This window comes from Bubalus kerabau, chromosome 17, assembly GCF_029407905.1.
Source record: "Bubalus kerabau isolate K-KA32 ecotype Philippines breed swamp buffalo chromosome 17, PCC_UOA_SB_1v2, whole genome shotgun sequence".
Taxonomy (NCBI): Eukaryota; Metazoa; Chordata; class Mammalia; order Artiodactyla; family Bovidae; genus Bubalus; species Bubalus kerabau.
In genome coordinates, this window is record NC_073640.1 from 69,910,747 (window position 1) to 69,982,358 (window position 71,612).

The window sequence follows — 71,612 nt, forward strand, 5'->3', positions numbered from 1 at the left end:
TTGCGACCCCCTGAATCGCAGCACGCCAGGCCTCCCTGTCCATCACAAACTCCCGGAGTTCACTCAGACTCATGCCATCGAGTCAGTGATGCCATCCAGCCATCTCATCCTCTGTCGTCCCCTTCTCCTCCTGCCCCCAATCCCTCCCAGCATCAGAGTCTTTTCCAATGAGTCAACTTTTCACATGAGGTGGCCAAAGTACTGGAGTTTCAGCTTTAGCATCAGTCCTTCAAAGAAATCCCAGGGCTGATCTTCTTCAGAATGGACTGGTTGGATCTCCTTGCAGTCCAAGGGACTCTCAAGAGTCTTCTCCAACACCACAATTCAAAAGCATCAATTCTTCAGGGCTCAGCCTTCTTCACAGTTCAACTCTCACATCCATACATGACCACAGGAAAAACCATAGCCTTGACTAGACGAACCTTTGTTGGCAAAGTAATGTCTCTGCTTTTGAATATGCTATCTAGGTTGGTCATAACTTTCCTTCCAAGGAGTAAGCGTCTTTTAATTTCATGGCTGCAGTCACCATCTGTAGCGATTTTGGAGCCCAGAAAAATAAAGTCTGACACTGTTTCCACTGTTTCCCCATCTATTTCGCATGAAGTGGTGGGACCGGATGCCATGATCTTCGTTTTCTGAATGTTGAGCTTTAAGCCAACTTTTTCACTCTCCACTTTCACTTTCATCAAGAGGATTTTGAGTTCCTCTTCACTTTCTGCCATAAGGGTGGTGTCATCTGCATATCTGAGGTTATTGATATTTCTCCCGGCAATCTTGATTCCAGTTTGTGTTTCTTCCAGTCCAGCGTTTCTCATGATGTACTCTGCATATAAGTTAAATAAACAAGGTGACAATAAATAGGAAACAATAGCTTTAATTAAATATTAATTAGAGATATAAAGAGTAATAGCATGAGGATAGCTCAGCAGGAAAATTCAGTGGAGAAAAGAGGCTGAGTAGCTTGGTTTACACGGGAAACCAATAAAACTTCAAGATAAGAAGCTTGCACCACTTACATAGGCCGCAGGCATCCTTCCGTTCTCCCGAAGGAGAGGAGACACTGAGGCCTCCCCGGTCGGATCTTAGAAGCCCAGGCATAATTAGTAAGCATGGTGGGCTCCGTGCTCCAGATTGAGACTCAGCCAGAGTTTGAGAGAGAGAACGACATGGGGAGACCAGTATTTTGAGGAACTGATTCCAATTCTTTATTTTCCAGGGTCTGTTTTTATACACTGAAGTGTTATACAAAAGTCACGTGAGGACAGCAGTCCTGACTTTTATTAAAATCAGGTGCTTCATACAAATGTATACAGAGATCTTAGGGGTGTTACATCATCTTCTGGCCAGGGGGCCTGCTGACAATTTATGACCCTCTCCTTATGACAGCGGTCAGTCAACCAGGACACTTATTTCTCCAGGGGTGATTATTCTTAAAACAGACGCCACCTTCCGAAGGTACCAGATAAAGTTACATTTCTACAGGGTGAGGGTGTAGTGGGTTTTAGTTAAGGAAAGAATTTGCTTAGCCTAAGGTCTAACGTGATTAATATCAAAGGTTAATACTTAGTTCTGTATATTCATTAATGTGTATAAGGGCAGGGGATGTGGAGACTTAGCAGTAAGCATTGGCTCAACTAATGAAAAACCCTTCACCAATACAATTTCTAATCAGCCCACTATACTTATGCTAATAGTTTTCTAACTTCTCTAAAGAACCTGTTTTTAGAAGGTTTAAAGCATCTCGTGCCTCTCACGGTTGGGAGGCTGTGAGCAATCACATGTGGCCGGACAAGCCTGTCAGGCAGGCTAGAGAACCTTCAGAGGAGTTTGTAGGTTGAAACACTCCTATCACGCCCAGGAATTATTATTAACTGGAGCTCTAAGTTAATTCCTTCTCCGAAAGAGGTGGTGGGGGACAGCCCCCCGTAAAGTCAGAGGTGTAGGTGAGAGCACAAAGTAGTAAAGTAGGCAGGCTCTGGTTATGGGGGTAGATGCTCAAGAATTTCCAGGGGGACTCCTGAGGCTCGATCCCGCCTTTGCATATGTCGAGCCTCCTTCCTCATGACCTTTGCCATGGGTGGAGGTCCTCACGCCGACTTCCGGCACATGTCATTAAAATAAATACATATATTTATGTGCTTGTACATAAATACAAAAATTAAAACCTAGTATATTTAATATATAAAAGTACAGGCTTTTAAAACACGGATTATGGCACAGACCTATTAACAATAAAAAAAATGGGAGTGATTCAATGTTTTAAGCAGATTTACAGTTTGCAAAGTTGTTTAAATCATAGATGGTGCTTTAGACAACAAAAGAATAAAACTGTAGGAGAAAACAGTCAACATTTGGTAATTACTGAAATATTTTACATGTTATGGAATCTACCAAACATCTGCAAAATTGAAAAGGATGGAGTAATTGTGTGAATCCATCACAACCATTGACAGAACCAATTCACAGAGAAACTCATTTTATGTATAATCCTACCCTGTCACCCTTGCAAACCTTCTCCTGTTAAAACTAATCCCAGAAGTTGTACCACTGCATCCCTAAATGCTTCAGTGACTATCTCTGGAAGACAAAGACACTTTAAAAACATATGTATATTTTTGGTTCCACTGGGTCTTTGTTACTGTGCAGGCTTTCTCTAGTTGTGGCCAGTTGGGGCTATTATTTGTTGCGGTGAGCAGGAAATGAGAGAAGCCACCGGAATGAGAAGCCACCAGAATGAGAAGCCCCACCCCGATCCCCGCACTGCAACTAGAGAAAGCACCAGGCAGCAACGGAAGTCCCAGCACAGACAAAAATAAATAAATAAATCAGTTCAGTTCAGTCGCTCGGTGGTGTCTGACTCTTTGCGACCCCATGGACGGCAGCACACCATGCTTCCCTGTCCATCACCAACTCCCAGAGCTTGCTCAAACTCATGTCCATTGAGTTGGTGATGCCATCCACCCATCTCATCCTCTGTTGTCCCCTTCTCTTCCCACCTTCAATCTTTCCCAGCATCAGGGTCTTTTCAAATGAGTCAGCTCTGCATCAGGTGGCCAAAATATTGGAGTTTCAGCTTCAATATCAGTCCTTCCAATGAATATTCAGAACTGATTTCCTTTAAGATGGACTGGTTGGATCTCCTTGCAGTCCAAGGGACTCTCAAAAGTCTTCTCCAACATCACAGTTTAAAAGCATCCATTCTTCGGTGCTCAGCTTTCTTTATGGTCCACCTCTCACATCCATACATGACTACTGGAAAAACCATAGCTTTGACTAGACGGACCTTTGTCATCAAAGAGATGTCTCTGCTTTTTAATATGCTCTCTAGGTTGATTATAGCTTTTCTTCCAAGGAGTAAGCGTCTTTTAATTTCATGGCTGCAGTCACCATCTGCAGTCGTTTTGGAGACCAAGAAAATGAAGTCTGTCACTATTTCCATTGTTTCCCTATCTAGAATTACTAGAAGTTGCCAAGCCTACCCAGAGTGGGCGTCAGCAATGGCTCTGATTCTCTTTCTCAATGATTATCTGAGATTACTTACCCTTTAAAGAAAAAGAAGAAGAAGAAGAAAGTGTGTTCAGGCAGACGGGAAGGAGGGTTGGGGTGGGATGTGGGTGGCAGGTCCTTGCCCTCCCAGTTTGGGAAGTTCTGCTAAGTCAAGGTGGAGCCGCACCAGGACAAGAGGACTGTAGAACAGACTCCCTCTAGTGGCCACTTTAAGACTAGACTGAAGCCTGGAGAAAAGAGGAGAGGCCAGTCAGGAGCTGACTTCAGCAAGCCAAGAGACAGAGGATGGAGTGATGACACAAAATTTATATTTGAAGGTAAGACGAGGCAACTTAAGCATAAAATTCTCTGTGTGTTTGTTTGGGCCTCGCCTCTCCCCCTTTTGTGAGCATCTGTGTTATTCATTAACCAGATTCCCTTACAGGAGGGAAGTCCTGGTGAACCATAAAAAGATTTTTTTTTTCTTTCTTCTGACACTAGCGACATAACCTTTTTTTGGTTTGGCCACGCGGCCTATGGGCTCTTAGATCCCTGACCAGAGATCAAACTCATGCCCTCTGCAGCGGAAGCTCAGTGTCTTAACCACCAGATGGCCAAGGAAGTTGCACAATGTAATGTCTTTAAAAAAATTAAAAAAAAAACAAAACAACTATATATATATATATATATATATATATATATATATATATATATATATAATTATTTATTTGGTTGTGCTGAGTTTTAGTTGTGGGATGTGGGATCTAGTTCCCTGACCAGGAATTGAACCTAGACCCCCCCCCCCCCTGCATTTTGAGCATAAAGTCCCAGTCACTGGACTACCAGGGAAGTCCCCACAGTTATTTCTTAAACATCAGTCCACAACCTTTCTGGCACCAGGGACAAGTTTTTTTTTTTTTAATTTTTTTTTTGTCCACGTTGCACAGCATATGGGATCTTAATTCTCCAGCCAGGGATTGAACCTGGGCCCCCTGCATTGGGAGCACAGAGTCTTAGCCACTGGAATACCAGGGAAGTCCTCCAGGGACAAGTTTTGTGGAAAACTATTTTTTCCATGGAATGGGGTACAGGGGATGGTTGCAGGATGATTCAAGTACATTATATTTATTGTGCACTTTATTTCTATTATTATTACATCAGCTCCACCTCATATCACCAAGCATTAGATCCTGGAGCCTGGGGACTCCCATCTTAAAGGATCAGCGTTGCTTCCCAACTCTGCAGGAGTCTTAGGGACTCGTTGCTTGCCTTGTACATGTGCTGACCTGGACCCTGTAGCGTTAGTGGAGTTTATGTAGAATGTCTGTATGTCACTTTGATGTACGGTCATTTGTCTCAAAGATGTATATGACTGTGCCTTCTACTTCTAACAGGTGCAACAGTTCTCAGAGATTCTGAAAGCCTGTCTTCTGGGTTATAACCTTCAGTTTGACTTGAATAAAAGTTTCCACTGTCTTCTTGATTGTTAATTGAATTTTAGTTGACAGGATTGAAGGTCCTGGCAGTGGAAGGCTGAAAAGTGGTTTGATCCTGGAGCAAATTGAAAGAAGAGAACAGATAATGACCAGGCTGCTGCACTGGTCCCTTTCTTGTCAAACACAATCCTTTTGTTTTGTTTTCCATACTCCTACTCTCCCTCATCTTATATGGGGTGGTCACTCACTCCACCTGAGTTGGGAAATGGAGGTGGGGAGTTCCAAAGAATCTCCTCCTGTTGCCTTTCTTTTCTTTCTTTTTTAAAGGCTATTTATTTGGCTGACCAGGTCATGGTCATGTCACATGAGATCTTCAGTCTTCATTGAGGTGCATGGGATCTTTAGTTGCAGCATGAGAACTCTTGGTTGAAGCACGTGGTACCTGGGGGAGCCCTTTCTTCCTACTCAGTACACAACCCTGCCAACAGCCAGTTTTTAAACCAGGAGCCTTAAAACATTAAAACTCCAACTTCACACTCAGTCCTCACATTCAGTCTCTTAAATGATGTACTTTGTCAATGTTAAATAATCAACACTCTCTCTCTTCCCACTGAAATGATCTTAGTATCAGCCCCTGCAACTTTGGTGGACTAGGAACCTCTCCTGTTGGGTCCTGGGGCAACCCTCTGACTCACAAGCCCCAGACTAGCACAGGAGGAAAGAATATTAACCTTGTTCTCTGGCTCGCTCACGATCCACAAGCCCTGAAAAATTAGCACGTGGTACCAAAGGGGTTTCCCTGGTGGTACAAAGGGTAGCACACCTGCCAATGCTGGAGACACCCGTTTGCTCCCTGGTCCGGGAAGATCCCACATGCCATGGAGCAACTAAGCCCGTGTGCTGCAACTACTGAGGTCTGTGGAGCACAAGAAAAGCCACCACAATGAGAAGCCAGGGCATCGCAATAAAGACCCAGCATAGCCAAAAATAAATAAATGCATTTTAAAAAAAAGTTTCTATTGCACTCACTTAGAACAAAACCTGATCAGTACTCACTGAGGCAACACAGGTACTAAAATTGGAATGATACAGAGATGGTTAGCATGGCCCCTGAGTAAGGACTACAGGCATATTTATGAAATATTCTATACTAAAAAAAGAAAACTTGATCAGAACATGAGACTAAGCTTTATACCTCCAATTAGTGTGCGTGTTGTTAGACTTCACTGCAGAAATATTAGTTGGTTTAACTGTAGAAAGCTGGAGCTGGATGAAAATTCCAAAGATTGCATCAACAGGCACGTTTTATCCAATCATATCTTTGAATGCATTACTGTCCCAGGCTCTATAAAAGGGAGGAGCTTTGGGAGGGCAGACCAGATGAACCCAGTTCAGAGAGCAAGTCACACGGCAAAGAGTCCTCAGCTGTCAGCCCAGGATCACCCAGTTTGAGGTTCAGTGTTCTGGAGGAGGTGAGTTTCCTGGAAAAAGGGAAAACTTTAAACTTTGTACTCGAGCCAAAGCTCAGTGCGTTCGTATGTGGGGAAAATTCATAGGTACCGGCTTTTCCAAGCTTTCAGGTACAGGCGCTTAGTCGTGTACAGCTCTTTGTGACCCCATGGACTGCAGCCAGGCTCTCCTGACTATGGAATTCTCCAGGCAAGAATACTGGAGTGGGTGGCCATTTCCTCCTCCAGGGGATCTTCCTCACCCTGGGGTGGAACCTGCATTGCCTGTAGTTCCTGCATTGGCCAGCAGATTCTTTACCACTGAGCCACATGGGAAGCCCACTTTTCCAAGCTTAGAGGATTTTTTTTTTTTTTTTTTGACAACTTCTCTGGCCCCAGAGGGTTTAATGTTATGAACTCTGTTTAAAGACCTAGCCTGATTGAAGCCACTTCTTTCTTTCTTTTTCTTCCCTTCCCCACTCTGGCACACTTTGGGGCATGCAGGATCTTACTTCCTGGAGCAGGGATTGATCCTGTGTCCCCTTCATTGCAAGGCAGATTCTTAACTGGACCACCAGAGAAGTCCCAAATTCCAAGGTCTTAACCTCAATGCCCCACAGTGCCCCTGTGGGATTGAGTGCATGTCTGCAAGTGTGACCAGATGGTCCGTATGTGCCTGGGGTTGTCCTGGAAGAACTTGTGGGGAGGCCCAGATGGAGAGACCATGGGATCTACATAAAAATAATAAAAGGCCAGTGTACTTGGATATGGAGAACCACCCAGAGCACCTAAGATGTGGGTCAGGGGCATGCATGCTCCAGCGAGGCCCTGTGCTGCTAGGAAGGATTTGATATTTTTCCCTGAGGGAAAAGAACGGTAAAACGGGGTGTCCTTAGAGGATTAGCATTATATAGGGCCATCTGCCAGTATGTAATAAATGCATTAAGAAAAGGAGAGAATGTATTAAATTTTCTCCTATGGGGTCCTTCTGGATTTATCTTTGCTTTTTTATTGATGAGATCAAGGCAGTTGATCTGATCAGACTGCTTGATGAGGTTGACACCAAATGTGAAATATCATCAACTAACAGAAACCAGGGTTTCCCAGGTGGCATTAGTGGCAAAGAATCTGCCTGCCAGTGCAGAGATGTAAGAGATTTGATCCCTGGGTGGGGAAGATGCCCTGGAGGAGGAAATGGCAACCCATTCCAGTATTCTCACCTGGAAAATCCCATGAACAGAGGAGCCTGGTAGGCTGCAGTCCATGGGGTCGCTGAGGGTCGGACATGACTGAGCGACTTCACTTTCACTTTTCACTTTCATGCATTGGAGAAGGAAATGGCAACCCACTCCAGTGTTCTTGCCTGGAGAATCCCAGGGATGGGGGAGCCTGGTGGGCTGCCGTCCATAGGGTCACACAGAGTTGGACATGACTGAAGCGACTTAGCTATCATACTCCCACCAAGCCCTTTTGTTTTATGGTATAAAATTGAAAATATATATATATATATATATATATATATATATATATATATATGAATCCTTGAATTACTGACCATATAGAAAATTGAAAAGGACACAAAAATAGGCAAATTATATACAAGATGGACTTAATCATTTTTTAGTGAGGTATAATTGACATATGACATTATATTAGTTTCAAATGGGGAATTCCCTGGAAGTTCAGGGGTTAGGACCCCACGATTTTACTTCCAAGGGTCCAGCAGTGCAAAAAAAATACAAGCAAAACATCAAACAAACAAACTTTCAGATGTAAAATATAATGATTTGATATTTATAATATTGTGAAATAATCACTAAAATCAGTTCAGTTCAGTTCAGTTGCTCAGCTGTGTCCTACTCTGCAACCCATAGACTATAGGATGCCAGACTTCCCGATCCATCACCAGTTCCAAGAGTTTGCTCAAACTCATGTCCATCAAGTCAGTGATGCCATCCAACCATCTCATCTTCTGTCGTCCCCTTATCCTCCTGCCTTCAACTTTTTCCAGCATCAGGGTCTTTTCAATAAGTCAGTTCACATTAAGTGGCCAAAGTATTGAAGCTTCAGCTTCAGCATCAGTCCTTCCAATGAATATTCAGAACTGATTTCCTTTAGGATTGATTGGTTGAATCTCCTTGCAGTCCAAGGGACTCTCCAAGAGTCTTCTCCAACACCACAGTTCAAAAGCATCAATTATTTGGTGCTCAGCTTTCTTTATGGTTCAACTCTCAAATCCATATGTGGCTACTGGAAAAACCATAGCCTTGACTAGATGGACCTTTGTTGGCAAAGTAATGTCTCTGCTTTTTAATATGCTGTCTAGGTTGGTCATAGCTTTTCTTCCAAGGGGCAAGCATCTTTTAATTTCATGACTTTTTAAATAAAAAGCTTATTTTCATGGCTAATTAAAATCACTAAATTAAGTCATTAATATCATTACCATATATAGTTGTGAAAATTTTTCTTATGATGAGAACATTTAAGATTTACTCTCAAAAAATTAAAAATTACAAATATTTACTTTCTTAGCAACTTTCAAATATGTAATTCTGTATTATTAACTATAGTGCCATCTGTACTTGCTTCCACACACAAGTGGGAAAGGGCAGGGATTAGAAACACAGATAGACCATAATAAAGTTGTAACTTTGATAAACACAGTGAAGCAGAGACAAATGCTGTTCACCAGGAAGAGTAACTTCAGAGGGAAAAACAAAACAGGAAATGTGATGAGGGAAATTTTCCTAAGTGCTGTATCATTGAACTGTGTCGCAGTGATGTAGCTGGGGTAGCCAGACAGATGTCTGTGCATGATGTAGTTTTCAGCACAGAGAAATAAAGTGTATGGATTCCATCCTATTGCTTCTATTTGGTTCACTTTTCTCTATTTTTTTCTAATATTTTACCTTCCTACAGTAATTAAAAGAACATACTTTATACAGATCATTGCCTTTTTTAACTGGTGGCTCAGATGGTTAAGAATCTGCATACAATTCAGGAGACCAGTTTCAATCCTCTGGGAAGATCCTCTGGACAAGGAAATGGCTACCCACTCTAGTGTTCTTGCCTGGAGAATTCCATGGACAGAGGAGCCTGACTGGTTACAGTCCATGGAGTTGCAAAGAGTCAGATAGGACTGAGCAACTAACACTTTAATTATATTGAGCCGGTCTTATGTCTTCCATAAATCAAGTGACTGAATATATGTCACTCTGTATTGGGACACTATTCTGTTATGTTGCTCTATTTTCTATTTTTGTGGAGCTATGACACCATCTTAATTATTATAATTTCAATAGCATTTTACTATCTGATTGTGTAAATCCTCCAAGCTTATTTTTTAATATTTATTTTTATTTATTTATTATTTGTTTGGCTGCACTGGGTCTTATTTGCAGCATGTGGGATCTAAGTTTCCTGACCAGGGATTGAACCCAGGCCCCCTACATTGGGAGCTCAGAGTCTTGGCCACAGGACCACCAGGGAGGTCTCCCTCCAAACTTATTCTTCAGAAATACCCTGTCTATTATTTGGCCTTTTGCCACATGTCATTTAGAATTGCCTGTCAATTTTCTCATTCTCTCTCACACACACACACATCTTCTGGATTTTCCTTGAAAATGCATTGACTATACAATCCATCCAGAGAGAATTTCCATTTCCAATAATATTGAGCCTTTCAATCAATTCATAAACATGGCTTTTCTCTTCATACATTTATTATCTTGTAGTTATCTACAGATAACTTGCATATCTTACATTAGATTTGTTCATAGGTATTTAATGTTGGAAATTATGATAAAGTTATTACTTTAATTTGTTTCCCTTATAAAAATTGCTTTTGGAATATTGACCTTGTAAAAGGCACCTTGTTAAATTCATCTAGTCTAATATTTGTAGATATTTAGGGTTTTTTCCCAAACGAAATCCTGCTGTCTATAAATAATAGTTGATACATTTTCTTTTTTACATTTTTAAATTTTTAAACTGCTTTCAGCCATGCCATGCGGCATATGCAATCTTAGCTCTCTGGCCAGGGATGGAGTCCATGTCCCTGCAGTGAAAGCACAGAGTCCTAGCCACTGGACCACCAGGGAAGTCCTTGATACATTTTCTGATCTTATTTAACTGGCTGGGTACCGGCCATATGTTGTATAGAGTTGACAATGGACTTCCATCTCTCAATCCCAAGAATAAAACTTTTAAGAACAATTTTTGTTGTACTTTTAAGAGTAATTTTTGTTGTAGTTATTTTGTAATTATTTTATCACAATGAAAGTTTCCCTCTATTCCTAGCTTAGCAAGTGTCTTTCTTAGGATTGAGTACTGACTTTTATTAAAATTATTCGATGTATCTGCTTATGTGGTAGTATGTTCTTTCAGTTCTATTAATGTGGCAAATTATGTGGCTTTTTGAAATTTAACCCAAAATGCATGCAGAACATAGCATTCATCCACATGTAATATACTTTCTTTATGCGCGACTTGGTTTCATTTGCAGACATTTAGTTGAGGATTTTCACATCTATACTCATATGAGTTGCTAGACAGCAGCCACCCTTACTTTAATGCATTTGTAAAGTTTCGTGATCAGGAAGGGTCATTAATTAAAATAGGAATGTCTCCTCTTTCCCTATGCTCTGTAAGAATTTGTGTATTATTAGAGTTATTACTTTCTTAAGTGTCTCAAAATTTACCTATGAAGTTATCTGAACCTGAAATGTATGCTCTCTCTTTCTTTTTTAATTATACTGGTGATATATATAATTAGATACAAATCTCCTGTTTCTATTGTATGATCTTTAAGCATCCAACAGTATCAACATATGCAGCATTTATGCAACATTTGATTGTTACCTAGTGAGATAAGAAAATAAGAAATAAGAAAACTTATAAAATATTATTTATAAATGTCCTGATGTTGTTTTAAAGCAGATCTCCAGAAACAAAAGATGTCAAGAACTAAATCCTGGCAGCTGAATCTATAAGAAACATTGCCAAGAATGGATTTAGGTTTCAGAGCATCATTTCAGCATGAACCATCCAAGGAGGACCCAAAGTCAGCAAATACAGACTTTATCCCCAGTCGAGGGCCCACTCTGCAAACAGCAGAGGATATCTCTAAGTTGCAGAACACTCAGCCCGGCTTATTGCAAAACGGCAATAACTCACGTGCAAGGCAGGAACTGCAAAGACTCTATAAGTCATTTCATTTATGGCTGCAGCCAGAAAAACACAGCAAGAATGAAATTATTTTTCAACTTGCCCTGGAACAATTTATGATCAATAAGCACTTCAGTGAAAAGTCTACTTTGAAAGAGAAATGGAAAGCAAGTGGTGGAGACCTGGAGAAATTCACAGAAGACCTGCATGATGACTGCATAAAGCTACCTGACTTGGTATGTAGAGTGTTCTGACCTCTGGGATGAGGGGCAGAAAGGAGTAAGGAATAAATAATACATTCAGTTGTTGATGCCTGGAAGAAGAGAAAGAAGGGTTACTGTAGACCAAGTTATTAGTCAGATCACTCTTCCTTACCCAGAGAAATATTTACTATTCCAAGTAAGCAAGAATCAACATTTTATGTGTTTATTCAGTGAGGCATATAAGAACCAACATATTAATTAGTGTAATTGATTTTCATAGGTGAAGTGCTAAGAGGACCCCACTGAGAAAATGTCAATTGGGCAGAAACCTTAGGTTGAGAAATGCCTTGACAAGAGCTGGTTCTTCCTTCAGAAAGCCTTGTTATTGTTCACTGAGTTGTGTCCGACTCTTTGTGACCCCATGGGCTGCAGCACGCCAGGCTTCCCTCCCTCCACTATTCCCTGGAGTTTGCTCAAATCTGTGTCCACTGAGTCGGTGATGCCATCCAACCATCTCATCCTCTGTCACCCCCTTTTCCTTTTGCCCTCAATCTTCTCCAGCATCAAGGTCTTTCCTAATGAGTTAGCTCTTCGCATCTAGTGGCCAAGGTACTGGAGTTTCAGCTTCAGCTTTAATCTTTCCAGTGAATATTCAGGGTTGATTTCCTTTAGGATTGACTAGTTTGATCTCCTTTCTCCTTGAAGTCCAAGGGACTTGCAGTATTCATTGTTTTTCATCATGGAAGACACATAAAAAAGAAATTACCATGAAATTTGATACAAGCAGAAATAAGGGCAGGACAAAGAGGTATGGGAGGCCACAGTACAAAGATATTGGGAAAGCCTGACTGAGGTGGGTTTTCCAAAACTGGTTTTATCACATAGTAGATAAATAATCATGCCTTTTTTTTTTTTTTAATAGGTCCATGTCCACATGCAGGGGCAGGAAGCCCTCTTTTCAGAAAATATGTCCTTAAAAGAAATCATCTTTCATCTAACCAATCAGTTGTCAACAGGAGAGGTGAACATGGGAACTCCATCCTGGACTGTGCAAGATACGTCCCTGGAAACAGGACAAAGTGAGTGGGCAGAGCCCAGGTCCCAGAGGGGTGGCCCATGTGGGCTGTTTCTTGGGTGCAACTTCACTGAGTCACTTTTTTGCCTCCTACAGGAAATGAAGATAAAGAAAATGATGGTAACATTTCTGTGAAAACTCATCAAGTAAATGACAGTATTACTCGTCCAAGCAATCAAATACCTGCCCTAATCATTGTCCAAGAAGACAACCGTCTGAGGCTGGAAGAAGGAGGTGTTTCTCTGGAGAATCCACGAAACTCCAGAAGAGGAGCAAGTCCAGGCCCCTCCAGGCCTCAGGATGGATCCCTGAAAGGACCCTCCTCTCAAGATGTCCTCGTGGAAGTGGAACGAGACCAGGTCACCCCTGAGCCTGTTTCTACTGTCCAGAGCTCTGAGGGGGCTTCTGCACGTGGGGAACACCAGGAAAAATCCCTTAGAGCCCCAGAAGTATACAGATGTGAGAGATGTCCCAAGACCTTCAGGTATTCCTCTCGGTTCAGAGTTCACCAGAAAAGACACAATAATGAGAGAACATATATTTGTGCCGAGTGTGGCAAAGGCTTCTTCCAGGCATCAGACCTCCATGTGCATCAGAGGATTCACACAGGAGAGAAGCCCTTTGTGTGCAGCATATGTGAAATGGCGTTCACCCACAAAACCAACCTTCGGGCTCATGAGAGAACCCACACGGGAGAGAAGCCCTATGAGTGTTTCCTCTGCCAGAGACGCTTCCGCCAGTCCTCCACCTACCACCGCCATCTCAGGTTTCACCAGAAAACTACCCTCAAAAGGGCTCCACACTAAATTAAGCTTCCTTGGTTACGGTCCCAAAGTAATGGACATAAATATGCATGTGAATAGGTATATTTCCATAGTATTTCTCCATTTAGAATATACTTTATAATTTTCTCATGTTATTCCCATTGCCTCACACCACCCGGATGTAAGTTTAAGGAAGACAAGTATTTTCTCAGTTTTTTTCACTAACATCTCAGGTGATTTGAAATAGCTGACACATTTCAAACAACTAGTAAATATCTGTTTAGTACATGAATTTATCTTTAAGATTGGTGTTATTTTTAAAATTTAGCCCCACATGAGAAGACAGTGAGTTCCCATGCCAGAACACACGATCACCAGCTCATAGTGGGCCACTGAGGACCACTGCTGCTTGCTACCCTGTTCTCTGTCCACACCCTTTATCTTGTGGGCTTCAGCTTTTCAGTAACTGAATCTGGGGAGATCTGGGTCCCGCTGAGGACATCAGATCTTATTGCCCTCCCAGGCCTCGACCTTCCCCTGAAGCTCAATAAAATGGCTTTGTTACCAGCCAGGGTTCTTGGCCTCCTTTCTTAATCAACAGAAACGGATCAGAGGCCAGAAAAGAAATTCAGGTAAGGCTTTTTTGAGGTCCCTGCTGCAGCAGAGGGGACCGAAAACAAATAATAGATTCCCTTGTTTGCTTGCTCCCCAAGGCGGGGCTCAGCACCCTACTTTTGCTCCTGACCCTCTGCTTTTGCTCCAGGCTCTTCAAAAGTGGCAGTTGGGGACTTCTCTGGTGGTTCAGTGGTGGAAAATGAGCCTGCCAATGCAGGAGACACAGGTTGGACTCCTGATACAGGAAGATCCCACATGCTGCAGGGCAACAAAGTCCCTGTGCCACAACTATTCAGCCTGTAGTATAAGCCCTGGGACTGCAACTACTGGACTGGCGAGCTGAAACTACTGAAGCCTGAATGCTCTAGAGGCTATGCTCCACAGCGGGAGAGGCAATCACAATTAGAAATCGTGCACCGAAGCTAGAGTGGCCCCCAGTCACTGCCACTGTGGGAAAAGCCCATGGAGCAATGAAGATTCAGCACAGTCAAATTAGTAAAAAACAAGTAAAAAATCCAAATGCGAAAGAATGAAATTGGACCCCCAACCTAACACCAGATACAAAAATTAACTTGAAATGGATCAAAGACCTAAATGTAAGAGCTTAACTCTAAAGCTCTTAAAAGAAAATAAATAAATGTTCATGACCTTGGATTAGGTCATGGTATTTTAGAGAAGACACCAAAAGCAAAAACAACAATAGAAAAAATAAACTGGACTTCATAAAAAAAATTTTTTTTAAGTGGCAATTGGGTTTTTTGGACTTGAGAGAATTCCCAGCCTGTGCAACCTTGAGTGACTTACCCCAGGTGACACGAAATGTGATCCATAGCTCTGGACATTTCTCTGCTCCAAACAGCAGATTTGGAGCTGTTTCTCATCCCTTGAGTGGCTGGCACCTGGCAGGGAGAATCCCTCCCAGTTCCCTGGAGCAAAATGAAAACTCCCTGGAGCAATTTCTGGGAACTTGGGAAGGGGCTGTCCCTGGCCAGGATCAATCTACCATGGGCACAGAGGTCTTATCTGGGGTGCCATAAATTATTACCGAAATAGCAAGTCCGTGTGCCTGACACAGAGTGAGGCCCATCAATACTAAACATTAGAGTCTGAAACAGAGAAAGGTTTATTACAGATTCATACAGAGATGGGTGGCTCATGCCCTAAAAACCCCAAAGTTACTAAAAGCTTTCAGCAAGTTCCTTTAAAAGCAAGGAGTGAGGGACGGGCATGGTTGGCTGTTGCAGACTTCTCAGTGTCAGATCCTTTGTTCTTGAGGTTCGGTCATGGTCAGGTAACGATGTTCCTGTAAGTCTCTACCAAATGGATGTTATTATCTGTCCTGGCAAAGTCCCAAGGCACAACTTTCATCCTCCAATGTCCCAGTCCTAGCTAAGAGGAGGCAGATCTCAGTTGGCAGCTCCTTCAGCACCAGGTTTCCATATCCTGCCCAGCTGTCATCCCTGAGGTAGACAGGCATCCAACCCAACTGGCTCTCTGTCTCCTCAGGCTGCCCAAAGTGGAAGACCAGGTCTCACAGACGGCAACTCACACAGACAGTCACTGCTATTAGGCCACAGAGAAAGGGATGGGGGAGAGGCTCACCGCTGCTTCAAGGGCTGGGCCACGGCTAGTGGAGGGCCTTAGTAAGGGCTCTGGTGCTCTCAGGATGTAGAGCTCAGTCTGTTCCCTGGGCTCTCCAGCTCACCCACTGGCCCAAGGTGGGTGAGCTGGAGGGCCTCCAGGAGAAGGTCTGAATCTGCTTCTTACCTCACTCTCCACTTAATGACCACCACATCATGGACCTTTGACTGAATCATTTCCCCAGTGGTCCCTCATTGACAGTTACCTGTGGGCAGGGCCCACTGAGGTGCTGACCAATAGCTGAGCAGGACAACTACCAGGTTGCTCATTGACAGTTGGTTGCTTGTGGGCGGGGCCCACTGAGGCACTGGGCAATGGCTGAGCAAGACCTGTTGCCTAGTAGCAGGGCGCAGAGTAATGAAGCACAGCAACAGCTACCTGCTAAGGGCTGTGCCCTTCCTGCTCTGTGAGGCTTACCCTACCTGTGCAGGCAAGCAGTTATTTTTAGTCCCAAACAGAAGTAGCTGCACTTGATGGAGGCTGAAGTGATTTCTTTCTCAACATTCTGGTGATCTACAGACAAGATTCCCAGAAATCAGCCTTTGGCCTCTTTTAAAAGGAGTTAAGTTCTTCCTCCTAAAGGAGATGAGTCCTGGGTGTTCATTGGAAGGACTGATGCTGAAGCTCCAATACTTTGGCCACCTCATGCGAAGAGTTGACTCATTGGAAAAGACCCTGATGCTAGGAGGGATTGGGGGCAGGAGGAGAAGGGGATGACAGAGGATGAGATGGCTGGATGGCATCACCAACTCGATGGACATGAGTCTGAGTGAACTCTGGGAGTTGGTGATGGACAGGGAGGCCTGGCTTGCTGTGATTCATGGGGTTGCAAACAGTCGGACACGACTGAGCGACTGAACTGAACTGAAGTTCTTCCTCTGCTCCCGGAAGTTGGCAGCGCCACTTCCCATTGTCCCTATTGTCATCGCTCAGTGGTGTCTGACTCTTTGCATCCCCACCGACTGCAGCACGCCAGGTTTCCCTGTCCTTCACTGTCTCCCGGAGTTTCTCAAACTCATGCCCATTGTCCGTAGTGGGGCCGGTTTACACTTGTTCCCTGTGACTGACGCAGCGCGCCCCTTGCCAAAGCCTATAGAGCAGTGGGAACTCTGGGTAATCCGGAGTGTCTGGACCATAGGCTTGGGGCAGAACGTCCGGCATCACACAGATGGCGGTCATTGTCTGTTGCTGGGTCTGTACACTCCATCACAGCTTCAAGAATGTGGTGTCTGGCCCCAGGAAGGCTCAAACGCAAATGTCATCCCACCTCAACTTGACCGCAATATGTCTGAAGGTCAACGATGGTGAATAACAAACGTGCTTGGATCCTGTACTTTTCCTCCTCCCCTTAAGGATCCCACTCAATGCACACCTGGGATGGCAGTCACCGTGTTGAGAGACCCTCTTCATGTAATTCAGGGTTCTCCATGTCCTCACCCTACCTCACCCCCATCTGTGTCCTAAGAATAAGAAGCGCCTAATCAGGTCACTTCTTTCTGGCCACAAAGACATTCTTTATCATCATATTAGAGTCTGCACGGGGAAAAGGCTTTACAAGTCTAGCAAATGTAAGGAAGCTTTTACAGCAAGTGCTCAGGTGTTCAGCTCTAGGCAGTACACACTGGGAAAGACCTTATTTGTAGGGTAGTGAATAGGGTAAATCTGTTAGCCAAACTCCCATCTCAGAGACCACTTGGGAGTTCACACTGGAGAAAGGCTTTACGGCTGTGTGGAATGTGGCAAAACCTTTTTGTAAATACAAAACTACAATAGAGCTTGAAAATCAGTAGATACTCATTGAACATTTAATTTTTTATTAAACGTTTACTTCTTTTTTAAAGAATCGAATGAACATGACCCCAGATTCCTATCCATTTTAAGTTTTTACTGTTTAAAGGCTACTTTAAAGGTCTTAAAACTGTACTTCAAAGTATTAATGTTTTAAAGAATGAAAAAATAATCAAATTTCTAAGACAAAATCCTGAGTGGCAAAAATTTCCACATAGCCTCTGCTCAGATAACTGTCTATTCTTGTCCTGTTCAGTTTTCTTTGAGATCTTAACTTTTGTTTTTTAATCCTCTGCAGATATGTTGCCAGAGCTATCCAGCCACTATTTTGGAAAAAACTACATTAACAGCTTTCAGTGACTTGTATTTCACAACGTTTTCTGGAATCATCTCCACTCCCCATGCAGATGCAATCTTTGCAGTAACAGTAGGAATGATAATTGTTTTGACCCAAGAACGAAAGAGGAGATAAAACCAAGGAGGGTCTTGGATTGCAGGAATGGAAAAACCAGAGCCTTATCGTCCTTCCCTCCCCCATGTTGTAACTGTTAACAAAACAGTATAACCTGTCTCACCTCCTACCCCATAAAGAGAAGGTATTTGCCCTATTCTTCCCCCACATATACACGCCTCACCCAATCAGCAAATGACCTGCAAGACCCCTATCCCACTCCTTGTACCCTGGACATAAAAGTGGACTAAGAACCCCTGTTCAACGTCAGTTTTCCCTTGAGCTGGCCCGCTGTTTTAACAGTCTCACATTCTAATCAACTTTATTTCCCGCTCATTCTGTCTCCTGTTTGGAAATTCTTTTCCAACCCACACCATGACAGTAATCACTTCTCATCAAAGAGATCAGATTCTGATGACCCCAATTTTTTTTTTTTTTTTTGGTTGTTCTTTCCACACTTTTATTTATTTAAGTTTGAATAGATTTAAATCCTTGAGGCGTATAGTATCACACAGATTCTATGTCCACTGGTGTTAGCAAGAAGGTTGCTTAGGAATTTGGAACAAATCATACCACTGTCTCTGTGAACACGAGATATTTTCCCCCAGATTACTCTGGTTTTGTTGTTTTCCATCAGGTGTTGCGTTGTTGTTCTTTGCTCTGTACACATAAGCACATCTTTTGCCTATTTAGAATTCATTTCAAGCACATATTTTAAAGAAGAGCTGTGTGCTCCCTCTGGTTCCGGACACTGGGCTTATTTATATTTAGCAAAAACGGCCTTGGATCACAGCCTTCCAGATATATGTGCCTTTCAGAAGTCTTTTTCCCAGCAGGACTCCATATCTTCAAGACTGTTTAAAGAGAAAGGCTGATGTCCCAAACCTTTATCTCAGGGTTCTGGAATCTTCTTTGCACTTATGGCCGTCACCTTGAGAGTTTACCTGGAGGTCCTGGTAAGCTGCGCTCCTAGGTCAGGCATAGAGCCGGGAGAACTACATTGCCCAGAGCATTCTGCCCCGAGCGCCTTCGGCGTTAAGCCAATCAGAACTCAGGAGAAGTGCACTTCCTATGTGAGCATCGCGTTGGGGCGGGACTTCCGGCACTTTCCAGGTGGCGGTCGTTTTGTAGGCTCCTGGGTGCTATCGCCCAGTCTCAGGTTCCGGAGCGGCGAGTGCAGATCGAGACAGTCCGAGGGCAGACTCTTGCCACCCGAGGCCCAGGAGAGGAACCGCTCTTCCCGCGTCCCCCCGCCTCTCCTGTCGCTCCTGGTCCCGCTCCGCCCACAGAGTCCGATGGCGGCGGCGGCGCCGAGAGGCCCGCCTCAGGTAAACGCTGGTACTCGGGGCCCGCACCGCCCTCACCCCACCAGACACTAAAGCCCCAAGTGTTCACGTGCCGGCAGCTCAGGCGCCGGGGGCCAGAACGGTGAGGTGGCTGTGGGTGGGATCTTGTGACTGACTGATGGCTCCTGGGAGAGGGTGACAGGTGGAGGGACCCCACCTGTTAGTGGGAAGTTTGGAGTTAAAATACTTTCATTTCTGGAAGCTGAGAAGTCCCTGCATGCCAGGCCCAGAGCTTAGGGATCATCTGTCTGCCCACCTGCCTGTTGCTGTGGGTGGACAAAGTAATCAAAGGGACCATGAGAAGAATGTGCACATCAGAGCCACCAGGCCTGGTATCTCCTCTGAGATGGGGAAATAGGGAGGTGGGTGAGCAGGGTTTGATTGGTGGGTGGATGAACTTGGGGTCCTGTGAAAGAAGCTGATCATGGAACGAATTGTCCCCATCATGGCAGGCCTGTGTGACCTTTGAAGATGTGGCCATTTACTTCTCCCAGGATGAGTGGAGGCTCCTTAATGAGACACAGAGGTTCCTGTATTGTGATGTGATGCTGGAGAACTTTGCACTTACAACGTCCCTGGGTAAGGCCTTCATATTCCTCCCAGTGTCCTCAACTGACCTCTGTCTTTTCCCATCTTTCCCTCTCTCCAGGAGACAGCTCTGTCCATTCCACAGCTGGACCATGGTCTCTGCTACCTTCCCCCCTTCCTGGCATATGTGCTGTGGCTGCCAGTGCTGAGCTGTGTGCACTGCCCCAAGCACTGTGCTCCTGAAGCAGCCCCAACATCTGCTACCCCGAGGCATGCAGGGAAGTGTCTGGTAGTCAGTCTGGCAGTCAGCCTAATAGAGCTCGCATTTCCTGCCTTCCCCTTGGCTGGATGACTATCCATATCTATGACACCCTGTGACCCAGATTCTTCTCTTTTCCTTTTTTTTTTTTAAATTAAGATACAACTGACATAGGGCATATTAGTTTCAGGTATATTACATAAAGATTTGATGTTTGTATATACTGCAGAACGCTCTCAACAGCAAGTCTGGTTAACATCCATCACCATACAGATTTGCATTTTTTTTTTTCCCTTATGATGAGAACTTTTAATTTTAAGACTTCCTTGTGACTGTCTATATCAGGAATTCTAGACCTTGTTATGGTCACTATCTATATGGAGGTTTTTCTTGAAAGACCCTGTTTTGAGATTTTGTTGTAATATTCTTTCCTCTCCTGTGGTCTCTTGTTTCTTGAGTTGCTCTGGACCAGTGCTGACATTTCCTGTCTTTCCCTAAGGACATGTTTCATTCAGGTCTCATGTAGTTACAGAAATGGGGAATGTTGGGGGAGCCCTGATTGCTTTACAGTATGAACAGGGCAAGATGATCTCAAAGAAGGCCTGGCCCTAGTGAATGTCAAAGGAGGTGAGGGCATGAAAATGAGATTGTGTTTAAATCATACTAGGAACCTACTGTGTGTCCACCAGTGTTTTGTTGCAAGTGACACTGGACACAGATCATCTCAACACTTTCTTCTGCATACTTGACACTTTCTTGATTGGTCATTTCAGTTTCTGACTGTCCCTGCCTTTCTGATCTGCATGCATCACTTTTGTCTCCACTGCACCCTCTGTAGTTCTCCCACAGTGACTTACACTTAATAGACATATTTCAGAGATATTGTGGATTCGTTTCCAGATCACTGCAATAAAGTGAATCACACATTATTTTTTGTTTCCCAGTGCATATAGAAGTTATACCATCCTTTAGTATATTGTGTGCAATAAAATTATGTCTAAAAAACAATATACCTACCTTAATTAAAAAGTACTTTTATCCAAAAAATCCTAACCATTGTTTGAGCCTTCCGTGACTCATAGTTGTCACATCAAAGATCATTGATTCACAGAGCATCATAACAACTATAATAATATTGAAATAGTTTGAAAAATTGTGAGAATTACCAGAATATGACACAGAGACACGAAGTGAGCAAATGCTGTAGGGAAATTGGCACCCACAGACTTGCTGAACTTAGCATTGCTACAGATCTCCAATTGGCAAAAAAATGTATCTACAAAGGGCAATAGAGCAAAGTGCGGTGATAATGAGGTATGTCTGTAAAATGAGGTGTGTGCATATTCTTAAATAGTCCTTGAACCCAGTTGCTCAGTTCCAGTTGTATTTCCATGGGCCTGGACACTGCCATCCTTCTTCGTAGAATGGACATGTTCTCAGCTGACAAGATCTTGCTGAAGGTTGTTGGCAGAGGAGTGAGTCATTGATCCTGCCTCTCCTCCTCATGTGGCATTCATATTTATGCCCTTTGTTCTGGAAAGTGTCCCTTCTGTGATCTTTGGAGGCATGTCACTGCAGAGCAGCCCTCCCTTCAAATCAGTACCTCATCCTGAAAACACTTACATGGCTTCATTTTCTGGCTTGAATGTATGTGTGTGACATGCCTTTTTGTGGGACTTCCATTTCCCACTGAAGCTCACATGCACATTATTAGTGTTACTCTGCTTTCAAGTTGTTGGTGTGAAATGGAGGAGGATGAGGTGATACCTTCTGAGCAGAGCCTTTCTGTAGGAGAGTCACAGGTCAGGACTTCTCAGTCAGGTCCATCCACCCGGAAGATTCATCTCTGTGAGAAATGTATCCCTGTCTTGAAAGATATTTTGTAGCTGACTGAGTTTCAGGCAGCGTATCCTGGGCAGACACCATACTTTGGTGGGTGGTCCAAAGGCTTCTGGTTGAACCCAAACCTTCACCAGTACCAAGAGCATGGCAGTGGAGAGAAAGTCTTTAAAATGGACATGAACAGGGCCTCAATTGTGACGAGCTGCATATTCTATGTGTTAGGGCAGCCCATCCCTAGTGAGGAGAGTGGAAAGGACTTCCTAGCTACCTTGGGCCTTCCTCAGCACCAGGCTACTCTCAATGGTGAGAAGCCAGCCAGCAGCATTGAGTGTGAGGAGGCCTTGAACAATGGGGAAAGTCATCTGAAGTGGATTGAATACAAGAAAGTTTTCGGCAACACTCATACACTTCACCACCAGAGAGTTTGCACTGGAGAGGGTCTTGATGAGTGTGACAAATGCAGATACAAATTTGTTCAGCACCATCAAAGTCACATTGGAGAGAGGCCTAATGAGTGCAGTGAATGTGGGAAATTCTTTAGCCGTAAAACCCACCTCATTTGACACTGGAGAGCTCACACCAGAGCAAAGCCTTATGAGTGCAGTGACTGTGGGAGATCATTTGGCCAGAAATCTCATCTCATTCCACACCAAAGAGTTCATACTGGAGAAAGGCCTATGAGTGCAGTGAATGTGGGACTATCCAGAAATCCATCCTCATTAAACGCCAGAGAGTTCACACTAATGAAAGGCCTTATAAATGCAGTGAATGTGGGAAGATGTTTAACCAAAGTTCTGGCCTCCTTCGACACAAAAGAGCTCACACTGGAGCAAGGCCTTATGAGTGTGGTGAATGTGGGAAATCATTTATCTGTAAAACCCATCTCATTTGACACTGGAGAGTTCACACTGGTTAGACCTTATGAATGACTTGAATGTGGAAAATCTTTTAGTGAGAAATCTCTCCTTGTTCAACACCAAAGAGTTCACACTGGAGAAAAGCCTTATGAGTGCAGTGGAGGTGGGAAATTCTTTAGTCAGAAATCTGCCCTCATTCAACACCAAAGGGTTCACACTGGAGAAAAGCCTTATGAATGCAGTGAATGTGGAAAATCCTTTAGCCGCAAAACCCATCTCATTCGACACCAAACCGTGCATACTGGAGCAAGGCTTTATAAGTGCAGTGAATGTAGGAAATCTTTTACTCAGCACTCTAGTCTCCTTTGACACAGGAGAGCTCATGTGCAGTGAATGTAGGAAATCCTTCAGCTGCAAATCTAATGTCAGTCAACACCAAAGAATTCACACTGGGAAAAGGCCTTGTATACACATTGAATGTATGCTTTTTCCTTCCTTAGTATAGATGTGGTGGAGGTAAGTGTCTGTGAGGAACCATCCACCTAAGTTAAATCTCGTATTGGGATGTCCACAGACTGGAGATTGATTCACTGTAAATTTCACAGTTGTGTGGGAAGCACGTGTAACCTGCCAGGTTCACTGCCAGTTTCTTTGCCAGAAACCATCTCACCTCTAGCATCTGGCATGTCCTGATGGTTGGCATCAGTCACCACCCTGGTGTGTTCAGAGCAACTGGCCTCTGTACTCTCCCATGTGTTAGAGGAAATTATGACTATCGTCAGCCCTTAAGGAGTCTTCATTCCCTTTTTTCTGACAAGTTAGGGCCTGGACCTGACCGTGTGTGGGCTCAAAGACTGCTATCTGAGTCCTTGCAGAGAACTAGCTTTTATAGGGACACAGTTGGTCTCAGGTAGTGCTTGTGATGGAGTTTTCCGGCTTTCAAGTCACTGAACCAGAAATTGCCTATTGCATGTTACTCTGATCTGTATAATAATAAAGGCCTTATTGTTTAAGCACCTTAGTCTTGGAAATGCTCTTCACTGTGTGGAATAGTTTGAAAGCACAATAGGACTGTCAACCTGAGGGATAAATTACTTTTGTAGTGGAGATCCAAACTTAAGGTGCCCGAGATGGCCGAATATGGCATTCTTGCTTTGTAGTAGTTTGCACTGCTGCCAAGGCCTCCTAGGAAAGGCTACTTTGTATTATAATTTTCTGCCTGGATGCCAGAGGTCTGTGGATTCTATTACTGGAGACAACATGCATTTGTTTTTCCTTACTTAAAGGGGATAATGCACAATGTCAAGCTCTGCTGAGGGGAATCTTAACCCCAGTTCTCCTACAAAGGAGCCATGTACCCTGATACCAAGAATTCTGTAGGCTAGTGTCCATGGTTGTAAGACTGCAGGGGCAGGGGAGACCACAGTTGGTATGGAAACATTGGTTACTAGAGAGGGGAGGAGACTGCAGCAAGCTGTGTGGAAGAAGATACCTCTTCTAAAGATACAGCCACAAATGTTGTACTGAGTGACAACAGGATGAGTATGTCCAGAAATCTCAGGACCTCCAGGTATGTTTATGTTGTGAAGTCATTGGCAGACAAAATAAGGGGTTGGGGGGAGTCTTCTAGGCTTTCTGAGCTGTTCACCTCAAGGCCATTGCTATACAGGCAACAGAAGCAGGGTGGAGACATACTGTGTCCAGACATGTGGTTTTGTGATCCAGTCAGCAGTCCTCTTGACTCAGTGGGAGATGACCTTCATTGTTTGCCAATATTTCCTGCCACTGAGAAGAGATGGCACCTCAAGTCTTGAGAATCGAGATAGTGGAGTCATTTTCTGAAGAATCGGGCATTTAGATTTTTATTTGGATTTTTATTATGGAACCAGTTTTTAAACCTCTGTAAAGGTATGGAATAACTTGTACATATTCAGAGTGTACAGTTTGAGAAGTTTTTACCTGTATGCACTTGTGAAACCATTATTATGATAATGAGTATACCTGTCACCTGCATATTTTCCTCATGCTGTTTTATAGTCTCCTGACTCGCCCTGGCTGTACAGACAACCATTTATGTACATTCCTTTACAATAGATTGTATTTTTAGAATTTTATGATTGATCATGAAATGTTTACATCTTTTTCTGATTTCATTGATCCTATATAGTTACTTTGTGATTCATTAATCGTTCATTAAATGTTCATTTAATGAATGAATTGTTCATTAAATGTAAATTAATTGTTCATTAATTCATTAAATGTTCCTTACAGGAACATTCTTATTTTTCAGTACTTTTCTCTTCCATGTATAATTGACTGTTCATTCATCGATTTTATTGATATTTGAGTTATTTCTAGTGTTTTCTTGTTGTACAGTCACTCAGTCATGTCCAAATCTTTGCGACCCCATGGACTGCAATGCCAGGCTTCCCTGCCCTTCACCATCTCCTGGAGCTTGCTCAAACTTACATCCATTGAGTCAGTGATGGCATCCAACCATCTCATCCTCTGTCGTCCCCTTCTCCTCCTGCCTTCTATCTTTCCCAGCATCAGGGTCTTTTCCAATGAGTAGGCTTTTCACATCAGGTGGCCAAAATATTGGCACTTCAGCTTCAGCAACAGTCTTTGCAATGCATAGTCAGGGTTGATTTCCTTTAGGATTGACTGCTTTGATTTTGCAGTCCAAGGGACTCTCAAGAGACTTCGCCAACACCACAGTTCAAAAGCATCCATTCTTCAGCTCTCAGCCTTCTTTGTGATGCAACTCACATCCATACCTGACTATTGGAAAAACCATAGCTTTGACTATGTGGACCTTTCTTGGCAAAATAATGTCTGCTTTTTAATATGCTGTCTAGGTTTGTCATAGCTTTTCTTCCAGAGAGCAAGGGTCTTTTAATTTTATGGCTGCAGTCCCTGCCCGCAGTGATTTTGGAGCCCAAGAAAGTAAAGTCTTTCACTGTTTCCATTGTTTCCCCATCTGTTTGCCATGAAGTAATGGGACTGGACACCATGATCTTAGTTTTTTGAATGTTGAGTTTTAAGCCAGCTTTTTCACTCTCCTCTTTCACTTTCATCAAGAGGCTCTTCAGTTCCTCTTTAGTCCAAGGCGCCTGCTCATGTGCCCGCAGCCCAAGAAGTGGGGTCCAGGACGTGAGGTGGTTGTGTGTGGACTAACGGACTATGAGGCATGGGATGGACTGATGGGCTGTGTCTGATGGACTGTGATGGCTAGTGGGAAAGGGACCCACAGGCGCAGAGGCTTGGAGGTTGGACTGTGGCGGGAGAATTAGAAAAAACTGGGATCTGTCTTGTATCTGCCTAGAGCAGAAAGTGTGAGGTGGAGTCTTGCCTAGACTGTCAAGCTGAGAGTTTTGTGGGCTCAGACAGTAAGGAATCCGCCTGCAATGTGGGAGACCTGGGTTCAATCCCTGGGTGGGAAAGATTCATCAGATAAGGGAATGGCAACCCACTCTAGTATTCTTGCCTGGAGAATTCCATGGAGGGGGAGCCTGGCAGGCTACAGTCTATGGGGTCACAAAGAGTTGTACAGGACTGAGCAGTTAACAATTTCACTTTCACTTCTGAGAACCCATTGAGCCATGGAGAGTTGTGAAGAGAAGAAAGACACAGTCTGATTTAGGATTTTGCAAGTTTTCCAAGAGCTACTCAGAGAACAGACTGAAATGGGAGTGATGTGGGCAGTGAGGTGCAGGGAGGGTGAGTCCTTGTCCAGCATAGCTGCAAAGAGGCAGCTCTGCTGACTGAAGCACAGAGTTTAGTCTTTTAACCCGAGGTTATCTGGTCTCCAGGGTTGGTGAGAGAGATAGGGGAGGTTTGAACCCCTTGGAATGCACCTCTATGGCTTGCTTCTACTCACAGATCCCCATGGCTGAAGAATCACTTAATGGAACCTACACAGAGAAGTGGAGGGTATCCCAGGCCCTCACTGGTTTGGATCTCACTCATAGAACCTGAGACTGTGGTGTCCTAGGACTCTTCGCCTGCCATTTTCCAAGCCCTTGGGTCTGGGGACCTGGGAGAAATCATCTAGACTCACTCATTCTGAGTTCAGGCCAAAGGATTTTCTGGAGGAATTGCTCTTTCTGCCACCAATGGGAAAAGGTGTAGAAGACTATCTCGGGAACACCTACCAGCATGTTAAAGTGCTTGGTTGGGTGGCCACAGCTGGGAACAGGGCACAGATCTTTCTTTTAGGAACAGAGAGCAGGGGGAGAGGAGTCAGTCTTGTAATGTGGTTGCCTGTGAAGTTGGGCATCTGCTGTGGAAGTAACACAGATTTGGAACAGAGGAGGGCGATAACCTTACTTCCAGGCTTCATCTGGTTACAGAGTGGAAAACAGACTGGGAGGAGGAAGGCTGACCAGGGAGGAGGCTACTGCAGAAGTCTTGATGCATGGTCATGGACCAGAGTAGTGGCTGTGGAGGTGGAATAAGTGGTTGGATTCTGGATTCATTATTTGAGATAGGCTGCCCAGATTTTCTGATTTTGAGGGTGAGAGAGAGAAAGCTAAGAGTCAGGGTTGATGGTAAAGCTTTGGTCTTGTGACTGAAAGCCTGGAAGCTTCACTAACTTTGAGATGAGATGTTCAGTAGTAAGAGTGATTTTCCTTGGAGATATGAGGAGTTTTTGTTTTTGGCTGGGTTTCCATTCTGAGATTTTTTTTTTTTTTCCAGAGAACAAATGAGTGGTGGCCTCAGGTAGGCAGCTGGACAGAGAAGTCTGGGAATCTGGGGTGCAGTTCAGCATGTGTGTGTGAACTCAATTGCTTCTGACTCTTTGCAACCCCATGCCCTCCAGGCTCCTCTGTCCATGGATTTTCCAGGCAGGTGTACTGGGGCAGTTGCTATTTTCTACTCCAGGGTCTCTTCAACAAAGGATTGAACCTGTGTCTCATGCTTGGCAGGTGGATTCTTTACCACTGAACCACCTGGTAAGCCTGGTAGAGAGTTCAGTTCAGTTCAGTCGCTCAGTCGTGTCCGACTCTTTGCGACCCCGTGAACTGCAGCACACCAGGCCTCCCTGTCCATCACCAACTCCCGGAGTTCACTCAAATTCACGTCCATCGAGTCGGTGATGCCATCCAGCCATCTCATCCTCTGTCGTCCCCTTCTCCTCCTGCCCCCAATCCCTCCCAGCATCAGAGTCTTTTCCAGTGAGTCAACTCTTGGCATGAGGTGGCCAAAGTACTGGAGTTTCAGCTTTAGCATCATTCCTTCCAAAGAAATCCCAGGGCTGATCTCCTTCAGAACGGGCTGGTTTGGTCTCCTTGCAGTCCAAGGAACTCTCAAGAGTCTTCTCCAACACCACAGTTCAAAAGCATCGATTCTTCGGCGCTCAGCTTTCTTCACAGTCCAACTCTCACATCCATACATGACTACTGGAAAAACCATAGCCTTGACTAGATGGACCTTTGTTGGCAAAGTAATGTCTCTGCTTTCGAATATGCTATCTAGGTAGAGAGTTATCGGTATCTAAAATTCACATATGATTCAGTATGACTAATGTTAAAGTGAGAATTAGGGACAGGTAAGAGGTTTTCAAATGGTGTTGGGATTCATGAGAGGTCATGGGTAGAACTGGATACTGTTTGGTTTTGCCCTATTCTCTGGGGTGAGTCCAGGGAGATGACTGTGGTGTGGGACAAGGAGTTGGCAGTGGCTGCAGGGATGCAGCTGTGGGGGTCTGGAGATGTGAGAGAGGTACATGTGGAGGTAGGAAGCATGAATTGATGGCTCTTGGGCCCTAGGATATATAAGGGTAATGGGTGTTGTGAGGCATGATATGGAAGATCCCATGGGAATTGCCTGGCAGGAAGGGATGTTTAGTTGCTCAGTCATGTCTGACTCTTTGCAACCCCATGGTCTGTAGCCTGCCAGGCTCCTCTGTCCATGGGATTTTCCAGGCAAGAATATTGGAGAAGGTTACCATTTCCCTATCTAGGCAATGTTCCTAACCCAGGGATCAGACCTGGGTCTCCTGCATTGTAGGGGGATTCTTTACCGGCTGAGCCTCCAGGGAAGCCCTGACAGGAAGGGATTGAGTCCTGCAGTTCTGTCTCTGAGCATCTCTCTGATTGCATCTCTTTGCCTTCCTGTGTGTAGTTGTTGAGGGCGGGGCACAGTGATGAGTGGAACCAGGAGTGGAGGGCAGTACCGGTGGCTTCAGGTTCTGGTATCTCATCTGAAGTGGAGAGCCCAAGAGAAACCTGGGTGTGCAGTAGATGTGTGTGGGATGGATTGTGGATCCTCAGGAGAGAGGACCGGCAGTTTCATCTGTCCCCATCATGAGAGGGCAATGTGACTCTGGAGGACGTGGCTGTGTATTTTCCTGGGAGGAATGGAGCCTCCTTAATGAGGCTCAGAGGCACCAGTACCGTGACGTGATGCTGCAGGTCTTTGCACTTATATCCTCACTGGGTAAGGCCTGCACAATCACCCCCTGTGACCTGGGCTAGACTTTGCCTTTCTGCTTTTCCTTAGAGGCTGCTCTGCCCTTCCTGCATTCAAACCATGGCGATTACTTTTTTCCCCTAGTTCCTTGGGTAGATACTATTGTTGCCAGGGCTGAGTTGTTTGCTCTACCCTTTTCTCTCCTTGGAGCGTCAATACCTGCTGTCCTGAAGCCTAGTAGGAAGCCTAATGGATCCCATCTTGTTTGTCCTTTCCGTGGTTGGATCACTTTGCAGACGCATGATTGCTTGGTTTGGCTCCCTTCTTCTCACAGTTCTTTCATAGTTGCCTGTGCTGAGAATTGCCATCACTGAGGTGGGCACTACTTAGGTGCACAATGAGCTATTTTCCTGATACCTTCATCTGAGGTTCTTTTTTTTTTTTTTTTTTTTTTTTCTCACGTTTCCAACGAGCATTTGAAAATATGGAACGCTTCACGAATTTGCATGTCATCCTTGCGCAGGGGCCATGCTAATCTTCTCTGTATCGTTCCAATTTTAGTATATGTGCTGCCGAAGCGAGCACTCATCTGAGGTTATTTTGTAACATTTAGTTTTCTTTTCTGTGATCGGTCATGTGATAAGTTTCTCTGAGCTGGTACTGGCCATTTACCTGTCTTGCCTTTCCCTCAGGACTTTAGTTTTCTAGGTTCCATGTAGTTGCTCAGCATGGGTTGCAGGGGAGACCTGGATGTCTCACAGAATGGATATCAGTCCTACCATGGCAAGATGGAATACAGAGGCCTGGGCTAGGTGGGGTGAGAACATGACATCAGAGTTCACATCTTACCAGGAACCTGTTTAGACTAGTGTTTTGGAGCCATTGCTGGGTACCACACCTCGTTTACATCTTTTCCCTCATTGTTTATACTTGGCCAACTTGTCATTTTAACTCTGACTTTTAGTTCCTGGCTTCACCCAACTTTTCTGCCTCCACCTGTTACCCCTTCCTCTTTACTGCTGGCTTTGTAGATAGACAGACATGTATCTTCTCTGAGGATGCTGTAGTGACTGATACACTATGAGGATCTGTCTGGTGGCAAAGGTGAGATGATTTATGCCATAAAACCTGGCAGTGACTTAATTATGGCAAGGGTCCTGAGTAGGTAAAATATAAAACACAGCTCCTGAAGATTCCTCACATACCTGGAACCCATGGCAGATGTATCCTCATAGAGGCTCTCTAGAGCTATCACACTGAGCAGAGAGCACATTCCTTGAAGATCAAAGGCCATTACCTCATGTAGATTTTGTCATGCAGAAAGCTTTTTTTTCCACATAAGCAGAATTCTCAAAACTTAAGGTCTGAATTGAGATTTTGGTGTTCAGTCAGAGCAGATTGTTAACTGAAGGCTTTCTCATGTTGGCTGTACTCTTGAGGCCTTCATCTAATGTGAAGTTTACGGTGCTGAATGAGGTTGTAGTTTTGGCTAAATGATTTTCCACATTCAACTGTATTGATAAGGTTTTTCTATAGTGTGAATTCTCCGATGTAGAGTGAATCTAAACCTTTTTCTAAAGGATTTCCCACATTCCATGCACTCATAAGGCCTTGCTCCTGTGTGAACTCTTCGGTGTTGAATGAGGCTGGAGCTTTGGTTAAAAGATTTCTCACATTCGGAGAAGTGGAAGAAAGTCACAATTTTTTGGTCTCCCAGCTAAAATAAAAGTTATGTTTATACTGTAGCCTATTGTGTGCAATAGCACTATAATAATTAAAAAAAAAAAAGGACTGCTTTATTTAAAGTATTGGCATACTTTTTATTTAAAAGATACTTTATTTTTTAAAAAAATGCTAACCATCATCTGAGCCTTCAGTGATAAGTCTCTCTTATCCCTAACACAGCTGAAACTCACAAAAACCACTTAAGGCTTCCATCTGTAAGTGTTTTTGAAAAAAGGAAATATGAATGGAGTGTGACTGGACTCAGAGTGACATTTGGCTGGATCATCAAAAAAGCAAGAGAGTTCCAGAAAAAATCTATTTCTGCTTTATTGACTATGCCAAAGCCTTTGACTGTGTGGATCACAATAAACTGTGGAAAATTCTGAAAGAGATGGGAATACCAGACCATCTGACCTGCCTCTTGAGAAACCTGTATGCAGGTCAGGAAGCAACAGTTAGAACTGGACATGGAACAACAGACTGGTTCCAAGTTGGGAAACGAGTACGTCAAGGCTGTATATTGTCACCCTGCTTATTTAACTTATATGCAGAGTACATCATGAGAAACGTTGGGCTGCAAGAAGTACACTCTGGAATCAAGGTTGCTGGGAGAAATATCAATAACCTCAGATATGCAGATGACACCACCCTTATGGCAGAAAGTGAAGAGGAACTAAAGGGCCTCTTGATGAAAGTGAAAGAGGAGAGTGAAAAAGTTGGCTTCAAGCTCAACATTCAGAAAACGAAGATCATGGCATCTGGTCCCATCACTTCATGGGAAATAGATGGGGAAGCAATGGAAAAAATGTCAGAGTTTATTTTTCGGGGCTCCAAAATCACTGCAGATGGTGATTGAGGCCATGAAATTAAAAGACGCTTACTCCTTGGAAGGAAAGTTATGACTAACCTAGATAGCATATTCAAAAGCAGAGACATTACTTTGCCAACAAAGGTCCATCTAGTCAAGGCTATGGTTTTTCCAGTGGTCATGTATGGATGTGAGAGTTGGACTGTGAAGAAAGCTGAGCGCAGAAGAATGGATGCTTTTGAACTGTGGCGTTGGAGAAGACTTTTGAGAGTCCTTTGGACTGCAAGGAGATCCAACCAGTCCATCCTAAAGGAGGTCAGTCCTGGGTGTTCATTGGAAGGACTGATGCTAAAGCTGAAACTCCAATAATTTGGCCACCTCATGCGACGAGTTGACTCATTGGAAAAGACCCTAATGCTGGGAGGGATTTGGGGCAAGAGGAGAAGGGGAAGACAGAGGATGAGATGGTTGGATGGCATCACTAACTCGATGGACATGAGTTTGAGTGAACTCGGGGAGTTGGTGGTGATGGACAGGGAGGTCTGGCCTGCTGTGATTCATGGGGTCGCAAAGAGTCGGACATGACTGAGCGACTGAACTGAACTGAATTTACAGCTTTGGGGAATATCTGAGAAGACATTTCTAAACGTTTCTTCCATCCCTACAGATGGTAGGTATCCCTACATGGTAGCTGTGTGCAGGCTTCTAAAGAGTGAAGCCTCTCCCCATCCTCGGAGCCGCGACGCCCCAGCGCCCCTTGTGATAACAATCGGCCTTAGCCAAGGCCGCAAGGGCGTCTGCGAATTGCTGCAACGGTTGTCTCAGCGGAAACTACATTAACCAGATGCCTCTGCGCCACAGAGCGGCACAGCTAAACGGTGTTTCTGTACGTGCGAGGTCGTCTGGGAGGGACTTCCGGCATCTTTCTCGGGGCGGACATCTTATCGATCCTAGGTCGACCTGTCTTGAGTAGAATCTCGGGATCTGTGGTCCAGTTTAGAGGTGACAGAAAGCGAGAAGGCGCGGGAGGAGACCCTATTCTCGCTACAAAGAGGCTCGGCGGTGGCAACTCTCGCGAGGCTTCCCCCACCAGCCAATCGACAGCGGTGCGCGGTTCCGACGTGAGATCCCTCCGGACTCTGTGGTCCTGACTGATGGCGGCGGCAGCACTGGACCCGTGTAGGTGGGTGCTGCGTTCCCCGGATCTTGGCGCGTCGCGACCCCCACCTCAGAATCGTAGGACCCTGAATGAGTGGTGTTTGTTGACGTCTTTGTGATCTAGGGTCTGGGGCGTTTGTGGATGGAGCCACCATTTCTGACGGCTTTTGTGTTGGGGCGTGGGAGAGTGTTACCCGCCCAGGGACTAGCAGGAGCAAAGGCTTGGGACTGCGACTGAGCCGGGAGCTTTCGGGGAACGTGAGTGTTCACATCCTCGGGGAGCAGAGGGGGTGAGTAGTAGTCGTTCCTGGAATGGCAGGGTGAGGCGAGTACAAGTACAACGTCCTCAGCCATGCAGGGATATGATCTGATCAGAAGTTTTTAAAAGTATGCCAAAGCTTAGGGGAAGACAAACTAGGGTGGGATAGAGGTGATGAGGATGGAGGCAGGCACACCGGTAAGGAGACTATAAACTACAGTAATGTTGTGGAGGCTGTTCCAGAACAGTGGCAGGAAGGGTTGGGAGTGGATAAGTCATTAAATTCTGGAGAGATTTTAAAGATAGAACTAAGATTTTTTGCTGTGTCAAATATGACTAAGTGAAAAAAGAGTGTGAAAGACTACCCAAGTTTTGTTTTGTTTTTCTCCTGAACATCTGAAAGAATCAAAATGGGTAGATTGGAACAGGGAGTACCTTTCGTGGGGGGAGATCAGAACATGGCAGGGACAGGGACATGATAAATCCATAGTGTCTCACAGTGGAGGCGTCACAGGGGCATCTGGTTATGCTGGCCCAAAGTTATGCAGAGCAAGCTAGGCTGGAGAACTCTGAGGAATGAGGCCTCAGGTCAAAGCCTGGCGATGAGATTTAGGGGGAGAATGTTAAGGATGTTACTTTATGTGGTCCCTGAGGTGAGAGATTAGAGTACAGGGAAGAAGAGGGGGGCATCCCTGAGATTTCCTCCAGAAAGGAGAAGTCTTGGAACGGGTTCTGGCTGGTGTAAACAGAAGGAGAGGGCCATAGGGTGTTAGGACCTGACCTGAGTTGGAGAGCAAGGTGTGAGGTGCTATAAATTTGCCACCCTGTGGACTCAGCATGCCCCTCGGTGGCACAAGGGAGAAGTCAGCCAGGCTAGTGGATCAGCCTCACCCTATTTCAGGGCACTGGTACATCAGTTCCCCAGCTCCTCAGGTGATAAGAGTTGAAGAGCCAACAGCATGCTCACCGATGTATACCTGGCAGATTGGTTTGGTGAGAGGACCTAGTGTATACTTGGCAAGTATACTTAAGTAGACAGTGATAAATTAAAGGTTTTAAAAACTCAGAACCTATTACTTCATTTGCACCAAAAATATGCAAAACTGTTAAGCATATGCAGTAAAAGTTAATTCCAAGGTTGATGTCTACTAAATTGGTGTGTACTAACACATCTGAGGGAGAAGGCAATGGCACCCCACTCCAGTACTCTTGCCTGGAGAATCCCATGGATGGAGGAGCCTGGTAGGCTGCAGTCCATGGGGTCGCACAGAGTCAGACATGACTGAAGCGACTTAGCAGCAGCAGCAAGAACACATCTGATACAAACAGCCCTATTAGGTGGATATCGTCATTATCCCTGCTTTATACATGAGAATACAGAGAGCTTGGGTTATGGTCACATAGCTGGTAGGAGGCAGCACTAAGGTCTGAATATCTAAAGTTAGACAACCTGAAATCATTCTCACCAAAGGGCAGAGCAGGGATGAGGCAAACAATTAAGTTTGTGAGACCCCACTGGAGTAAACTAGCATTCCCAGATCCTTCTTCCTACCAGGTTGCTGTAGTGGCAGAAGTGATTATTACCCCCACATAAATGAGTGCAAAGTGTGCCAGTCCTGTCAGCCTAGCCCACCCCTCCATGTTCTTGGTGACCTATATGGCAAATAGTGGGGTCTTGGGAATTTTAACCTACCCTTCTGCCTGCCATTGGGTTTGGAGACCCTTGTGTCCCCAAAGGTCTTGTGCTCTGAAAACTGGTCTGGAATTATGTGAAAGGGTTTCCATTTCCCGCAAGCAATGGGGTGAAGTGTGGAACAGTGTCCCAGGCATGGGAACCAGCCTGTGCAGATACATCACTTAAGACTGAACAGGTTGTGTTCAGGGAACTTAAGGTCTCCATTATGTTTGGTGATCAGAAAACAGGGGACAGGATTCAGCTCTGGACTGGGAACCTTTGGAGCTGGGCTTCTATTTTGAAAGTGGTGGGAGCTAGGAAAAGTTTGGAACAGAGAAGAGAGTGATCCAATTTTGTCCTTAACAGGATATCTCTGGCTGTACAGTGAAGAAAAGACTATGGGGGTATAGGAAAGGGGACTGTTGATGATGGCTGGGCCAGAGTGGTGACTACAGAGATGAGAGACAAGTGCTTGGATTCTGGTGGGTTTGGTTTTGCTTTGTTTTGTTTTTTAAAGTAGAACCAACCAGATTTTCTGATGTGGAGGGTATGAGAAAGAAGGGGAAGAGTCACGGATGATTCCACAATTTTTTTTTGCCTGAGAAGATGTAAGGGGGAAAAAAGCCTCAACTGAATTTGTTAAGTTGCTGGTGAGAGTAACTTTCAGAGGTAGTATCAGGGGTTAGGTTTTGATCATGTTGAATCTGTGATGTTCCAAAGACATCTGAATTGAGGTATCAAGTGGACAGCTGGACCCATGGATATGGAGTTCAGAGGTGGGATTCAAGTTGGAGACATTCACAAGATGACAGCCAGTAACTGACTAGGGTAGAGTCGTGTATCAGGTTTAGAGAGAGAACCTTTATGTCATGAGGGTCTGGAAAGGAGGTGGGGACAGTGGAGTGGAAGTAAGAGTTACCTTCAAGGCAAGAAAAGGGAGACTAGTGTCCATGGTGAGTAAGGAAAATAGGATGTGGCACTTGATGAGGTTTTCTAGGGAGAAAGTGGACATGAGATGAATGCTGGGGTAAAGCAGTAAAGGAGATGAGGCGAAAGTGAGACCAAAGTCAGTGCTTAGTCCCCTGTCCTGTGCTTCTCAGGTTTTTGTGACCTTTGTGGGCACTGGCAAGTTTCAGTCAAGCTGATTGGTTAGTTCAGGGCGAAACTGGGTCAGCTGACAGAGCCACTGTACTTGCGGTGGAAGGCCAGTGGGTGTGGGCTTTGAATGAGAACTTAGTGTAAGTGTGAACCCTGTGATTGATGAGGGTATAGTATCCCAAACATGCTGTAGCAAGGTAGGAAAGGGCTGGCTTTATCTGATAATCTGCACATGGTTCTGGACTGCTGAAGGTGAATTTAGGAAGGAAGAATTTAAAAGCTGTGTTTGGATATACCTATGGCAGTCGGGGCCAGAGGTGATCCTGGATGCAGTGACCAAGCATTCTCTGGATGCTGTGTGCAGGTTTACGTCTGGGAGGTACTTGTGTTGTAAGCCTTCTTAGGTAACATGGAATTGTGGTCTAAAGAGTGACATGCCCTTTGAGGTGCAATCTGAAGTCACGGCCTGGGGGCTTTGGTACTGAGGGCTCTAGAAGGAATGCGAAGCTCAGATTTGTGTATGAGGGGCATCATCTCTGGATCCCATGGGAACTAGCTGGCAGTGAAGGGTTGGTCCCTTCTTGCCAGGCCCAGACTATACAGTGCCTGTCTGCTTACTTGCTCTAGGCTGGACAGGGTGGTTGATGGGAACTGAGAGAGGAGGTGTCAGTCACCCAAGGGCCTGCTGTCTTGTTTTGAGTTGGGGAGCCTGGGAGGAAAGTGAATAGCAGATAGGCCAGGAACCCTGGGGAGAGAGGCTGCCCTTTTACTCAGTTGTCCACTTCATGCAGGAACACTTGACCTTTGCGATCTGTGTATTTTTTCAGGGAGCAATGGGGGCTTCTTGATAAGGCTCTGAGACACTCATATCATGGTGCAGTGCCTTCTGTGCTTTGCTCTTACGGTTTTCCTGGGTAAGGCCTTGCATCACCCAGTTTGACATGTTCTCCCCTTCCCCTTTTCCCCCTAGAAGTTGTGATTTCCTTGCTGTAACTGGACCGGGGGCACTCCTCACATAGATCGTCTGGGTGCCAGGGCTCGACTGTGTATACTGCCTTCTGCATTCCCTGTGCTAACCTGCACCCTCTGGCACTGAAACTGTGGACTTCTAACCACTTGACCGCCAGGGAATTCCCTATTGCTTCCCAGCTTCTGTTGCCCCAGAATTGCCGGGAAGGTTGAGAGTCTTGTGGTCAACCTAGTGGATACTACCCCACCTGGCTTCTTCCTGGGTGGGTGGCTCTGTTTTCATTTAGGGCACCTCTGTGCTTCCCTGGTGGCTCAGCTAGTAAAGAATCCACCTGCAATATGGGAGTCCTAGGTTCGATCCCTGGGTGGGGAAGATCCCTTGGAGAAGGGAACAGCTATCCATTTCACTACTCCGGCTTGGAGAATTCCACGGATTGTATAGTCCATGGGGTTGCAAAGAGTTGGACGCGACTGAGCGACTTTCACGTTCATGTGCTCCAGATTATGTTCACTTCCTTTAATTGTCATTCCTTTGGGCATACCTCTGTCATGAAGTACAGTCAGTCACTGCTTATGGGGCCCACTGGGTTGTTGCTTTAAGACATTCATTTTGTAATATTTAGTTTTCTTTTTCTCACCCATGGGTGGACTCCCCTGGCCAGTGCTTTCCTTCTCACTTGCCCTGTCTTTCCTCTGTGACTAGTGTGTTCTAGATCCTCTGTAGAACTGAGAGGTTGTGACTCAGCTCTGAGAGGTAATAACTCAAGTCACAACAGAAGGAGCTTGGACAGGTCCTGGTGGGTGGGAGCCTGGAAGGAATGTAACTTCAAGGATGGGTTCACATAGCACTAGAAACCTGTCCTGTGCCCACTACTCTTTGGTGCCCAGGCTACAGGCCATACCTTATTTCTCTTTTCCTCCCCATTCTGGACACTTTACTTGTCATTTCTATTCTGATCTGTGGCCCAGGGCTGCCCACCCCACTCACCAGTGTTCTCTACTGCTTCCTCTGTGGTACTTTTCTCTTTTGGACAGTGTTCATGTGTCTTGAGACATAAGCATATCCTTAGAATAGTTTTTGAATACCAATTACTTATTTTAGGTCAGATTTTCTGGGCCTAGACATATATTTCTGGACAGTGGTCCCCTCTCAGTCGTGCCAAGGCCCTTCTGAAAGTCATTTGCTTGTTGTGAGTGGGAGATCTTGCCTGCCTCATCTCCCTGAGCCACACCCATCCCTATGTCTTTGCTGTTGTGAAGCCTTCCCTATCCTGTGACCCATAGTGTCCATTACTGCACAGCAGCTTTCTTTACCTGACCCTAAATCTATTGTCCTGGCAACAACTCTGGACTCAGTCCTGGCTATGCTGGGGACATATTTGTGATGAGGGTGTCCACTCCCACTGAAGTCAACATGCTGTTCAGTGGCGATTTTCTGCTTTCAGGTTGTCGGCATGGAGTGGACAAGGAGGAGGCAGCTTCTGAGCAGAGCGTTTCTGCAGCAGTGCCACACGTTCATGCTTCCAAGGCAGATGCATGGACTCAGATGGCTCATCCTTGTAACCTATGTGGCCCTATCTTGAAAGACGTTTTGCACCTGGACGAACACAAAGAAACACGCCATGGACTGAAACCTTACACATGTGGGGCGTGTGGGAGGCAGTTCTGGTTCAGTGCAAACTTCGACCAGCATCGGAAGCTGTACGATGTAGAGCAACTCCTAAGAGCTGACAAAGGCAAGACATCATTTGTTACGAACTATAGAGCTTGTGAAGAACCTCTGCTGTCAGAGAAGCCGTTTGCATATCAGGAGGAGCAGAAGAAATTCCAGGCCAGTTTGGGTAGTCACCAGCAAAAGGCTACCCACAGCAAGAGGAAGACACGGAGTCCTGAGAGTGGGCTGGCTTTGCACATTGGACAGATGCATTACAAGTGCATCGAATGTGGGAAAGCTTTCAGCCGCAAGGACACGCTTGTTCAGCACCAGAGAATCCACACTGGAGAAAAGCCTTATGAGTGCAGTGAATGTGGGAAAGCTTTCAGCCGCAAAGCCACCCTTGTCCAGCACCAGAGAATCCATACAGGAGAAAAGCCTTACGAGTGCAGTGAATGTGGAAAAGCCTTTAGCCGCAAAGACAACCTTACTCAGCACAAAAGAGTTCACACCGGAGAGATGCCTTATAAGTGTGGTGAGTGTGGCAAATACTTTAGCCATCACTCCAACCTAATTGTACACCAGAGAGTTCACAATGGAGCAAGGCCTTACAAGTGCAATGATTGTGGGAAAGTCTTCAGACACAAATCCACACTTGTTCAGCATGAGAGTATCCATACTGGAGAAAATCCTTATGTTTGCAGTGACTGTGGAAAATCCTTTGGCCACAAATACACCCTCATTAAACACCAGAGAATTCATACTGAGGCAAGGCCTTTCGAGTGCACTGAATGTGGGAAATTCTTTAGTCGAAGCTCTGACTTTATTGCACACCAGAGAGTTCACACAGGTGAAAGGCCTTTTGTGTGCAGCAAATGTGGGAAAGATTTCATCAGAACCTCCCACCTTGTTCGGCACCAAAAAGTTCACACTGGAGAGAGGCCATATGAATGCAGTGAGTGTGGGAAATCATATAGCTTAAGCTCCCACCTCATTAGGCACCAGAAAGTTCATGCTGCAGGAAGGCTTTAGGAGTGCTTTTCACAGAGCAGGACTCACGGGAAGAGCTCTGTGACTTCCTGTAGAGAGGGAGACGTCAAATCATGTGTTGAACTGTGTATATCTAGACACTGACAGTTGAGAGATAGTTTATGAATCCCATGTACAGGGGAAGCTTTCAGAAGCTATGTTGCACTTTCAGACCTGCTCGGGTTCCTTGCTGAATTTTTTAGTATCGATGCCTGTGGCTGAAAACATCTCAACTCTACCAGCTTAGTTACCCTAATATCCTCAGGGGAGGCAGAACTTTGTAGTCTCTCTCTAGTCCCTGGAGGGAATTGTAAGAAACCCGAGTTCCAGAATTCCCTGGTGGTCCAATGGTTAGAACTCTATCTCCTTCTGAGGGCCCGGGTTCAATCATTTGTTGAGGAAATAAAATCCCACAAGCCATGTGGCCATAAATAAGTAAATGGAAACCTGAGTTAAATGGGGGTCCTTGTTTGCTCCCCTCTGACTGGCAAAGGTGTGGGCATGACCCATCTTTAGCCAAGAGGATCTGAGCTGTGTTCTGGTAACAGAGAAGGTTTACTTTCTTCATGGACATTGTTGGTTTCACTCTCATGTGATACTTGTAACATTTTTCCAGCTCCAAGTCACCCAACCTGGATAATTATTTGCCTCATGTTGCTCTGGTTTGTGTGATAATAAATACCTTATTATTTAAACCACCTTTAACCATGGAGGTTCTTTTTATTGGAGTGGTTTGGAAACTATTAGGCTCTGCCAAACTGAGGAGGTAAACAGTGTTTGTAGGGGCTTTCAACTTCGGGTGCCTCACGTGGAACAGCAGGTTGGCAAAGAACACTTCTCATTGCTGACAAAAGCTTAATAGGTGAAAATTCAGGGCTTTGTGGGCCTGATTTTATCTGGATTTCAGAGTTATTAGAAGGTCCAGACATTAACTTGAGGAGGGTGCTGTTGTTGGAACAATCTGCAAAGTATTTTGGAGTAGCATGGCTTGAGTGCTTTGCTTCCACCATCTCACCTAATGGCTCCACACCCTCTGCCTACACCCAACTCTCCTGCAGAATCAAGGGTTCTGACCCCTCTCCCCTGGTGGCCAAGATTACTTCTCACACCCACTACGCTGCCTTGGGCCCCAGCTGGCATCTCCCTGCTTCTGCAGGCCCCTATGCCCAAGTCTCCAGTGCCTTAAATCCTGGCCCTGCTGCAAAGTCACCCCATCATCCTGTGTCATAGAGGAAACACTGAAATAAGTGTAGCTATATTAAGTCTAGAGTGAGAGAAGGTAGTCCAGTTGAACCTAGAATTTGTGGACATCCTCGGGTGGTGATATATGGGGGTGTTTGTGAGAGACAGGTGTGTGTAGTACCAATGTATACCTAATTCAGGGTGAATTCTAGGGAAGACTTTTTTTTTTCTGGGCATTTTGAATGATTCCCTAGGAACAAGAGGCCCATACTTGGGCAAATGCTGAAGTTTTCTCATCAGAAAAAAAGCTCTGATGTGACAGTTTCATTCTCTATCTTTCCTTTTTTTCACACCCTGGCAAAGACCCTTGTTTATTTGTTTCCTGTTTTCTGGCCAGTTTTCTTTGTCTTTGTTTCCAACCGTTCAGTGAGTCTTAGGAAAATCAGAAGTAGCTCCTGGGACACTTGGCTTTCCAGAAGGGAAACAGGAGTAGAGCACTGTGATTTGTCCATTTAGAGACACAGCTCAGGGTACATGAGGCCAATGTGACTAGGATTCAGGTGCCATAGTAAGGAGAGGAGGGAGCTAGAGATGACGGGTACAGAGAAAGGGGAGGAGCAAAGAACTGAGGAAAGACTATGGTGATTCCCTGGTGTTCAGTGGTTAGGATTCCAGGCTTTCACTGCAGTCCCTGGTGGAACTGACATCTCGCATGCTGCAGGGCACAGCCAGAAAATAGAAAAATGCTGTGTAATATGAAAAGCAGATGAGATAATATGGAAGGAAAAAAAATCAGTGAATTTAAAGATATAGAAATTATGCAAAATAAATCACATAGTGAAAGAATAACAGCAATAGTGACTTGTAGGAAAATACCACATGATCTAGCATACATGTGTTTGGAAGGCCAGAAGCAAGAGCATAACAAGAAAGAAAGAAAAGGAAGGGAGAAGAGCTGAGACATTTCCCTATTTGTTTAAAAAGCAGACAGCAACCACCAGAAGATAGGAAGATCAAGGAATCCTCTAGATCAGAAGAAACATGGCCTTACTAACATCTTAATTTCAGACCTCTAGCTTCCACAGTTGTGAGAGCATAAAATAGTGTTTAAGCCACTCAGTTTGTGGGAACTAATCTAGTTACCACCTTTTGCCTTACTAACATTTAGAGAACTTTAAGGGCCACAAAGAATTTTTACAAAAATAAACAATATTCTAGGCCATAAAAAATATCAATAAATATAAAATTAAAACCATTAAGATATATACTTTAAGCACAGGAGAATTAAACTAGAATTCATGAAAGAACACTGCTAGAAAAAATCCCTAGTTTAACATATTTGGAAGTTAAAACAATTTTTTTCTTTTTTTTGGCTATGCCATGTACCATGCAAGATTTTAGTTCCCTGACCAGGGATTGAACCTATGCCCTCTTGCATTGGGAATGCAGGATCTTAACTACTGGACCATCAGGGAAGACCCTGAGAAATTAGATAATATTTTGAGCCAAGTGGAGTGAAACCTAATATATCAAGATTTGTTATTGCTGAGATTAGAAGAAAAGGTATAGATTTAAGTATTTTGAAAGTAAGGGAAGAACTAAAACATTTAATATCCAAGTTAAGACACTATTAGAAATAAACATAATTAAAACCAAAGTAGGCAAGAGGAAAGAATAAAGAACAGAAATTAATAAAATAATTAAAATATAGAAAATCAGTGAACTCCGAAGCTGTCTTTTGACTGGATCAATATAATCGATGGATCTCTAGGTAGATTGATCAGGAAAAAAAAATTACCAATATAAGGAATGAAAGATGGGATAGCACTAGATGCAGTAAAAACATTCAAAGAATTATAAAGATTCCCCATGCTGCATGGTGTGGCCAAAAAAGAATTAAATGTGATTTTTGGCTGCCCCGTGTGAAATCTTAGTTCCTTGACCAGGGATTGAACCCATGTCCCTTGCACTGGAAGTGCAAAGTCTTAACCAATGGACTACCAGGGAAGTCCAGGTTGTATGTGATATTTCCATTTTTATTTAAAATGAAACAAAACCTTTATTTATATAGCAGCCGCGCCACTTCAGTCATCTCACAGCAGTGGGTTTCCTCTCTCTCAGGGTTGGCCCAATAAAAAGTTGGGCAAAACAAACTATGTTTGGGTTGAAAAAGAAATCACAACAAAAATTAGTTAATTTTGCGGGGGCGGGGCGGAGGGGGGCGGACTTGCCGTGCAGCACCCGGGATCTTAATTCCCTGACCGGGGATGAACAGTGGCCTACCTTAGGCCAGTGTTGGTAACGCAGAAAAGTGAGTCCACAGGACACAGGAAAGAAGGGTAGAGCCTCTCATGCCCTTGGACACGTCCCCTCCTGGCCCCTTGTGCCCTGGGCCCTGACCTCAAATCTGCTATAGGAGCTGCGTCCTCCAGCCTGAGTTCTAGCAGGGAAGCCAGTGCCCAGGCAGGGCTCCAGGGAGTATACGACATTAGCAACTCTTTCCAACAACTCTACAAAAACTAGAAACTGACCAAAAAATTTCTTGAAATACTCAACAACTCAGGTTCACTGAGGAAGAAATGAGTACTCTGAAGTGGCCTCTATTACAGACACTAAATTGGTAGTTTAAAATTTTCCCATTATGATTTTGTGCCAAGATGACTTCACTAGTGAATTCTTCTAGACATTTAAGGAGGAAGTAATTCCAATTCTACTCAAATCATTTTTTTTTTTTTTTAAAGGATGGAACTCTTCTCAATTAGTTTTAGGAGATTAACTTGATACCAAAATTAGAACTGAAGACCAACACCTACATGAACATGGACACAGAATATCCTAAACAAAATTTTAGGAAATTAAAAACCCTGTCATAATTTGAAATAGAGATGAAGATCCCCCTTTTTAGAGGGTGTGGGGGATGTCGCGCTATGCCACATTGGATCTTCCCCAACCAGGGATCCAACCGGGCCCCCTGCATTGGGAGCGTGGAGTCGCATTTAACCTTAACCACTGGAGCGCCAGAGAAGTCCCCTCAATATATAATATAATCTTACAAGTGAAGATGAGAGATGGGAATGTAGTTAATGTAAGGCCCAGCGATGCAGGGAGAATCCATTCAAGCGGGAAACTTAGTTTCCAGGCAGAAACGGATTCCGGGAGCCGCAGGCCCCACCCCACCCGTCTCAGGCCGGGATTCGCTACGTTCCGTGGTGGGAGGGCGCACAGCCTCCGCGAGACCTTGTCATCTCGCGAGACAAGCTGTCACGGAGCGCGTCGTTTCCTGTATCAGCGGTGAGTGCAGGCGGTAGTTGTCATATTGTCCTGTTCTCTTTCTCATTCCTGGGAATTTAACACGCTAAGTGCGTTGTAAATACGTGCACAAGGACTTTTGCACAAGGAAGTTCACCGGAAAGCCTTTGTATCCGTGAATTCTGGATGTAGTCACGGATATGCGGAGATGGGTTGGGGCCTGACGCTTCCTTTGCATATTTAGGATTTTTACAGGATATGATGTCCAGCAGGATCTGACAGGCATTTAATGCGTCAGGGAAATCTGTCAAGAATTTATTTCTCCTGAAAACTCCAAGCATATTGGCAATGCAGGGGTGGGAGGGGAGAGGTCTGTATTAACCCCTAGTCTTGCTTGCTCACTCCAATAAACGTTTTCCAAGGTTTGCGAATTAAAGTCGGACAGGATGTCGCACCGAGTGTTGCAGAAGACGTGGATATTCAGGGGTCTTGCCGTTACTTACTGATGGTGTGATAATTAGTAAAACCACTCTGAAAGATATATTCCCACCTCAGATGTTTCTAACAAGAAGCTCGTGTACAAGATGACATGTACAGCAATGTTCACAGTAGCAAAGCACCTGGGTATAATTGTTAAAAACCCAGACTGCACAGTAAGTAAAGCAAAGAAGAAAGATAAGTTTATTGCTGAGTTTCAGTCTGCAAGTCAGGAAACACAGATATCGGAGTAACGAGTTCTGAGTTGCGTACAGACTAAGGGATTCTTGCAGGATAAATGCAGGAGTTAAAACTTCAGCTGATTGGTTGCCTAGTCATCTTTCATATTTGGACCAGGGTAGGAGAAGGCAATGGCACCCCACTCCAGCACTCTTGCCTGGAAAATCCCATGGACGGAGGAGCCTGGTGGGCTGCAGTCCATGGGGTCGCTAAGAGTAGGACACGACTGAGCGACTTCCCTTTCACTTTTCACTTTCATGCATTGGAGAAGGAAAGGGCAACCCACTCCAGTGTTCTTGCCTGGAGAATCCCAGGGACGGGGGAGCCTGGTGGGCTGCCGACTATGGGGTCACACAGAGTTGGACACGACTGAAGCAACTTAGCTGCTGAGAAAGGGAAACAGGGTGTTTGAAGATTGGCTGACATTCTCCGCTGATTTCTGAGAACTGTAAAGTCCTGCCGCTGTGTTAGGTAAGGTTAAGTTTCGTTTTCTTTAATGCCCCTGTGTTGGCCAAATTTTGTCCCTGATGTCCGTGAGTCGAGTTTTGGTGCGACACAGTCCAGGAAAGAGGATGGGTAATAGGCTTCTCCTCACACCGGGTGTTATGCTCAGCCCAGTAGTTCTCCCTAAATGTATAATAGAGGGCGGCCCAGTGCAGCCCTTTAGCTGCGGCAGTTGCTCTGCAGCATTATTGCCGCGCCCTATACCAGGCAGCTGTTCCTAGGAGACTGTTAGTGGTCCTGCTCAGCCGTTAGTTGATGCCTCCATGGGTCTTGCCCACAAACAACCAACTGTCGACGAGCCACCATTAGTGAGCCATTTTGAGCCAACGGCCAGCGGAATGGTGGTCCTCTGGTGGAGCAAGGTAAGAAGTGGGCGCTGGCCTTCTACCCCGGGCCCTCCAGCTCAACTGGGCTTGGGCCATCTGGAGAGCTGAGGGGCCCGGGTCGCCTCTGAGACCTGATAGCAATGGCTGTCTGCCTGAGTTGCAGCCTGTGGGACCTGCCGCACCCCCCCCCCCCCCAAAGGGCGTCTCGGGAAGCCTGAGGGCTGGTTGAGTCCTGGGTGCCTGGCTCCCTCGGTGGTAACAGCTGGGCAGGATCTGGGTACTTTGTCATGAGGGAGCCACCAGCTGCGATCTGCCTCCTCTTAGCCGGACTTGGACCTTGGAGGGTGAAACTTGTGCCTTGGGACCTTGCCTTTTCTTGTCAGAATAGAGAATAACGTTCGTTTGGTAGAGATTTACAGGAAAATTGTTTCCTGACCATGACCTAACCTCAGAAACAAAGGAGCTGAGGCCAAGAAGTCCGTAACAACTAACCACACCCCTCCCTCACCTTTCCTAGAAGAGGGCTTTGCGGAGAGCTTTTGGGGTTTTAAGGTATGAGCCACCCATCTCCTTGCATGGCTCTGCAGTACACTTTCCTCTGTTCCATAGTCCAAAGTTTTGATATTATTTGGCCTCACTGTGTGGCAGGCACACAGACTTGCATTTCAGCAATTTCAGATGCAGGGAGGAAATCAGAGAAGCATCACAATCTACGCTACAGAATTTCCCCTTTCCAAGATTTGGACCTGTTCTGCATGGCAAATAGTGGGTTGTCAGTGTGACTGAGCAGCAGTTTTCCAGGTGGAAACCCGCTCACTAATGCATGTTGGGTGATTTACCAACATGCTGGCTTTTGCCTCAACTGTGCACAGAACTTTTTATCCACACTGTCCTTTCAAACCAGTTCAGGAAATAATCACCCCAGCCCTCACCTTCTTTGTATAAAATTAATGAAACATGCTTGGTTTTTCTGTTATCTGTTTGCAAACAAAATTTCATCATGTGGATTTCAATCACCAATGCTATTCAACTTATAAAATTTAAAGATATGTGAGTTCTTTTACACTGGGGCATAATTCATGTAATATTATTTTTGTTTCAGGTGTACATGATTCTATATTTGTATATATTGTACAGTGGTCACAGTGTGACTAGTTAACCTCTATCACTGTACATAGTTACAATTTTTTTCTTGTGATGAAAATTTTAAGATCTACTTAATAACTTTCATATATACAATACAGTATTATAAGTTATATTCTTTCTTTGGCTTATGTCACTTAGCATAATGCCCTCAAGGTTCACATTGAAAATGGCCAGATTTTCATCTTTTTATGACTAATATTCCATTTATCTGTATTATATACACTTCCTTTTCTTTAATACTCATCTAGATGGACCTTTTGGTTGCTTTCTTGACTGTTGTAAATAATGCCACAGTGAGCATGGAGGTGCATATCTTTTTGAGTTAAATGATTTGTTTCCTTCAGATAAATACCCAGAAGTGGAATTGCTGCATCAAAATTTTGTTTTTGTGGTAGATGTTTAGCTCAAATGGGTCCCCTATCAAATGAGTAGCTGGTGAGTCCATGCGATAATCTATGGATAAAGGGTCTCAGGATTGGATGCACCCACTGTCTTACCTCCAGCCCTTGTTGAATGGGGGCAGGACCAAAACTTATAAGAGACATAATTAAAGGGCCTCATGTACTTGAAGGTGAGACACACCTCCCTTTAAATGTAGGAAAAGACAATGGAAAAATTGCTAACATTGGTGTGAGGTGTAAGCCACCCAAAGGGCTTGGAGCAAAGTAGAGACTCTCAGAGGTGTGTTTGCTAGACTAGAATTTTAGACTAGAAGTGGTTGCTTGAGGAGACCACTAAGTCTGTCAATTAAAACAGCTGTTTGGGATCTATAGGAACATGAAAGTTTTATTGATGTCTTTCCCAAGAGCCCGCATTGTGTTACTGTGCGATGTGAAATGTGTGTCCTGGTTACTATCAATAATGTCTGTAACTCCAAAAGATAAAAGGAGTATTATGGCAAGGCTTAGTATATGTAGAGGCATGAGTGGGTTTTTGTTTTTGCCACACTGTGCAGCTTGTGGGATCTTTGTTCCCTGACCAGGGGTCAAACCTGCACCCACAGCAGAACTGCCAGGGAATTCCTCATGAGTGGTTTTTTGATGTATGTAAGCTTGGATATGTGTGAGTCAGGAGATTCCCAGAGTCCTTTACCTTGAAGGGGACAATTTTTTTTCTGATAACGTGAAGATGCGCCAGGGCATCCAGTGCTGAGATAACTGCCTAAAGTGTGATCGGCTGTATTGACCTTTTTGTTCCATCCTTTATCAGGGGCATCCTGGCTAAGGGGTGGAGAACAGTGAGCGTCCACTGATGGTCAGCCGTGCCACTGACGCAGTCTAGGAATTGTCTATCACTTGGTAAATCCCAAGGGGCTCTCCAGGTAGCCTTGGGTCCAGAGAACGTGGTGACCTCCTCCAGCACCAAAGTTCCGGGAAGAGACTGAGCACAGGGTAAAGCACTCCTCCTGCAGGGGTAGTAATAGTTTGCTAGGGGTCCCAGGCTTGTCTTCACCCTGTTTTATAGAGGCCTAGGTAGCCATTCTGAGCAGGTGGGGTGCTATTTCCTTGACTAAAAGCATAATGGGTACCGCGGTATGGAGGGTCATGAACTCAGGGTTTATGAGAGCCTCTATTTTCAAGATCACAATTTCTGTAACCATTCAGTCAGGTCAGTTCAGTCACTCAGGCATGTCTGACTCTTTGCGACCCCATGGACTGCAGCACACCAGACTTCCCTGTCCATCACCAGCTACTGGAGCTTGCTCAAACCCATGTCCATTGAGTTGGTGATGCCATCCAACCAGCTCATCCTCTGTTGTCCCTTCTCCTCCCACCTTCAATCTTTCTCAGCATCAGGGTCTTTTCCAATGAGTCCGTTCTTTGCATCAGGTGGCCAAAGTATTGGAGTTTCAGCTTCAGCATCAGTCCTTCCAATGAATATTCAGGACTGATTTCCCTTAGGATGGACTGGTTGGATCTCGTTGCAGTCGAAGGGACTCTCAAGAGTTTTCTCCAACACCACAGTTCAAAAGCATCAATCATTAGTCATCAACCAGTCATTAGTTGTTTCTTCTTCTTCTTCTTCTTCTTTTTTTTTTAATGGTGTAGAGCATGGAACCAAGAGGGGGCAGTTCCTTGCATTAGAAGCCTTTGAGCAACTTCTAGTCATCACGAGTTGTTCAGAAAGTTCCAGGATATGTGAGAAGAGGTTGCTAAAACTTTTACAGTGAAAGAGTTGCTGAGGGTGCTAATGGGGGGTGCCAGCTGATTTTCATTTGAAAGTAAAATTTGCAAATGAGGAGTAAGTTGCCACCAGAACCAAAAAAGTACTAAAAGCAATGTTATACCTCTGCTCCCTAAGAAAGGTGGATACAGAGAAGGTCTTGTCTAAGATTATGTGAGGTGACAGAGCTGTTGAGGTATTCTGTGAGTGGTTTTTTTTTTAATGTTTACTTATTCATTTGGCTCTGCCAAGTCTTCATAGTGGCATGAGGGATCTTCAACCTTTGTTGCAGCATGCGAGATGTTTAGTTCAGATATAAATCATAGGGATTCCGTGTTTATATATATTACAAGATGATCACCATCAGCTAGTTACCATCTGTCACATACAAAGGTGTTGCAGTATTATGGACTCCATTCCATATTTTGTGTATTACATCCCCGTGACTTACTTATGTTAAAACTGGAAGTATGTTCCTCTTAGTCCCCTTTACCTATTTTGCCCATCCCTGCGATTCTCCTTTTTGGTTAAGCTTATTGCTATGTGTTTTATTCTTTTTGAAGCTATTGTAAGTGGAATTGTTTTTATAATTTCTTTTTCAGATTTCTGATGTCTGGAAACATATTTGTGCATTGGTCTTATATCCTACAATTCCATTAATTCATTTATTGTTCTAATATTGTGTATATTCTTTGACATTGTATACCTGTAAGGTTATGTCATCTGCAAAGAGAGTTTTGCTTCTCCCTATACAATTTGGTTGCCTTTTATTTCTTTTTCTTGCTTAAGTAATTGCTCCAGTTAGATGTTTCAGTACAATGTGGTATAGAAGTGGTGAAAGTTTTAGGTTTCTTCTTGTAGTATTCTTGGTTAAGGGGAAAATCTTTTAGTCTTTCATTATTGAGTATGGTTATCTATGAGGTTTTCATAATGCACTTTCTGAGGTAATCCTAGCATGTTGAGTATTTTTATCATTATGAAAGGATGTTGAATTCATCAAAACTTTTCTGCATCAATTGCTTTGATCTTTTCCCCCTCCATTCTATCAACATGTGTTATGTTGATTGATTTCTGTAAGTTGAACCACACTGATGGATTTGGTTTATTAGCATTTTGTATTTTTATTGATAAAGGATATTGTTCTGAAGTATTCTTTTCTTGTGATGTCTTTGTTTTTGGTATAAGGTATTACTGGCCTTGTAGAATGAGTTATGAAGTGTCCTATCCATCTCTTTTCTTTTTTTTTTTAATTTTATTTTATTTTTAAACTTTACAATATTGTATTAGTTTTGCCAAACATCGAAATGAATCTGCCACAGGTATACCATCTCTTTTCTTTTTATTTGAACAATTTGAGAGAGATTAGTGTTATTTCCTCTTCAAATGTTTGTTAGAATTCACCAGAGAAGCCATTTGACCCTGGGATTTTCTTTGTTAGTAGTTTTTGTATTACTATTTTAGTGTCTTTGTTACAGATTTATTCAGATTTTCTACTTCTTGAGTTGGCTTTGATATTTTATGTGTTTCTAGAAATCTGTTCATTTAATCTGTGTTATCTAATTTGTTGGAGTGTACTTATTCATAGTGTTGCCTTCTGATCCTGATTATTTCTGCCAGATCAGTAATAACAACCCTCTTTCATCTGTGATTTTAGTAATTTGAGCCTGCACTCTTTTTTTCCTAATCAGTCTCAGTTCAGTCACTCAGTTGTGTCTGACTCTTTGCGAAACCATGGACTGCAGCACGCCAGGCCTCCCTGTCCATCACCAACTCCCAGAGCTTACTCAAACTGAGTCAGTGATACCATCCAACCATCTCATCCTCTGTCGTCCCCTTCTCCTCCTGGCTTCAATCTTTCCCAGAATCAGGGTCTTTTCAAATAAGTTAGTTCTCTGCATCAGGTGGCCAAAGTATTGGAGTTTCAGCTTCAGCATCAGTCCTTCCAATGAGTATTCAGGACTGATTTCCTTTAGGATGGACTGGTTGGATCTCCTTGCTGTTCAAGTGACTCTCAAGAGTCTTCTCCAACACCACAATTCAAAAGCATCAATTCTTTGGCACTCAGCTTTCTTTATAGTCCAACTCACATCCATACATGACCACTGGAAAAACCAAAGCTTTGACTAGATGGACCTTTGTTGGCAAAGTAATGTCTCTGCTTTTTAATATGCTGTCTAGGTTGGTCATAACTTTCCTTCCAAGGAGTAAGCATATTTTGATTTGATGGCTGCAGTCACCATCTGTAGTGATTTTGGAGCCCAGAAAAATAGTCAGAATGTTTCCATTGTTTCCCCACCTATTTGCCATGAAGTGATGGGACCAGATACCATTATCTTTCTAGTTAGAGGCTTATCAATTTTGTTATCTTTTCAAAGAAACAACTGAGATATTTATCTTTAGTACTTTTGGCTGATGTCCCTCAGAAAGCCACTGCAGCTCTGGGAACTAATGTGAGGTGGACAGAACAGAGACAAGTCCCTTAGCTGATCGCCCATGCCACCATCAGACATGCTAAAGCTCAAGACTATAAGTCTTTGAGAATAAAGTCCATAAGGCCCACTAATACACAACCAAGCCCATGAGGTGGTAGGGGAGTTGGGGATGGTAGGCAGGTAAGTTAACAGGCTGCAATATTTTCCAACATTTGGCAACTTCTTTGTTCATTTAATACTCCTCTGGTGATTGTAAGTTTTTAAATTAGATTTCAGATTCCTGAGAAAGCTGATTCTGAGAGTTTTCATAGGCGTACTCTTTGCTTAAGTGGCAGGATAGAGATTTCAAAAGATATGGACTCCTTTCCTTGTGGTAAATCTGGAAAGAACTGGGTTGATAAAAATGAAAAAAACACTGTTGTAATAAAGCATAAGTTAGGGCACAAAAACTCATAGATGTTATGTGAACTTTAATAAAAATTAGATTAATGGTTCACAAAATAATTCCTTGGACTAGTATCATAGTATGCTCTGTAAATCTTATTAGAAATGTAAATTCTTCTGTACTCAGCCAGAAACACTAGAGTTGGGGGCCCAGAATATGGGTTTCATAGACATTCACAAGCTTTTTTTCCTGATACATGTTCAATTTTGAAGACCACTGTGATTTAATAAAAAATTATAAGATAGCTCTGTAATAAGGAGATGACTTAAGCTCACAGTGTTGGTACAAAAGATTATAGGTTGTGTATTTCCAGGAAATAAAATTCAAGATGTTATGTAACTAATTTCAAAACACTTATATGAGATATCTGATCTATCACGAAAATGACACAGGCATTTTGGTTTTTACATAGACATATGAAAAGCCTCAGAAAAACTTGCCTTAAATAACAAGCAGATAATAATCAGGTAATTGCAAAGAAGATAGTTTTTTGCTTTAATACTAGAAAAAAGAGGGAGTTCCCTGGCAATCTGGTGGTTAAGACTCTGTGCTTCCACTGCTGGGGGCATGGGTTTGATCCCTAGTCTGGAAAATAAGATCCTACAAGCCACATTGCCAAAAAACAAAATCAAAAACAAAAAAAGAGAGAGAGAAAATCTAGAAAAAAGAAGAAATGTAATGTGTTATGCTAAACATTTTACCATTAATTTGCATTACCTAATCATAAAAAAAAGATTCTAAGTAACAAAATTTGATCTTTCAAAAATTAGTGATTCACTTTTTCAGAACAATTAAGACAAAATATCAACTGAAATTAAAGATGGTAAAAATGTAACTCTTATGATAGATATATTAAATTGAATTAAAGGGAAAATGAAAGTCGCTCAGTCTTGTCCAACTCTGAGACCCGCTATAGTCCATGGAATTCTTCAGGCCAGAATACTGGAGTGGGTAGCCTTTTCCTTCTCCAGGGGATCTTCCAAATATTTTACTAAAGTGATTTCTAATAATCAGAGCTGCTAATGTGGGCCATCTAATTAAACCTAAATTGTACTGTCATTATTTTTACAAGAAAGATTAGAATTCATGACTAGCTTTATAGTATGTGTCAGAACCAGTCATAATGCATATTTATTGTTTCACATTCCAACATGGTCCTCCTCACTGTGTATCAACACCAGACATGGCCGATTTCATGAGATCTCTGAGGGCTACTGTGACTTGCAGTTAAAGGGTCTTTTCAGGTGATTTTTCTCTATCTGAAACTACTGGATACAAATATGCTTTAAAAAATTCATTTTGTAAAGATACAAAAAAAATTCATAAATTTTCAGGTTAACTATATGAAAAATAAGCACATAATATCAGTCTTTATCACAAAATTTGCTAATTTGCTCCTTTGTACTTCCTCAAAACTTTCCCAAGAGTCTCCATTCATGACAAAGAAGCATCAGTAAATGAAGTAAGTTCAGTATAACTGAGTATATGATTTCAGTTTCTGGTAATACTAGAAATTCTAGGAAAGCAGAAATGTATTTGGTTTTATTCACCAGATTCCTAGCAGGATTCTTAGCATCTGACAATAACCTTTATTCATTAAATTTTTTCAAAACTAATTATGTATCCAACTGCAAAAATCAACATAGTTATAGCTGTTTAACCAGATTAGCAATAAATGAAATTTTGGCCCAGAAATCAGAGAAGAGTTGACAGATCTGGTTATCACTGGTCATAAGGAAAAAGGGACTGAATGTTGGAAAGCATGAAGCCAGGAACACAGAAATGCTCACCAGCCACTGGCTTGGTGACACAGTAAGGGTAATGGAAAGAGCTGAAATGCAAGAGAGAGAATAAAAGAAAACAAAGAAGCTTAGCAGGACCAGGAGGGTGCGTGTGGCTCTGGCCTCGTTGGAAGGTCTGGGGGAAAGTCTGCTGCTGTGAATGTGCTGAGCCCACTGCTTGTGCCTGATCAGGACAATGACCATGGAGCCACCAGTCCATACAAAGAGACCCAAACATGTAACGTCAAAGGAAAAAACTAGGATGGCATGTCGTGTGACCATAAATCTTTCTGATCTGAGTGACAAACAATATCTGTAACTTTTTTTTTTGCACTCATGTTTTTGCTGTTTATTGGTCTGATGACTGTCTTTAGAATAAAGACCTTTACCAAGATATACAGGAGCCAGCAGAGGACACAGCAGAAATGAAGGATCTTCTGGGATCTCACTTTATGCTTCACCCACCTTGAGGTCCTGGAACACAGCTTAATGGCCTGGAAAACGTTGAGGAGGCAGGTGGTGCTAAGCTACACCCTTCTAGCCACTCTGTACATAGATGACAAGTTTACATCCAGCCACATCCAAGAAATATTTTAACCCCAAATCTGCCATGGTTTGTGAGATCCCTCTGGAGAAAAGGACCAAGTTGTTGGCTAAGAACAGCTGATGGAGAATCAGGTCTGTGAGTCTCAGCTTGCTTCCGCTGAGTAAAGTCAAGTTATAAAAACAGAGCCAGGAAGAGTTTCCCAGGATCCTAGCTCCAGTCTGAGTGAGGAAGGTAATCCCCATTTTCAAATTGGAAGAGCCCATTACATCAGTACCTAGGAGACGCTGAGTTTGAGTCCCAAAATGGTAGAAAAACAAGCAACAATGTGTTACTTTCATCTGCCCAGCCTAAACCTAACACATTTTTCTCTTCTCTTAGCAATACACTATGGCACCCCACTCCAGTACTCTTGCCTGGAAAATCCCATGGATGGAGGGGCCTGGTGGGCTGCAGTCCATGGGGTCACTAAGAGTCGGACACGACTGAGTGACTTCACTTTCACTTTTCACTTTCATGCATTGGAGAAGGAAATGGCAACCCACTCCAGTGTTCTTGCCTGGAGAATCCCAGGGACGGGGGAGCCTGGTGGGCTGCCGTCTATGGAGTCGCACAGAGTAGGACACGACTGAAGCGACTTAGCAGCAGCAGCAGCAGCAGCAATACACTTTTCTGACTTTAAATGGGCACTCATATGCGTTTATGGATTAAAAGCCTATTAATTAGAGTCCCATGTTGTAAACAAATATCCAACTAAAAAAGGACGTTTAAATAAATAATGCACCATTCACACAATAGAATACTGACATCTCTAAAACTGAATGAGGAACCTCTCTATACGTGTATATGAAATTATTTCCAGAATATAGTTTTTAAGTAAAAGAAGAGATGGGGAAGAGAAGGCATAGTATGCTGCAACTTTCTTAGGCTTCCAAATGAATATGAACACTCACATATATGTGTATTAAACTGCTTTAAAAATCCACGGAAGAACAAACCCCAAGCCCATATTAAGTTGAATGACATAGCAATGCATAGGAAGTAGAAGCTGGAAGGGCAGAAATGAAAGCTAGATATATACGAATTGATCTTGTGTTACAGTTTTAAAAACTAAAAATTTGTTTCACCTAAAATGGATTTAAAACATTCTTAAAATTCAAAGGCAAATCCATAATAAAACATATGTGGCTCATTATATTATGTAATAGATATGTTTACTATCTGTACAAGGTAAGACTTTAACTTAAAAAATGTTTGAGGGGTCTTCTCTGGTAGCCAAGTGGCTAAAGACTCCATGCCCCCAGTGCAGGAGGCCCAGGTTCAAGTCCTGGTCAGGGAACTAGATCCCACATACTGCAGCTAAGAGTTCACAGGCTGCAACGAAAGATCTTGTGTGCTGCAACTAAGGCCTGGTTCAGTCAAATAAATACTGAAAAAAAAGCTTGGGGGCCTTCGAACTGAAGGCTGACACACTTTCTATGACTGAATTCTTCCCTGAAGCAGCTTCACTTAGCCCACATCTGTGTCATGTCCAATCTGAGATAGCCAAGGGAGTCCTAGAAAGGCTTCCCTCTTACTCTCACGTGGGCTGCAGGGGTGGGGCTGGGTTGGGGCGGGGGTCCAGCAGGAACACCCTGACTATGCTAAAAAATCACAGCAAATATAGCAATAAAACATGTCATTAAAAAAAGTTTGTGGGCCAGTCCTGGTGTCTGAGTGATTCCCTGGGCCCAGCAAAGGGACCAAGTTTCCAGGTCAGCGACATTGGATGCCTTCCCTCTGCCTCTGGGAGCGGTGGGTTGGCATGAGGTGGGGTAGAAACCCAACCTGGCCTGAGGCTCACTCTGGAAACTGCGGAGAAAGGGAAGGGAGGCACTGCCTTAGCTAACACCATTGAAGTTTCTGATCTTAAAAGTCTCCGCTGAATATTCTTCTCCCAGAGCCTTAAAGACAAGGGGTAACACCCCAAAATACGGACTCATTTTCCACTCTACCTTCATTGGCCGAGCAGCTGCCAAGAACATAGGTCGCATCTCCCGATACCTGGCAAACAAATGCAGTATTGCCTCATGAATCAATTGCTTCTCTGAGGTGCCCACCAGTGTTTTTGGGGAGAAGCTTCGAGAACAAGTTGAGGAGCGGCTGTCCTTCTATGAGACTGGAGAGATTCCCCGAAAGAATCTGGATGTCATGAAGGAGGCAATGGTTCAGGCAGAGGAAGCGGCTGCTGAGATTACTAGGAAGCTCGAGAAACAGGAGAAGAAACGCTTGAAGAAGGAAAAGAAAAGGCTGGCTGCGATTGCCCTGGCTTCTTCAGAAAATAGCAGTGCCCCGGAGGAGTGTGAGGAGACAAGTGAAATACCCAAAAAGAAGAAAAAGCAAAAGCCCCAGGAGGTTCTTCAGGAGAACGGAATGGAAGACCCTTCTGTCTCTTTTTTCAAACCCAAGAAAAAGAAATCTTTTTCCAAGGAAGAGCTAGTTAGTAGTGATCTTGAAGAGACAGCTGGTACTGGAAGTCTTCCCAAGAGGAAGAAATCTTTTCCCAAAGAGGAACCAGTTACTGACCCTGATGAGTCAGAAAACAAGAGGGTCCCCAAGAAAAAGTGGAAATTGTCTTCCAAGGAGGAGCCACTCAGCAGTGGACCTGAAGAGGCTGCTGCCAGCAAGAGCAGCGGCTCCAAGAAAAAGAAAAAGCTCCGAAAGCTATCCCAGGAAAGTTAGAATGGACCCTAGTGGGGCATAACTTAACACAGGTATTCCCCATCCCATTCCCTAGAGCCCAATAAAAATAAAAACAAATTAAAAAAAAAAAAGTTTGTGGAGAATTCCCTGGTGGTCCAGTAGTTAGGACTCAGTGCTTTCACTGCTGGGACCCCAGTTCAACCCCTGGTCAGAAAACTAAGAACCTGCAAGCTGCTCGGTGCAGCAAAAAGAAAAGAAGTTTGGTCTATATATTTAACACTACAGAGTACTAACCACTGTAGGATCACACGGGACTATATATTTCAACTGAACTATATATCAAAGTAAAAATACCTTCAAAGATGTTAAAATTTCCTATGACCATATTAATAAAAACAGGGATATAAATATTTTGAAATTGGTATTATAAAATACCAAAAAATATAAAATAGTTGGAAAATGTGGCTTCCTCTAAACTAAGAAATTTCCAACTATCTTAAAATACTAATTACAAAATCTGCTTTATTGACCATGCCAAAGCCTTTGATTGTGTGGATCACAACAAACTGTGGAAAATTCTGAAAGAGATGGGAATACCAGACCACCTGACCTGCCTCTTGAGAAATCTGTATGCAGGTCAGGAAGCAACAGTTAGAACTGGACATGAAACAACAGACTGGTCCCAAATAGGAAAAGGAGTACGTCAAGGCTGCATATTGTCACCCTGCTTATTTAACTTATATGCAGAGTACATCATGAGAAACACTGGACTGGATAAATCACAGGCTGGAATCAAGATTGCTGGGGAAAATATCAATAACCTCAGATATGCAGATGACAACACCCTTATGGCAGAAAGTGAAGAAGAACTAAGAGCCTCTTGATGAAAGTGAAAGTGGAGAGTGAAAAAGTTGTCTTAAAGCTCAACATTCAGAAAACTAAGATCATGGCATCCAGTCCCATCACTTCATGGGAAATAGATGGGGAAACAGTGGGAACAGTGGCAGACTTTATTTGGGGGAGGGGAGGGGCTCCAAAATCACTGTAGATGGTGACTGCAGCCATGAAATTAAAAGATGCTTACTCCTTGGAAGGAAAGTTATGACCAACCTAGACAGCATATTAAAAAGCAGAGACGTTGTTTTGCCAACAAAGGTCCATCTAGTCAAGGCTATGGTTTTTCCAGTGGTCATTTATGGATGTGAGAGTTGGACTATAAAGAAAGCTGAGTGCCAAAGAATGGATGCTTTTGAGCTGTGGTGTTGGAGAAGACTCTTGAAAGTCCCTTGGACCCCAAGGAGATCCATTCAGTCCATCCTAAAAGAAATCAGTCCTGAATATTCATTGGATGGACTGATATTGAAGCTGAGACTCCAATACTTTGGCCGCCTGATGCAGAGAACTGACTCATTTGAAAAGACCCTGATGCTGGGAAAGATTGAAGGCATGAGGAAAAGGGGATGACAGAGGATGAGATGGTTGGATGGCATCACCGACTCAATGGACATGAATTTGAGTAAACTCCGGGAGTTGGTGATGAACAGGGAGGCCTGGTGTGCTGCAGTCCATGGGGTCGCAAAGAGTCGGACAAGACTGAGCGACTGAACTCAACTGAAATGAAACTAAGAAAAAACAAAACTGCAAAGAGTTTAAGAGAAAATATTATACTTTTACATTTGTTTGAAAGGATTATCATTAACTTGAGCTGTATTTTATCTGAAACATAAATATATATTGTATACCATTCCATTGAACATATCTACATACTTTGACCAACTCCAATTCCCATTATACAACTGTGTTCACAAAAACAGTTCCTCGCTGAAAGAAAACATGTATCTTTAAAAAAAAAAAAAAAAAAAAAAAGGTAAAGTAAAAGGTGCCTGGAACATTTTCTCAGACCATCAAGCAAGGAAATTTTCCCAAACATCTAGGATTACTTTAGCTTAAGTAAGTGGTTAAGTTTTCAGGAAGTTAAGGAATAGAGTATTTGTTCTATAAATTGATAAAGGGATATTGAAACAAAAGTAAGAACTAATTTTATATATTGACTTCAGGACAGAATGAACATCAGTAGAGGTACACTGTAGACTAAAAGAGTTAAAATATTGCAAATAATTTCATTTATGTAAAGATAGTGCTAAGTCGTGTCCGACTCTTTTGCGACCCCATTGAACTGTAGCCTGCCAGGCTCCTCTGTCCATGGAATTCTCCAGGCAAGAATACTGGAGTGGGTTGCCATTTCCTTCTGCAGGGGAACTTCCCAACCCAGGAATTGAACCCCGGTCTCCCGCATTGCGGGCAGATGCTTTACTGACTAAGCTACGTGGGAAGCTTCATTTATGTAAATATATGGTTTAATATCATTCAAACGAAAATCTTTCTAAATCTTCCTTGCAACTTAAAAATACTTAAAAAAATTAATGAGATTTGAAACTTGCAATGAAAAGAATTTTTCCCTAACAAAGGCAACGTCTTCCCTGGTGGCCCAGTGGTTAAGACTTCACCTTCCAATGCAGAGGCTATGAATTCGATCCACGGTCAGGAAGCTAAGATCACACACACGCCTGCTAAATTGCCTCAGTATGTCTGACTCTTTGCAACCCTATGGACTGTAGTATCTTTAATTAGTTGGGGAATTAAGTATTTCACTTTGTCACACAGTATTAGAAGAATAGTGGTTGAAATTAGAGGTAAATTTTTATCTCACACCTTATAGAGCTTTCAAAACAGGACCTAAAGAAATAATAAATTACAGGACCTAAAATGATGAATAACCAATCTCATAGATAAAATACTGACTATATTTTAATAATCTTTGATAGAGTACATCAATACTGTATATGCTACAGACAAAAGACTATTTCATTAAAATGTAATAATGAAGGCAGAAGGAACAGGCCACGCATTAAAATTAGTCTAACTAAAATATTTATTAAAATATTCATTAGAATAGAATATAGTAGGACATAAAAAAGTATCAGTAATCACCTCAATGTTGACACTATACAGTTAAAAAAATGACCAAGAAACGCTGCTAATATGTATGAAGGGGCAGTCCTTAGAAAAAGTAAAACTTTTAACATAGGGCTCAGAAATCATCAGAAAAACACAAATGAATTTGAGGTGACATTCTATTCTTTTCAACTATAACATGCATTATTTTGGATCAAATTCCTCTGAAAGTTTTACCTTTCACTTGCTATCACAAACCATAATAAATTAAGCATGTTTACAACTAACAATTCTTTGTGTAGACTGACATAGCTGACATGTGGCGTCACATTAGTTTCAGGTGTCCAGCATGATTCATTTATATGTATAGGGAAGTGGCCACCACAGTAAGTCTAGTTACCATCCATCAACGCACATAATCACAATTTTCTTGTGATAAGAACTTTTACGATCTACTGTTCAGTTCAGTTCAATCGCTCAGTCGTGTCCAACTCTTTGCGAGCCCATGAATTGCAGCATGCCAGGCCTCCCTGTCCATCACCAACTCCCGGAGTTCACTCAAACTCACATCCATCAAGTCGGTGATGCCATCCAGCCATCTCATCCTCTGTCGTCCCCTTCTCCTCCTGCCCCCAATCCCTCCCAGCATCAGAGTCTTTTCCAATGAGTCAACTCTTCTCATGAGGTGGCCAAAGTATTGGAGTTTCAGCTTTAGCATCATTCCTTCCAAAGAACACCCAGGAGTGATCTCCTTCAGAATGGACTGGTTGGATCTCCTTGCAGTCCAAGGGACTCTTTTTTTTTTAATTTTTTTATTTTTATTTTTTAACTTTACAATATTGTATTGGTTTTGCCATATATCAAAATGAATCCGCCACAGGTGTACATGTGTTCCCCATCCTGAACCCTCCTCCCTCCTCCCTCCCCATACCATCCCTCTGGATCGTCCCAGTGCACCAGCCCCAAGCATCCAGTATCCTGCATTGAACCTGGACTGGCGACTCGTTTTATATATGGTATTATACATATTTCAATGCCGTTCTCCCAAATCATCCCACCCTCTCTCTCTCCCACAGAGTCCAAAAGACTGTTCCATACATCAGTGTCTCTTTTGCTGTCTTGTATACAGGGTTATTGTTACCATCTTTCTAAATTCCATATATATGCATTAGTATACTGTATTGGTGTTTTTCTTTCTGGCTTACTTCACTCTGTATAATAGGCTCCAGTTTCATCCACCTCATTAGAACTGATTCAAATGTATTCCTTTTGATGGCTGAGTAATACTCCATTGTGTATATGTACCACAGCTTTCTTATCCATTCATCTGCTGATGGACATCTAGGTTGCTAGAGTCTTCTCCAACATCACAGTTCAAAAGCATCAATTCTTCAGCACTCAGCTTTCTTCACAGTCCAACTCTCACATCCATACGTGACCACTGGAAAAACCATAGCATAGCCTTGGTCAACTCTGAAATCAGACTGATTATATTCTTTGCAGCCAAAGATGGAGAAGCTCTATACAGTCAGCAAAAACAAGACTGGGAGCTGACTGTGGCTCAGATCATGAACTCCTTATTGCCAAATTGAGACTTAAATTGAAGAAAGTAGGGAAAACTACTAGACCATTAGGGTATGACCTAAATCAAATCCCTTATGATTATACAGTGGAAGTTAGAAATAGATTTAAGGGCCTAGATCTGATAGATAGAGTGCCTGATGAACTATGGACTGAGGATCTACTGTTAGCAACTTTCAAATATAGTATTATTATTAACTATTTGAGAAGGAAATGTCAACCCACTCCAGTGTTCTTGCTGGGAGAACGCCATGGACAGTGGAGCCCGACAGACTACAGTCCATGGGGTCGCAGAGTTGGACATGACTTAGCGACTGAAAACTTATAGTCATCATGCTGTATATTACATCCCCAGGACTTTTTAATTTTACAACTGGTAATTCTTTATGCTAGCCTAAACTCTGAAAGATGTTGAAAACCTGAATACTCTGAGATTTATATATGTATATATGTATGGTCTCCTCACCCACTTTTACCTCTTTTACAAAACCCCTCCAATTTGGGGTGTATTTCATATAAGATTTATAGAAATAAGACTTAATGGTATAACTTTTTCCCCTCATATTTCAGTTAGTGAAATCTCGCTGAGGGAGAGATGACTTCAGAGCAGGTTCAAATTGGGAGGGGAGAGGTGGATAATGGTAGTAATATACTTCATTTTCTCAGCAAACAAACTTTCAACATACATGAATATAAAAATACTTTTGTTTCAAACTCAGAAGACATAAATATTTTAGCCCAAATAGACATTATTAGATTTCCTGAGATATTTTCCTTCTAAGAATGTGAAAGTTATCTGAAGAGAAGTGTTACTTGCTTGATGTGAATTTGCTGTCAGGACTCTGCATTGCAGGGGTAGCATCTGTGCAGAAGTGGGAAGTGGATATTTTAGCCTGAGGAAAAAGATTTTGATTTCATGATGTCATCCCTCTGATGGGGAGTGATTATCATTTCACCTGTAATTGCAGTGACAGTATGTGCAAGGGGAGTGGACACTGTGAAAAGCATTTGTGACTTGTGTGTCTTACTGGAAACTATTAATTTCCAACTAAAAGTTTCCAGTGGGAGTTACAGAAGTAGCTGGGGAACACCTTAACTAGGAAAAATGAAAGTGGAAAACTCAATCTCAAGGGCAGCTAAGCAGAGGACATTGAGATCTAAGTAAGATAATGGAGGTAAACACATGACTCCAATGGATGTCGAACTATCAGGAGAGTTTTGACACAAAAATAGTTTGATTTTTTTCCCAAAGTGCAGGAAGTTTTCTGAAGTTGAAAGCAGAAATAGTGTTAGTAGAGCAAAGAGAGTTTCCAGGTTGGTATAAGTCAATGGGAATACTGTGTTTCAGCAAATATTTATTGTATCTCTTCTGTGGATCAAGGACTTTTTTTTTTTTTTTTTTTTTTTTTGCCATATATCAGTATCCAAAACTTAAAATTCTCCTCATGGAACTTAAATTGTAGTTGCTAGAAACATACAATAAACAGAGCACCTCAGTTACTAGCTTGCATTGTATTTCAGAAGGCAATGGAAGAACCTATAGAAAACAGAACAGGAGTAGGGACAGTGGATTAGGATGGGTTGAAATAGTAAATAGAGTGTCCCCAGTAGAATTCATAGTCAAGATGACATTTGTGGAAATAGTTGAAGTATTGAGGACTTCTTACATATTTGTTGTCTTGCTTTACTGTATGAGGCAAGACCTCTAGTAGGACCTCCAGTACTATATGGTATCAGTGCAGAGAGTCCATCTTCTTTTGATTTCTGATCTCAAGGGAATAATTTTACAATTAAGTTTGAGATAGATTTTCTATAGAATTAGTTCATATTCTTTATGAGTGAAGATTCCTTTCTTTGGTTTTATAAATATTTTCTCTCCATGTGTACACATTTTCTTTTTAATGTTTTGAGAGTAAATTGGGAACTTTAAACCCTTTGACCAATGAATACTTTGGTTATGGTTCCTAAATGAACAGTAATTCACATATTCTGAGTACAATGAACAAATCGTGAAATTTTATGTTGAAGCAAGTGCATTATAAGTTTCACAAACAATGTTCAAGTGTTTTCACTTTATCAGTCATAAGGGAAATGAAAATTAAAACCTTAATGACAGATCATTCCAAATGCAGAGGAAAGCATAAAATAAACACTGATGACACCAAACACTGGCAGAAAATACAGTCACTGATTTGAGAATGTGAAATGGCAAGGACGCTTTGGGAAAAGATTATCACTGACAATAATGGACAATACGTGAACAACAGTATGTGAACTTCCAGATGTTCAAGCTGGATTAGAAAAGGCAGAGGAACCAGAGATCAAATTGCCAACATCCGCTGGATCATCGAAAACACAAGAGAGTTCCATAATAACATCTATTTCTGCTTTATTGACTATGCCAAAGCCTTTGACTGTGTGGATCACAACAAACTTTGAAAAATTCTGAAGGAGATGGAAATACCAGACCATCTGACCTGCCTCCTGAGGAATCTGTGTGCAGGTCAGGAAGCAACAGTTAGAATGGGACATGGAACAACAGACTGGTTCCAAATTGGGAAAGGAATACGTCAAGGCTGTATATTGTCACCCTGCTTATTTAACTTATATGCAGAGTACATCATGCGAAATGCCGGGCTGGATGAAGCACAAGCTGGAATCAAGATTGCCGGGAGAAATATCAATAACCTCAGATATGCAGATGACAACACCCTTATGGCAGAAAGAGAAGAACTAAAGAGCCTCTCAATGAAAGGGAAAGAGGAGAGTGAAAAAGTTGGCTTAAAACTCAACATTCAGAAAACTAAGATCATGGCATCTGGTCCCATTATTTCATGGCAAATAGATGGGGAAGCAATGGAAACAATGAGAGAATTTATTTTGGGGGCCTCCAAAATCACTGCAGATGGTGAGTGCAGCCATGAAATTAAAAGATGTTTGCTCCTTGGAAGAAAAGTTATGACCAGCCTAGACAGCATATGAAAAAGCAGAGACATTGCCAACAAAGGTGCATCTAGTCAAAGCTATGGTTTTTCCAATGGTCATGTATGGATGTGAGAGTTGGACTATAAAGAAAGCTGAGCACCAAAGAATGGATGCTTTTGAACTGTGGCGTTGGAGAAGACTCTTGAGAGTCCCTTGGACTCCAAAGAGATCCAACCAGTCCATCCTAAAGGAAATCAGTCCTGAGTGTTCATTGGAAGGACTGATGCTGAAGCTGAAACCGCAATATTTTGGCCAAATATTGGAGTTGATGTGAAGCTCTTCTGATGTGAAGAGCTGAATCATTGGAAAAGACCCTGATGCTGTGGAAGACTGAAGGCAGGAGGAGAAGGGGACGACAGGATGAGATGGTTAGATGGCATCACCGACTCAATGGACATGAGTTTGAGTAAATTCCAAGAGTTGATGATGGACAGGGAGGACTGGTGTGCTGCAGTCCACGGGGTTGCAAAGAGTTAGACACGACTGAGTGACTGAACTGTACTGATTGGACAATAAGAAATTGTCCTAAAGGAGCAATGAGAAAAAAAATTAAATATTTAAGAATACACAAATTCATGTGTATGTGAATAAATGAATGAAACTCTATATGAATGATTAATAGAGGAAATGGGAGGTCAGTTAGGGTCAGGTAAAATATATAGACTGAGAGTTAGAAAGTACTCAGTTGTTTTAAAACTAGTGATAGAAAATTGTCATTGATCAGGATATTTATATGTTTTCAAGATATCTCCTAATTAATTATTAAATATAATGGAAAAAGTATTATGTTTAAAGTCTAGAAGCCTGACAAAATTTAAGTGACAAAAATAATCAGTTTTGAAAAATATGAACATCTTTCTCCTATACAAAACTGTGAGAAAGACATTTTCTCTGTAAAATATCTAGAAACTTATTCATTAAGTTGAAAACATTAGAGAAATAGAGGGGAAAGTTTGAAGCTAGTGGGCCTGTCATGTATAAAACAACAAGTCCAAAGAACTCAGTTGAAGGCTGAGGGACTGTTTTGTGAAAGGATTTTTATAAAGAAACATGAAAACTAAATGTAATGCATTAATTTCATTTGGTCCTACAGAAAGAAAAATACGAAGAGGAATATTGGAACAAATGATAATGTAATATGTATGTTGTTTAAATAATAGTATTGTGTCAATATTGAAATTCCTGATTTTATTACAGAACTCTGATTATGTATAAGAAGTTTTCTAAGTCTAAAGGAATTATGCACTGAAGTACTCATTGGTATATAGGAAACATTTAAATTGTATGTTAGTTGTTCAGAAGATATATATATGTATATATAAACATATACATACACATACATATATGATGTGTGTTTGGTGAAAGAAAAAAGAAGTAAATGCAGCAAAAGATAATTATTAAATTTGGAAAAAGTGTTCACAAGTATATATTTTTAAAATTCTTGTGGCTTTCCTGTAAGTTGGAAATTGTATCAAAATTTTTTAAATGGAAAAATTGTTTCATGTGTTTCACTGCTTAGTAAGAAATGAGATCTTTTATATAATCAACCTAAGTGAATTAAATATTTATGCATTTCAGCCTTTCTTGACATTTTTAAAACAAACTAGAATTAGAAGGAAACTTCCTTAAACTTCTAATAAGTATTAACAACAAAACCCTACCACAGACATTAAAAATAAAGGTCCATTATTAAAATATTTCACCCAAGTTCAGGGATGAAAGAATTATCACTGTATCACATAGAGGGTTCCCCAGTGGTTCAGCAGTAGGTAAAGAATCTAGCTGCAATTCAGGAGATGCAGATTCAATCCCTGGGTCGGAAAGATCCCCTGGAGGAGGACATGGCAACCTGCTCCAGTATTCTTGCCTGGAGAATCCCATGGACAGAGAAGCCTGGCAGGCTACAGTCCATGGGGTTGCAAAGAGTTGGGCATGACTGAAGCGACTGAGTACATGCACATATGTATAGAGAGAGAACGGCAAAGGAAGAAGTTACCCTGTTTTTTCTCATCTTGTTCTGTCACTTATCTGTGTCCAACTCTTTGCGACCCCGTGGATTGCAGCACACCAGGCTTCCCTGTCCTTCACCGTCTCCCGGAGTTTACTCAAACTCATGTCCATTGAGTCGGTGATGCCATCCAACCATCTCACCCTCTGTCACCACCTTCTCCTCCTGCCCTCAATCTTTCCCAGCATCAGGGTCTTTTCCAGTGAGTTGGCTCTTCACATCAGGTGGCCAAAGTATTGGAGCTTCAATTTCAGCATCAGTCATTCCAATGAATATTTCGGGTTGATTTCCATTACTAAAGCATTTTCTAAAATAGCATCATCAGTTTGAGTCCTACTACAAACATCCTTTTCAGTTTTGTGACCTATGCCTATTCTTGTGTTTTACTACGCTCCTGTCCTTTTCTCTTTTGCATACAACCCATCAGTATAATAACGTACGGTGTAATAACTTGAGTGCCTCACTTATGGTCTGTTTCCCTCAACCAGGATAAAAATTTCAAGGTGGCAAAATCATTGTAATGGTTTGTATGCTGACCTATCCTCTGCACCCCAGGAACGGGCGTGACCCACATAAGCTATAGAATGAATGTTTCTTGAAGCACTCGGTGTCTCTGTAATATTCCTGTCTGTTAGAACCACTCTCTGTCTTCCCTTCACTTTGAGTACCCTAGAGTCTCAGGCATAAAAACAACAATTGTATTTTGAAGACAAGACTAAAAAAGGGACTAAAAATTTCACACAGCCATGTGTACGACTTCTCCCACTTATGGGACCTTGATGTCCTCCATTTAACTCCCATTGGGATTATTGTTCATTTTGAACAAGTGGTTTCACTCCTCTGTTTCTGCCATTTCTGTTAGATACCTTTCTCACCTTAATAGCTTTGCTTATGTGCACACTTCACAGATGGTTTTCACAGATACTCACCATTCCCTTTGCAGACCTTGTCACTGCTATTACAGGTGACATGATAATCACTTCCCAACAAGGAGATGAGGTCATAGAAACACAAAGCCTTATTTCAGAGTTGAGATGCCCCTTTTCACACCTGCACAGCTGCTGCCCAGGCATCTACTGTGCTGATGGGAAATACCAGTCAGGTAAGTAGCAATGTGTTTCAGGTAAGTGTCAGATTTTGAGACAAGCTTCATTAGAAAATTCAGTCGTCCATATGGAAAAAAAATTCTGTTTCAGGGGATTGGAATATAAAAGTATACACACACCTGTAATACATACACGTTCAGGACAGATTTTTAAATTTTTTTTATTTCATATTGTATAGTTAATTTACAGTGTGTTAGTTTCAAGTGGACAGCAAAGTGATTCAGTTATACATATACATATACTTTTCAGATTCTTTTCCCATTTAGTTTATTACAGAACACTGAGTTCCCTGTGCTTTACAGCAGGCAGGACAGGTTTTTTTCAGGATACCCTCAGCATAGTGCTGCTCTCGTTCACCTGTGTTGAGACCGCCTGACGTCTCTCTTTCTCCTTTGTCTCTGACTCAACACAGTTTTCGCTGTCAAGGTTTCATGCTACAGGCAAATGGCCAGAAATAAGAGAAAGACAAGCTCCCAGCAGCTGAGCTGGCATCTGGTGTCTGCGTCTTGTTTTTGGGTGGCGGGAGAGAGTATGTTGGGTTAAATGCAATCTGTCTTAATATGCCTTTAAAGTTCTGTTCTTAGATGAAAGTTAACTTTTATTTAGAGAAAAGTAAGGTTCATTTCATCTCCAATGTGAGGGACAATTATTTAAAGAAACATGTGGCTACCTATTGTGTTTGACAAGATGTTATAGGGACAGGTTGGATGTTTTCTGCCCCACATCAGAAGCATTATGTATCTCCAAGATATTTTGCTATTAGCAAGAAATGGCTTTAGATATCATAATCTTGGTGTTTTAGATGGTTGTTACCATAGATTTTTTTAAAGTTGAAGTATAGTTGATTTACAATGCTAATCACTGCTGTACTGCAAATATATATATTTATTTATTTATTTATTTATTTATTTATTCTTTTCCATTATGATTTATCATAGGATACTGAATATAGTTCTTTTTGCTATACAGTAGGACCTTGTTTATCCATTCAAAAGCTTACATTTGCTAACCATAGACTTGTTCAGTGTCTAGACAGACTCAGTTGGGGGGGAGGTTGGAACATGTCTTAAAATTATGTACTATTAATACATGCCTTATTTCTTTGAAAATGTGTAGATTTTTGAGTCTTCATTTAAAATATTTGTATATTCTTTTGCCTTATGATGAAAGTCTTATTTGCCAATTATATTAATACACTTTGCATATGTTTCTAATAATTAATGCCAAATAACTGGCAAAATGTGAGTATGGACAAATGTTTAATATATCTTATAGATACTTTTATTTTCATATATGCCTCTGTGTAACTTGTGATGTTTTTTACTAGTACACATAGAACATCATGCTGATGGACAACCAGGGAAAATTTTTTATTTGAATCTTGATACCTAATTTTGATTAATATTTTTCAACAATTATGTTACATATTTATATGTGTAAAACTACTTCATGAAGCCTAGTTTATCCTTCTATCCTGTGAAATCTTTGCCTCAATTCATATTCCTCTACTTTCATAAAAAGAAAAAATGGGAAACATACACGTGTTTTATAGCTTGCATTTTTCTTCTCAGAGTGTATTGTGGCGGAAGATCTCTATCAGTGCACAGATAGCTCCCTCACACATCTCTGCAGCCTCAGAGTTTCCTGTTGTGCGTTTGGCCACTTCCACTCATGCAGCAGACGACTTCATGATCGTAGTCTTCATTTCCATTGCCTTTGCACACATGAGCAAAAATCCTAAGTGCCCACTTAACATGAGATTATACGAGATGCAGGCTTAATATTGAAAACTGAGGGCATGGTGATCATGACACACCTCTTCTCATCCTTTTCATCCTTCGCTCCTCTAACTTCAGTGAAACCAGTGCCCTCTAGGCACTGATGCGATGCTTTCTGCCAGCTTGGAAATGGGGACTATATTCCTCATTCAGACAGGAATTGGCCTCATGGGAAATATCTCCCTCTTTTGTCTTTATAACTTCACTTTGCTCACTGGACATAATTTGAGGCCCATAGACCCAATCCTCATGCAACTGGTCATCGCCAATGCCACAGTTCTTTTCTCTAAAGGCATACCACAGACACTGGCAGCTTTTGGATGGAGGTATTTCCTGGATGACACTGGATGTAAACTTGTCTTCTATTTCCACAGAGTAGCCATGGGAGTTTCCTTTAGCACCACCTGCCTCTTCAATGGCTTCCAGGCCATTAAGCTCAAGCCCAGTATCTGGAGGTGGATGGAACTCCAGATGAGAGCTCTAAGATTCATTGCCTTCTGCTGTTTCCTCTGCTGGATTGGGCATATCTTGATAAATTCTTGTATTCTTATCATAGTAAAGGGTCCACTGAATGAGAAGAACTTCAGTACGAGAAATAGTGATGGATACTGTTCTTGGTATATGACAGAGGGTTCTGTAGGCTCATTGTACACAGTCATGTATTTTTCCCTTGACATTGTGAGTTTAGGCTTCATGGTTTGGGCCAGCAGCACTGTAGCTCTTTTCCTGCGCAGACACAAACAGCGAATCCAACACATCTGCAGCAACCGCGTCTCCCCCAGACCTTCCTGTGAGGTCAGAGCCACACGCACTGTCCTGATCCTGGTAAGCTCCTTTGTTGCATTCTATACAATCTACATTGTTTTGACAATTTGGATGACTCTAGTTGCAAACCGAGGGCAGTGGATGGTGAACACCTCTGTCCTTTTGGCCACATGTTTTCCAGCATTCAGCCCCTTTGTGCTCATTATCAAGGACACGCGTATCTCTCAGTTCTGCTTTGCCTGTAGGGCAAGGAAAACGCTGTTTGCTAATGTGATTGTCATTCTATGAGTCTGTTCTCAGTGGGATTCAAATATTTATCTCAACATTTGTGAATATTATGGGGACCTCTTAAGTGTTGGGTATTAATTAACCCTAAAAGGAAATATATTATCCGTTTCTAATGGCCAACATTAAGTATTTAAATAATTAAAACTTATTTTTATCAGCTGTTTTCATTCAAATAATTTCAAAATATTCTGACTTTAAATACTAATAGCTTATTTTTTAAAAGGTCTATTTATCTCTGGATAATGGAGTGTGCTCTATTTTTTAAAGTCTTACTCAATCTTTTGTAATTGGAAATCCCAGCAATTTTAATGAAGTCTAGATATAATGTACATACATGTGTAAATATCTACATTCAACTGCCAATAGCATTTATTACATACCAAAATTATGGGTCTTTAATCTTACTTAATTTCAAAATTATCAAATCTATTTTACTGTTGTTTTATAAAGTTAATATACACATGTTCAATGATTTCCTTTGCTTATTTTAAAGTTTGTGAGAAAACTATCATTTATTTTATAGTAGTTTTTTAACATTTAAAAGCAATATGCTGTGCTCAGTCACTTCAGTCGTGTCCAACTCTTTGCAACCTATGGACTGTAGCCAGCCAGGCTTCTCTGTCCATGTGATTCTCCAGACAAGAATACTGGAGTGGGTTGCCATGCCCTCCTCTAGGGGATCTTCCCAACCAAGGAATCGAACCAATATCTCTGGTGTCTCCTGCATTGTAGGCAGTTTCTTTACCCACTGAGCCACCTGGGAAGCCCATTAGGACACAAGATCCCCTAGACCTTGTTCCCATGAGCTCATGGTATCAGAATGTGGAGAAGCAAACCTACAGATCTGTCTCCTGACTACCTTCATAAGGCATGTAACTGGTCTGCTATCAACTGTGCACAGGCCTCCTGAATGCATGGTTTCTGCAGCCCTGCAGAGCCCATTAAGCTGCTGATGTGAGTGACATATGCAGTAGAGGGCACCGGTATCAAGACACATGCACTCAGGTGTCAGAGCAGCAGTTCACGTGCTCTCATCAAGCGCAGGATATGAAGTAAGTGAAGAACAGAACCAGGAGAAATCATGTCCTAGAGCAGGCTGGTAGGCACTGTCAGTGGGCTGTGCAGTGGTGTCGTGTGTGTGTGTGTGTGTGTGTGTGTGTGTGTGTGTTAGTCACTCAGTTGTGTCCAACTCTTTTGCGACCCCATTGAACTGTAGCCTGCCAGGCTCCTCTGTCCATGGAATTCTCCAGGCAAGAATACTGGAGTGGATTGCCATTTCCT

General features: G+C 42.8%; 2 protein-coding genes and 2 non-coding genes across 5 annotated transcripts; 3 read left to right on the forward strand and 1 right to left on the reverse strand.

Moving 5' to 3' along the window:
* The first annotated feature begins 5,970 nt into the window (after positions 1-5,970).
* Positions 5,971-6,077, forward strand: LOC129632662 (U6 spliceosomal RNA). The gene has a single exon (XR_008704649.1). It is a non-coding gene; the product is annotated as a U6 spliceosomal RNA (small nuclear RNA).
* Positions 6,078-6,291: 214 nt separating this feature from the next.
* Positions 6,292-14,147, forward strand: LOC129631028 (zinc finger and SCAN domain-containing protein 4-like). Of its 2 annotated transcripts, none has more exons than XM_055551744.1 (4): positions 6,292-6,394; positions 11,306-11,772; positions 12,662-12,818; positions 12,911-14,147. In XM_055551744.1, the coding sequence occupies exons 2-4, from the start codon at positions 11,377-11,379 to the stop codon at positions 13,618-13,620; spliced, it is 1,263 nt and encodes a 420-aa protein (XP_055407719.1). In that variant the 5' UTR covers positions 6,292-6,394; positions 11,306-11,376; the 3' UTR covers positions 13,621-14,147. The 2 variants fall into 2 exon arrangements, with proteins under 2 accessions (XP_055407719.1, XP_055407718.1); XM_055551743.1 differs by having other exon boundaries at positions 11,309-11,772.
* Positions 14,148-17,377: 3,230 nt separating this feature from the next.
* LOC129631411 (zinc finger protein 134) lies at positions 17,378-40,399 on the forward strand. Its single transcript, XM_055552385.1, has 3 exons — positions 17,378-19,401; positions 19,872-19,998; positions 38,457-40,399. The coding sequence occupies exons 1-3, from the start codon at positions 18,994-18,996 to the stop codon at positions 39,695-39,697; spliced, it is 1,776 nt and encodes a 591-aa protein (XP_055408360.1). The 5' UTR covers positions 17,378-18,993; the 3' UTR covers positions 39,698-40,399.
* On the reverse strand, positions 29,798-29,904 carry LOC129632642 (U6 spliceosomal RNA). Its single transcript, XR_008704630.1, has one exon. It is a non-coding gene; the product is annotated as a U6 spliceosomal RNA (small nuclear RNA).
* Positions 40,400-71,612: the final 31,213 nt, after the last annotated feature.

Coding starts and splice junctions, on each gene's coding strand:
- LOC129631028 (XM_055551744.1), top strand. CDS start 11,377: ATGGATTTAGGTTTCAGAGCATCATTTCAGCATGAACCATCCAAGGAG. Junction 11,773..12,661: donor GCATAAAGCTACCTGACTTG/GTATGTAGAGTG, acceptor TTTTTTTAATAG/GTCCATGTCCACATGCAGGG. Junction 12,819..12,910: donor GTCCCTGGAAACAGGACAAA/GTGAGTGGGCAG, acceptor TGCCTCCTACAG/GAAATGAAGATAAAGAAAAT.
- LOC129631411 (XM_055552385.1), top strand. CDS start 18,994: ATGGCCGTCACCTTGAGAGTTTACCTGGAGGTCCTGGTAAGCTGCGCT. Junction 19,402..19,871: donor CGCCGAGAGGCCCGCCTCAG/GTAAACGCTGGT, acceptor CCATCATGGCAG/GCCTGTGTGACCTTTGAAGA. Junction 19,999..38,456: donor TGCACTTACAACGTCCCTGG/GTAAGGCCTTCA, acceptor TTCTGCTTTCAG/GTTGTCGGCATGGAGTGGAC.